Genomic DNA, 58,063 nt, shown 5'->3' with positions numbered 1-58,063 from the left:
CCCATGTGCAACTACTGAGGCTGTGCTCTAGAGCCTGGGATCTGTAACTACTGAACTCACACACCCTAGAGCCCATGGTATGAAGAGAAGCCATGGCAATGAGAAATCAGTGCACTGCAATTAGAGTAGACCCTGATCCCTGAAATGAGAGGGGAAAAAAGTCCACACTGCAACAAAGACCCAACACAACCAAAAAATAATATTATTAAAAATGGTGTTAGAAAGTGTTCTGGTTTCATTCTTTTACAAGTGGTTGACCAGTTTTCCCAGCACCACTTGTTAAAGAGATTGTCTTTTTTCCATTGTAAATTCTTGCCTCCTTTGTCAAAGATAAGGTGTCCATAGGTGTGTGGATTTGTGGATTTATCTCTGGATTTATCCATTGATCTATATTTCTTTCTTTGTGCCAGTACCATACTGTCTTGATGACTGCAGCTTTGTAGTATAGCCTGAAGTCAGGCAGGTTGATTCCTCCAGGTCCATTCTTCTTTCTCAAGATTGCTTATCTATTCGAGGTTTTTTTTGTATTTTCATACAAATTGTGAAATTGTTTGTTCTAGTTCTGTGAAAAATACTGTTGGTAGCTTGATAGGGATTGCATTAAATCTATAGATTGCTTTAAGTAGTATACTCATTTTCACTATATTGATTCTTCAAATCCATGAACATGGTATATTTCTCCATCTATTTGTGTCCTCTTTGATTTCTTTCATCAGTGTTTTATAGTTTTCTACATATAGGTCTTTTGTTTCTTTAGGCAGATTTATTCCTAAGTATTTTATTCTTTTCGTTGCAGTGGTGAATGGGATTGTTACCTTAATTTCTCTTTCTATTTTCTCATTGTTAGTGTATAGGAATGCAAGGGATTTCTGTGTGTTAATTTTGTATCCTGCAACTTTACTATATTCATTGATTAGCTCTAGTAATTTTCTGGTGGAGTCTTTAGGGTTTTCTATGTAGAGGATCATGTCATCTGCAAACAGTGAGAGTTTTACTTCTTCTTTTCCAATCTCTAACACCATACACAAAAATAAACTCAAAATGGATTAAAGATCTAAATGTAAGACCAGAAACTATAAAACTCCTAGAGGAAAACATAGGTAAAACACTCTCTGACATAAATCACAGCAGGATCCTCCATGACCCACCTCCCAGAGTAATGGAAATAAAAGCAAAAATAAACAAATGGGACCTAATTAAACTTAAAAGCTTTTGCACAATGAAGGAAACTATAAGCAAGGTGAAAAGACAGCCTTCAGAATGGGAGAAAATAATAGCAAATGAAGCAACTGACAAAGAATTAATTTCAAAAATATACAAGCAACTCCTGCAGCTCAATTCCAGAAAAATAAATGACCCAATAATAAAATGGGCCAAAGAACTAAACAGACATTTATCCAAAGAAGACATACAGATGGCTAACAAACACATGAAAAGATGCTCAACATCACTCATTATCAGAGAAATGCAAATCAAAACCACTATGAGGTACCATTTCACGCCACTCAGCTCAGAATGGCTGCTATCCAAAAGTCTACAAACAGTAAATGCTGGAGAGGGTGTGGAGAAAAGTGAACCCTCTTACACTGTTGGTGGGAATGCAAACTAGTACAGCCACTATGGAGAACAGTGTGGAGATTCCTTAAAAAACTGGAAATAGAACTGCCATATGACCCAGCAATCCCACTGCTGGGCATACACCCTGAGGAAACCAGAATTGAAAGAGACACGTGTACCCCAATGTTCATCGCAGCACTGTTTATAATAGCCAGGACATGGAAGCAACCTAGATGTCCATCAGCAGACAAATGGATAAGAAAGCTGTGATACATATACACAATGGAGTATCACTCAACCATTAAAAAGAATGCATTTGAATTAGTTCTAGTGAGGTGGATCAAACTGGAGCCTATTATACAGAGTGAAGTAAGCCAGAAAGAAAAACACCAATGCAGTATACTAATGCATATATATGGAATTTAGAAAGATGGTGTAACGATGACCCTATATGCGAGATAACGAAAGAGACACAAATGTAAAGAACAGTGTTTTGGACTCTGTGGGAGAAGGCAAGGGTGGGATGATTTGAGAGAATAGCATTGAAACATGTATATTATCATATGTGAAACAGATCACCAGTCCAGGTTTGATGCATGAGACAAGGTGCTCAGGCCTGGTGCGCTGGGATGACCCTGAGGAATGGGATGGGGAAGGAGGTGGGAGGGGTGTTCAGGATGGGGAACACATGTACACCCATGGCTGATTCATGTGAATGTTTGGAAAAACCCACTACAATATTGTAATTAGCCTCCAATTAAAATAAATAAAATTTTTAAAATGGTAACATACAGGTTTAAAAAAAAAAGAATTTGTCCCCAGGAAGCACTGAGGATAGTGCCCATGGTATGAGCTGAATAAATGTTAGGTCATTGTTGTTAGCATCGTCCTAGTCACCAGTTGGTCTTTCTCCCACCTACCACACCGTCCTCTAGACTAGAAGAGACCCCTGTGTTTTCAACTCTCAAATCCATCTGTAGACAGAGCTGGTGCCACAAGTTTAGGGGTTTTGAGCTCGTTTGTAGGTGGTGGGTAAAGACCTCCTGGATCAGTGCCACCCAGTCACTCATCAGGGAATCAGCCACTTCGTGCAGAGGCCGGGAGGCCAGAGAGAGTGAGAACTGGGCACACCAAGGGCCTGCAGGTAGCTGAGGACAGGAGTGGAGCTGAGATCTGGGTGGTGATGGAGAGCTGGGGCCTCAGAGACGGGGAATAGGTTGGAGGTCATCCTGAGGACAGCAGGAAACCTGGGAGGGAGTGGGTGCGTGTGTGCGCATGTGTGTGTGTGCGTGTGTGCACGTGTGTGCGTGTGTGCGTGTGTGTGCGTGTGTTGGGCACGGGGGAGGTTTATGTGTCCCGTTTTGCTCTGGCTTCAGTGAGGAGAATGAATAAATGAAAAAGGAGACCTGATCACAAAGAGCAGAGGGCAAGAGGGAGGGATTATGAAAGGGCATGAGAAAACTCTTGAAGTGACAGATATGTTTATTATATTAATTGTGGAGATGGTTACATGAACGTACATGTGTTGCAACTTATGGACTTCTGTTATTATTATTATTGACTGGGCCATGTGGCATGTGGGATCTTAGTTCCCTGTTCAGTTCAGTTCAGTCTCTCAGTCGTGTCCTACTCTTTGCGACCCATGAATTTCAGCACACCAGGCCTCCCTGTCCATCACCAACTCCCGGAGTCCACTCAGACTCACGTCCATCGAGTCAGTGATGCCATCCAGCCATCTCATCCTCTGTCGTCCCCTTCTCCTCCTGCCCCCAGTCCCTCCCAGCATCAGAGTCTTTTCCAATGAGTCAACTCTTCGCATGAGGTGGCCAAAGTACTGGAGTTTCAGCTTTAGCATCATTCCTTCCAAAGAAATCCCAGGGCTGATCTCCTTCAGAATGGACTGGTTGGATCTCCTTGCAGTCCAAAGGACTCTCAAGAGTCTTCTCCAACACCACAGTTCAAAAGCATCAATTCTTCGGCGCTCAGCCTCCTTCACAGTCCAACCCTCACATCCATACATGACCACTGGAAAAACCATAGCCTTGACTACACGGACCTTTGTTGACAGTAATGTCTCTGCTTTTTAATATGCTATCTAGGTTGGTCATAACTTTCCTTCCAAGGAGTAAGCGTCTTTTAATTTCATGGCTGCAGTCACCATCTGCAGTGATTTTGGAACCCCCCAAAATAAAGTCTGACACTGTTTCCACTGTTTCCCCATCTAATTCCCATGAAGTGATGGGACCGGATGCCATGATCTTAGTTTTCTGAATGTTAAACTTTCAGCCAGCTTTTTCACTCTCCTCTTTCACTTTCATCAAGAGACTTTTTAGTTCCTCTTCACTTTTTGCCATAAGAGTGGTGTCATCTGCATATCTGAAGTTATTGATATTTCTCCTGGCAATCTTGATTCCAGCTTGTGCTTCCTCTGGCCCAGCGTTTCTCATGATGTACTCTGCGTATAAGTTAAATAAGCAGGCTGACAATATCCTGCCTTGATGTACTCCTTTTCCTATTTGGAACCAGTTCTGTTATTCCATGTCCAGTTCTAACTATTGTTTCCTGACCTGTATACAGGTTTCTCAAGAGGCAGGTCAGGTGGTCTGGGATTCCCATCTCTTTCAGAATTTTCCACAGTTTATTGTGATCCACACAGTCAAAGGCTTTGGTGTAGTCAATAAAGCAGAAATAGATGTTTTTCTGGAACTCTCTTGCTTTTTCAATGATCCAGCAGATCTTGGCAATTTGATCTCTGGTTCCTCTGCCTTTTCTAAAACCAGCTTGAACATCTGGTAGTTCACGGTTCGCATATTGCTGAAGCCTGGCTTGGAGAATTTTGAGCATAACTTTACTAGTGTGTGAGATGAGTGCAATTGTGCGGTAGTTTGAGCATTGTTTGGCATTGCCTTTCTTTGGGATTGGAATGAAAACTGACCTTTTCCAGTCCTGTGGTCACTACTGAGTTTTCCAAATGTGCTGGCATGTTGAGTGCAGCACTTTCACAGCACCATCTTTCAGGATTTGAAATAGCTCAACTGGAATTCCATCACCTCCACTAGCTTTGTTCGTAGCGATGCTTTCTAAGGCCCACTTGACTTCACATTCCAAGATGTCTGGCTCTAGGTGAGTGATCACACTATTGTGATTATCTGGGTCGTGAAGATCTTTTTTTGTACAGTTCTTCTGTGTATTCTTGCCACCTCTTCTTAATACCTTCTGCTTCTGGTAGGTCCATACCATTTCTGTCCTTTATTGAGCCCATCTTTGCATGAAATGTCAGAGATCTCTAGTCTTTCCCATTCTGTTGCTTTCCTCTATTTCTTTGCACTGATCACTGAGGAAGGCTTTCTTATCTCTCCTTGCTATTCTTTCGGCCTCTGCATTCAGATGCTTATATCTTTCCTTTTCTCCTTTGCTTTTTGCTTCTCTTCTTTTCACAGCTATTTGTAAGGCCTCCTCAGACAGCCATTTTGCTTTTTTGCATTTCTTTTTCTTGGGGATGGTCTTGATCCCTGTCTCCTGTACAATGTCATGAACCTCCGTCCATAGTTCATCAGGCACTCTATCTATCAGATCTAGTCCCTTAAATCTATTTGTCACTTCCACTGTATAATTGTAAGGGATTTGATTTAGGTCATACCTGAATGGTCTAGTGGTTTTCCCTACTTTCTTCAACTTGTCTGAATTTGGCAATAAGGAGTTCATGATCTAAGCCACAGTCGGCTCCCAGTCTTGTTTTTGCTGACTGTATAGAGCTTCTCCATCTTTGGCTGCAAAGAATATAATCAGTCTGATTTTGGTGTTGACCACCTGGTGATATCATGTGTAGAGTCTTCTCTTGCTTTGTTGGAAGAGGGTGTTTGCTATAACCAGTGCATTTTCTTGGCAAAACTCTATTAGCCTTTGCCCTGCTTCATTCCATATTCCAAGGCCAAATTTGCCTGTTACCCCTGTTTCTTGACTTCCTACTTTTGCATTTCAGTCCCCTATAATGAAAAGGACATCTTTTTTGGGTGTTAGTTCTAAAAGGTCTTGTAGGTCTTCATAGAACCGTTCAGCTTCTTCAGCATTACTGGTTGGGGCATAGATTTGGATTACTGTGGTATTGAATGGTTTTAGTTCCCTGACTAGGGATCAAATCCACACTCTCCACTGGAAGAGTGGACTCTTAAGCACTGGACCATCAGGGAAGTCCAGAACTTGCAGACTTTATACATAGTTTGTTGTATGGCAGGTATACCTCAATAAACTGTTTTTAAGGAAAATCCAACTCTGCTAGACTAGAATTCTAATAAAATTCGTATCCTTATTTTACAGATGAGAAAAATGAGCCTCTTTGGGATTAAATTACTTGCTGAGGGTCGCTCAGCTCTTAAAGGCTGGATCCAGAGTGTGAATAGACCAGGTGTGCCCGAATTCAAAACCTGTGCCTTTTAATCCCAAAGGAGTCTGAGTGGCAGGCCAAGGGGCCAGGAGTGAGAGCCCCCAGGTCTGAATACAGCCCACCTATGGAACCCCAGAGCCAGCCCCTGCTTAAATAGAGTTCCCCAAGAGCCCCCTCAGTGGGGAGGTAGGCAGACGCCCAGCCCCACAGTTTTCAGAGCAGCCCCACGTCTCCTGGGAGAGTGGGCACAACATGGCAATGGCGGGTTCTGGAGCTGACTGGTACCCCTTGGGAGGGCTGACTTAAAATTTCAGGAATTTCACAAATCAGTTGCTAAGCATAGCCATTATTTTTTCCCCATAAATCAGAATGTAAACCAGACATACAGAACAATCCACATAACCCCAAACAAGTTTTAATTTTCCTCTGCTAAAAGTTATTACCCAGGAGGTATTTAATAAGCATTTGTTGAATTGAAAAATAGAGAAATTTTAAAACTCTGAATTTTAGTAATTTTTGACTTACTCACTTACTGGACCAAAAAAAAAAGGAGAAGGAAAAAAGGCTAGTAGAGAAGAGTATCTTCAGATAGGCCTCTATCATTTCCACTTTGATGCTCTCTGGTTATCATCAGGACAACCAGAGTAACCTAGAGCTGCTTCAGCAGAAATGTCAGCTCCCAGTGACTACTTGATACTTTGGTGACCTAATGGTCCTCAATCCATTCAACACGGGAATTCTGCCATAGAATTCCCACAGTCTGAAGAGAGAAAGAATATTAGAAGTTTGCTACAGAGTTAAAGTAAATTAAAGGAAAGCAAAGAAGTGTTTGTGCAACCAAACAGCCAAAGGAATTCTTTAGAGTCAGTATTTCCAGATAGCAGGAAAACATAGCCATGATCAAAAATTAAATTATATATGTTTACGATTAACTGAAATATGTAAAATACAAAGGTCATAATACTCAAAACTCGTGACCTCCTAATTATGTTCCCAGTTCTTTTTTTTTTTTTTTCCCCAGAGTTTGGAAATCTGTAGTAAAGATGGAAGGGTCTGGGTTGTAACAGATGATAAATATGGCTGTAGAGGGAGTGACTGGATGAAATACTTGCCCAGGTTGGAGTCCCTAGACATGACAGCAGCAGTGATGGGAAGCCAGTATTAGCTGCCAGTATTAGCTGCCTGTGTTCCCACTTCTGTGTGTGATTGGCTACATGGTGGCTCACCCTGCCTGTGCCCCCTGGTTCACATCCCCCAGCATGCCCAGCGTCTTGGATCAGCTGAACATCGTGAATGGCATCCTTTTCATTCTTTTCCAGTGAGGCCCCACTTGGACATCAGCCTGTACTTTCTTGGACTTTTTAAACTTTACTAGTTGGCATGGCTCGGATTGAGAAGTATATCCTGTGGGAAGGAGTTTCTCGTGAATCCTTCCATAAATACTCTGCATAATTGGGCAAACACAGATCTGTAATCTTTTTCCCCTTAAGGCACAAAATTGTAGCAAACCATGCATGTAGATATTATTCTCCTGCACTGAATCTGCCTTGGCGATCATTTCATGTCAGTATGTAAAGAGCTAGTGTAAAGAACTCGCCTGCCAATGCAGGAGATGTAAGAGACATGGGTTCGATCCCTGAGTGAGGAAGATCCCCGGAAGAAGGGAATGGCAACCCACTCCAACATTCTTGCCTGGAGAATTCCATGGACAGAGGAGGCTGGCGAGCTACAGTCCATGGGGTTGCAAAGAGTTAGACACAACTGAAGTGACTTAGCACACACGTGTGTGATTAGCTACATTTTATTTAGCACTTCTCTGTTATGTTCCCACTTCTGACCAGTATTCATGCTCTTTCAGTTCTGTGCACCATCATGTCTATTAGGTAGAGACCATCTCTTCCCAACTCCTCTTCCTGTGGTAGCTTGAATTTGGACAGGAGGGATTATTTACACCCTAGAGATGGGAAGGGGCTTCCCTTGTGGCTCAGCTGGTAAAGAATCTGCCTGCAATGCAAGAGACCTGGGTTCAGTCCCTGGGTTGGCAAGATCCCCTGGAGAAGGAAAAGGCTACACACTCCAGTATTCTGGCCTGGAGAATTCCATGGACTGTGTAGAGATGGGAAGAAGCTGCTGCTGCTGCTGCTGCTGCTAAGTCACTTCAGTCGTGTCTGACTCTGTGCAACCCCGTAGACAGCAGCCCACCAGGCTCCCCTGTCCCTGGGATTCTCCAGGCAAGAACACTGGAGTGGGTTGCCATTTCCTTCTCCAATGCATGAAAGTGAAAAGTGAAAGTGAAGTCGCTCAGTTGTATCCGACTCTTAGCGACCCCATGGACTGCAGCCTACCAGGCTCCTCCATCCATGGGATTTTCCAGGCAAGAGTACTGGGGAAGAAGCTAAATCAACACAAAGCCTTCAAGCTCCCCACATCCCCCTCACCTGTGGAATGTTAAACATTTAATCATCACATCACTAAGCCCTAGGGTCTTGGGCAGGAGGCTCAGGTCTGGGGTTGAAGGGAGAGGCAAGCCCAGACAGAGGCTGGAAGCCCCGGGCTGCCTGTAAAGAGAGCCCAGCCGCCTGACCTTTCGTGTATTTCCTCACTTAATCTCACCACAACCCCAAGAGGTAAAGTGCTATTACTGCCTGCAGAGAAGTTTCTTGCCCAACTAATAAGTGTCATGTCTAGTCAAAACTACGGTTTTTCCAGTAGTCATGTACGGATGTGAGAGTTGGACCATAATGAGAGTTGAATGCTGAAGAATTGATGCTTTCGAACTATGGTGCTGGAGAAGACTCTTAAGAGTCCCTTGGACTGCAAGGAGATCAAACCAGTCAATCCTAAAGGAAAGTAGTCCTGACTATTCATTGGAAGGACTGATGCTGAAGCTGAAGCTCCAATACTTTGGCCACCTGATATGAAGAGCTGATTCATTGGTGCTGGAAAAGATTGAGAGCAGGAGGAGAAGGGGGCAACAGAGGATGAGATGGTTGGGTGGCATCATAAACTCAATGGACATGAGTTTAAGCAAACTCTGGGAGACAGAAAAGGACAGGGAAGCCTGGCATGCTGCATCCGTGGGGTTGCAAAGATTCAGAAATGATTGAGTGACTGAACAACAATAAGTGTCACAGCCCAGTTACAAAGCCTAATCCTCAGCTGTCGCTGTCCACACAGCCCACCCCCTGCAAGCATCAGTGTTGGACGCAGGGTCTGGGCTGACCCTTTCCTGAAACCTCCAGCTAGGTGCAGGCAGGAGCCTGGTGGAGGCTCCTGTGACCTCTAAGCCCATGGCCCACTTCTCCTGTGGATAGCCTGTCTTGGGGGCCATGTTTTGTGCAGATCTAAGTACCAGGGAGAGGACAGACCCGTTTCCCATGACTAAGGCCAAGGTCAGGTTGACTTCTTTCAGAAACAGCTTGGGCCTCGATGTGGGGGTGGGTGGGGCAGGGCCTTGTGGTGGAGGCCCCACAGCCTCCTGAGGGCGCTGAAGAGGAGAAATTCCAGAATGCTGAAGCCTGAGGGGCCTCTCAGATCCTCCTCTTCACGTGTGAGGAAAGTGAAGACTTGGGACTGGAAAGGTCCTTGGGGCTGAGAAGGGGCTGACTGTCCAGTGTCTGGGGCTTCAGAGAAGGAAGTTCAAGAGAAGGTCTCAGGCTGCCAGAGCAAGAGGAGGAAGCCCTGGGTGGCTAGACAGGTTGGAGCAGGTCTCCCAGGGGCCGTGAAGGTTATGGGTGGGAAGGATGCCTGCGACTTTCCCTCTCGTGCTGGGTGTGTGTGGGAGTGGGGAGGGAGGCTGTGGTGCAGGGCTGGGGGTGAGCAGTGGGTGAGCCTCAGGTGAACTGCGTGGGGAGTGGACGGGGGCTGGACTGGAAGAGGCTGGGGGCAGGGCTGAGGGAGGCCTCAGGACACTGCTGAGTGTACTGGGTTCAAAGATGTCCCCGCAAGAGATATGTCTAAGCTCCAATGTCTGGAACCTGTTCAGATCAGATCAGATCAGTTGCTCATTCGTGTCCGACTCTTTGCGAACCCATGAATCGCAGAACACCAGGCCTCCCTGTCCATCACCAACCCCCGGAGTTCACTCAGACTCATGTCCACCGAGTCAGTGATGCCATCCAGCCATCTCATCCTCTGGCGTCCCCTTCTCCTCCCGCCCCCAATCCCTCCCAGCATCAGAGTCTTTTCCAATGAGTCAACTCTTCGCGTGAGGTGGCCAAAGTACTGGGAATCTGTTAATGTGACCTTATTTGGAAAAAAGGGGATGTGATGTAATTATATGGGCTTCCCTCATGGTTCAGATGGTAAAGAATCTGTCTGCAGTACAGGAGATGCCGGTTCGATCCCTGGGTCAGGAAGATCCCTTGGAGTAGGAAATGGCAACCCACTCCAGTATTCCTGCCTGGAGAATTCCGTGGACAGAGGAGCCTGGTGGGCTGTGTTCCATAGGGTCGAGAAGAGGCAGACTTGACTGAAGCAACTTAGTACACATGACGTAATTAAGTTAGTTATTTACATGAGATTATTTTGGATTATTCAGATGAGCCCTAAACCCAATGACAAGTGTCCTTATAGGAGATACGCAGAGTTGAGGGCCTTGTGAGCCCAGGCAGAGACCGGAGTGAGGCAGCCACAGGCCATAGTCCGCCTGGAAGCACCAGAGGCTGGACAAGCCACTGAAGCACCCCTCCCGAGCCTTCGGAGGGGGCACTGCTGCCGCTGCGATTTCAGGCTGGTCGCTCTCCAGATCTGTGAGTAATACATGACTGTTGTTTCCAGCCACCCAGTTTGTGGAGATTTGTTACAGAAGCCCTAGGAAACCATCAGTGCGGGGTGAAAACGGGCAGTTCCAGAGGTTCACCCACTGCACAGGGAAAGGAGACTCACAGATCGGCAGGTGGAAGGCGGTGGGTTCAGGCTGGGGGCGAGGAAGGGAGGCCTGCAGAAGGGGACGGATGGAAAAGACTGCGGGTGGGAAGCGGGCAGAAGCTTGGTGCTCTCAGAGTGGACGGGAGAGGAGGGAACTCAGGAAAAAGGCACTTTCAGGAGATGGAAGGGCCTGAAAAGAGATGCGAGCGGGCTGGCCAAGAGGGCAGAAGGGGAAACCCCCCTGGAGCTGAGCGTCTCTAGAGGAGGAGGCTGACGTGCCCAAAGGAGAGGCACGGCCAGAGGAGGCATGGGCCACGCCAAGTGGGCCAAAGACGAGCCCTGCACAGACATCACCACGGGGTGAGTCGTTACTGACGCCTCCCGTGGGCCGGATGTCAGTAAACACCACGCACAGCTTTCCTTGAGTAACTCTCACAACAGCTCTACGAGAGGCTTTTCCCATTTTACAGACAAGGAAGTTAAAGGTCAGGGTTAAGTAAGCACCCAAGATAGTTGCCCAGCTTATGTCAGACCCTGACTGGAAGCCATGTATCTGCCCGTAAAGCTGACCTCCTTGGGAGCACTCTGCCCTGCCCTGGGGTGGCTTCTGGGGGCAGCCTGTGGCCAGCATGTGGAGGATGGGGATGCAGAGGGAGCCCTAAGCTGGGAGCCTGCCTCCCTGCCCTCCTGGGCCTCCCTGCCTCTCATCCCTGCCTCAGGGACCTCTGTGCCTCCCCCTAGGTTCCCAGTCCATCCTGTCCCTTCCACGCCTGGGACCCCGCTGGGCTCCACAACAACAACAGGCTCTTTCCCACTTCCGGTCTTGCCCAGACAGTCTGCTCCAAAAGCTGCTCTTTGTCCCCCCGCCTTTTTTTTTTTCCAAAAAATGTGTTTTTAATCAATTTTATAATAAAACCCAAACTGAATTCTTGCAAACAACAGAAACAAGAAATAATAAAAGAAAAAAAATTCTCAGCTCCAAGAAGTGCTGACTCCAGCACCATTCTCCCCAGCCCAAGCTACACTCTGGTTCCCTCCCCTCTCACCCCCAAAACCCAACCTCCTCCAACCCCAGCCTCCAACCTATCCATAGTTGGAAAAACCCAAAGGAACTTTTTGGCCAACCCAATACTTTGTTTAAATGGCACTCTATGGACACTCTGGCCTTTTTTTCTTTTTGTAACAATGAATTCTGCAATAAACTTCCTCCTCCACATCTTTTAAGTTCTGGTTGTTTTTCCCCTGGGTTTGAGATAAATTCTGCCAAAGCAGAGTCACTGGGTCAAAGGGGATATGCATGTGAATTGTTAGTTTGATTCTTTGCCACCTCCATGTACTGAAGCACACCAGGCTCCTCTGTCCTTCTCTATCTCCCAGAGGTTGCACAAATTCATGTCTGTTAAGTTGGTGATGCTATCTAACCATCTCATCTTCTGCTACCCATTTCTCCTTTTGCTATCAATCTTCCCCGGCATCAGGGTCTTTTCCAATGAGTTTTTTCTTTGCGTTAGGTGGCCAAATTGTGAATAGGTCTTGGCCATTTTGCTCTCTCAGATGGTCAGAGCATTTCCGAAGAGCTCCAGAAGGGTATGAAAATGTGAGTTCCCCACACCCTGGCCAACTCTAGATGCTATCGATAATCTAAACCTTCGCCAGTATCATGGGCGAAAAATGACATCTCACTGTTTTGAAATTGTATTTCCTGGATACAACTAAGGTAGATGAGCTTTTCGTATGACAGCTGGCCTTTTTTATTTCCTCTTCAGTGAGTTTTGCCAGTTTTCAACTGTGGTGTCTTTGTTTTTAAAGATCAACTTGTAGGAACTTTTTTGAACATTATTGACATGAATTCTTTGTTGTATTTGTTGCAAATATTATAGTCCAGTGTAACAATTGTCTTTTACCGTACAAGTTTGTATATACTTGAATTATTTTTAACTCTATTACAAGATATAATGATGATATAATGAACTCTCAGTGTAGCTACTTTTAAGCTCCAGTAGTGATTAAGATAAAGGTAATAGATTTTCCCCCAGTATGAAGTTTTCCTGTTGACATTGCTTGTGGTGGTTTTTGCATTGCAGAGATTTTTTTTTGCTTCTGTGGAGTCAAATTCCTGTCTTTCCTTTTGTGGCTTCTAAGCTTTATATAATATATACTTAGAAAAGTCTTCTACTCCACAATTATTAATAAAACAGCTTCTTCTAGTTCTTCTAAAACATGATTTATTATTTTGTAAAAGGTGGCATAGTATTTTTTTTCACATGGAGAACCATAATTTATTTAATCAATCCTCAACTACTGAACATTATTTCTGTTTCCCCCCTCTTCTTTTTTCCTGGCTGCACCTCTCCTGGGTCGGTGGGGTGGGAATCTTTCCCAAACCGGAATTAAACCTGCGCCCCCTGTGGTGGAAGTGTGGAGTTTTAACCACTGGACAGCCAGGGAAGTCCTCGCCTATTTTATATTTTTACTTATTTTTGCCTGCCTCAGGTCTTAAGTTGCTGTGCACAGGCTCTCAAGTTGTGGCACGAAAGCTTAGTTGCCCCAAGGCATGTGGGATCTAGTTCCCAGACCAGGGATGGAACTGTAGTTGTCCCCTGCATTGGAAGGTGGATTCTTAATCACTAGACCACTAGGGAAGTGAGTGAGTGGTCGCTCAGTCGTGTCTGACTCTTTGCAACCCCGTGGACTGTGGCCCACCAGACTCCTCCGTCCGTGGGATTCTCCAGGTAAGAATACTGGAGTGGGTTGCCATTTCCTTCTCCAGGGGATCTTCCCAACCCAGGGATTGAACCCAGGTCTCCCTCATTGCAGTCAGACGCTTTAACCTCTGAGCCACCAGGGAAGACCACTGCGGAAGTCCCACCCCTATTTTAAATCATGTTGTATTGAGCCACCAGCCCTGACTTTCCTCACCTCACCTGGATTATTTCAAAGCAAACCCCAAACATCAAATCATTTCATTCATAAACATAAAAGTTGAAACATTTCTATATCATAAAATCTATTAATCCTCTGCTCTTCCTGTCTTATACTTCTAATTTTCTTTATATTTTGAATAGCCAGCTTATTCATGTGGTTCAACATTGAAAAGGACCCAAGGACATATTGAAACCTTTGTTCCCACCCTGTCCTTTAGGGGCTCAGGGCCCACCTGCAAGACAATCTAAAGAGCCATCGTATACATTATGTGAAAATGAATCATGTGCTGTTCCCCTTTTAGGATACAATTGATAAACTACTTGAACAATAGTCTGCACCCAGCTTTCATTAGTTAACAACACGTCTTTTTGTTTTCTTTTTAAAGATGGCATGCCATATTTAATTGGTAGCATTGTTACTTTCATCAGAGAAGGCAATGGCACCCCACTCCAGTACTTTTGCCTGGAGAATCCCATGGACGGAGGAGCCTGGTAGGCTGCAGTCCATGGGGTCGAGAAGAGTCGGACACGACTGAGCGACTTCACTTTCACTTTTCACTTTCATGCATTGGAGAAGGAAATGGCAACCCACTCCAGTGTTCTTGCCTGGAGAATCCCAGGGACGGGGAAGCCTGGTGGGCTGCCGTCTCTGGGGTCCCACAGAGTCGGACACGACTGAAGTGACTTAGCAGCAGCAGCAGCACTGTTACTTTCATAAGGGAGAGACATAATGTTACATAAAATAATTGTGTGTCTTACAATCTAGACTATCTTAGAATCAATTGAATAGCATATATTTCTTCCCTCCTTCCCTTTTATTTTTCTTCATATATATATACACACACACTCAAGCAGTAGCCACAGGACTGGAAAAGGTCAGTTTTCATTCCAATCCCAAAGAAAGGCAATACCAAAGAATGCTCAAACTACTGCACAATTGCACTCATCTCACACGCTAGTAAAGTAATGCTCAAAATTCTCCAAGCCAGGCTTCAGCAATATGCGAACCGTGAACTTCCTGATGTTCAAGCTGTTTTTAGAAAAGGAAGAGAAACCAGAGATCAAATTGCCAACATCCGCTGGATCATTGAAAAAGCAAGAGAGTTCCAGAAAAACATCTATTTCTGCTTTATTGACTATGCCAAAGCCTTTGACTGTGTGGATCACAATAAACTGTGGAAAATTCTGAAAGAGATGGGTATACCAGACCACCTGACCTGCCTCTTGAGAAACCTATATGCAGGTCAGGAAGCAACAGTTAGAGCTGGACATGGAACAACAGACTGGTTCCAAATAGGAAAAGGAGTACGTCAAGGCTGTATATTGTCACGCTGTTTATTTAACTTATATGCAGAGTACATCATGAGAAATGCTGGACTGGAAGAAACACAAGCTGGAATCAAGATTGCCGGGAGAAATACCAATAACCTCAGATATGCAAATGACACCACCCTTATGGCAGAAAGTGAAGAGGAATTCAAAAGCCTCTTGATGAAAGTGAAAGTGGAGAGTGAAAAAGTTGGCTTAAAGCTCAACATTCAGAAAACGAAGTTCATGGCATCCGGTCCCACCACTTCATGGGAAATAGATGGGGAAACAGTGGAAACAGTGTCAGACTTTATTTTTCTGGGCTCCAAAATCACTACAGATGGTGACTGCAGCCATGAAATTAAAAGACGCTTACTCCCTGGAAGGAAAGTTATGACCAACCTGGACAGCATATTCAAAAGCAGAGACATTACTTTGCCAACAAAGGTTTGTCTAGTCAAGGCTATGGTTTTTCCTGTGGTCACGTATGGATGTGAGAGTTGGACTGTGAAGGAGGCTGAGCGCCGAAGAATTGATGCTTTTGAACTGTGGTATTGGAGAAGACTCTTGAGAGTCCCTTGGACTGCAAGGAGATCCAACCAGTCCATTCTGAAGGAGATCAGCCCTGGGATTTCTTTGGAAGGAATGATGCTAAAGCTGAAACTCCAGTACTTTGGCCACCTCATGCGAAGAGTTGACTCATTGGAAAAGACTCTGATGTTGGGAGGGATTGGGGGCAGGAGGAGAAGGGGACGAGAGAGGATGAGATGGCTGGATGGCATCACTGACTCAATAGACATGAGTTTGGTGAACTCGGGGAGTTGGTGATGGACAGGGAGGCCTGGCGTGCTGCGATTCATAGGGTCGCAAAGAGTCGGACATGACTGAGCGACTGATCTGATCTAATCTGATATATATGTATATGTATATTTTATTGAGTTGCTTCCCTGATGGCTCAGACAGTACAAGCTGCCTGCCTTGCAGGAGACCCAGGTTCAATCCCTGGGTCAGGAAGATCCCCTGGAGAAAGGAATGGCAAAACTCTAATATTCTTGCCTAGAGAATTCCATGGACAGAGGAGCCTAGCAGGCTACAGTTAATGGGGTCACAAAGAGTCAGACGTGACTGAGCAATTAATACTCACACACTCACAGTTGACTTACAACGTTTCAGGTGCACAGCAAGGTAATTCAGTTATACATACACACATATACTATTTGTGAGATTATTTTCCATTATAGGTGATTACAGGATGTTGACTACAGTTCCCTGTGCTATACAGTAAACCTCTGTTGCTCTTAACAACATGCCTTGAATTTGGTTCTGTAGATAGCATCCTAGTTCTTTCTTATATGTAGGTATTACTTTCTGTTACATATAGCTACATATTACATTTCGTTACATATAGCTATATAGTACATTTCAATGCAAGGACTTACAAGAAGAATTCAATTAGCCCATCTCTACTGGTGGAGTTGAGGTCCTTCCCAGCTACAGTCACTGCTGCAGTGAAAAGCCTTATACAGTCCCCATGTTGCTTGTGTGTGAGCATATCTGTAGGATTCGTTTCCAGGAGTGGAAGTGCTGAGTCAAAGGGGACCTGTGTTTAGATGTTGAATAAATATTACCAAATTGCCTCTATCGAGTTGAGTCAGTTTACACATCAGCCAGCAGTGCCGAGGTGTGGCTGTGTCTGTGTGTGGGTGCTTGTTCTCTTCCCACTCTTGCCAATATATGGTGTTTCCAAGCTTTATGCTTGCTGTTCTGATAAGTGTAGAATAGTATCTTTGGAGGTAATCTTTACTTTTTATTTATTTATTTATTTTTTTAACCATGCCACAAGATATGTGGGATCGTAGTTCCCTGACCAGGGATCGAACCCTTGCTCCCTGCAGTGGAAGCCCTGGAGGCCTAACCACTGGACCACCACTGAATTCCCCTGGAGATACTCTTTTTAATGAGTTATTGAGCATCTCTTTACATCTTTAAGGGCCCATTGAAATTTTCCCCTTTCCATTACCATTAACTGTTTCTTTATATTCTTTGCCTATTTTCCTCCATTTGAATCATTGATGGTTCATTTAAAAAGGATTTGTGGGAGACTTCTCTGGTGTTCCAGTGGCTAAGACTCCTTGTTCCAAATGCAGGGGGCTGGGGCTCCATCCCTGGTCAGGGAATTAGATCTTGTATGCAACAACTAAGAGATCCCAGGTGTCACATAAGATCCAGCACAGCCAGATAAATTCATTAAATAATTTTTTTTAACCACTAAAAAAATTATTTGTGGGGGCTCTTCACATATTAGAGAAATCTACCCTTTGCCTATGTTATGAGTTGCAGTTTTCCCCTCAGGTTTCAAGTTTTCCTTGGACTTTGCTTGTGGTGGTTTTTTGCAGAAAAAAAATTTTTTTGGTAGTCAAATTTATCAATCTTTTCTTTTGAGGCTTCAGGTTTTGTATAATATTATAAAGGACTTCCCTACTCCGGGATTAAAAAAAAAATTCTCCCATGGTTTCATTCAGTAGTTATAAAATATGATTTGTTTTTCATGATGGGATAATAGTTCATCATATGGGAAGACCATAATTTACTCAACCGATCACCAATAGCTGAATATTTGGGCTATTTCTGATTTTTTCTGAACTATAAATAAAGCTGCAGTAAAATACTTTTCCATAAATATTCTATTACACTAGGCTAAATTCCTGAAAGTGACCTTCATTTCCATCCCCAAACTGCCCTCCAGAAAGTCAGGCTGCCCTTCTGCCATAGTGGCTTCTGTACTGCTCTCAAAATGCTCACAGAGCCTTCGGTCAGAGAGGCAAGGACCCAGGATGGAAGATGCTCTCCATATGGCCTCATTGAGTCTTTCTTTGGCTTGTCAGCCACAGAGAAGATTATGTCAAATATGCTAGAGGAGGAGCTCAGGCATCATTAGACTGGAAGGAGAGGAGGAAACCCCAGAGTAGCGGCAAGAAGGACTTCCCTTGTGATCCAGGCGCTAAGACTCCACGCTTCCAATGTAGTGGGCCCACGGTTCAATCCCTGGTCAGGTAACTAGATCCCACATGCTGCAACTATAAAGATCTGATCTCTTTGACTTCCCTGGTGGCTCAGTGGTAAAGATTCTGCCCGCCAGTGCAGGAGACATGGGTTCAATCCCTGATCCCAGAGGATCCCACAAGCCTTGGAGCAACTAAGTCCGTGTAACCACAATTACTGAGCCTGTGCTCTAGAGCCTGGGAGCCACAGCTACTGAGCCCATCCATTGCAACTACTGAAGCATGCACGCCTAGAGCTTTTGCTCTGCAATGAAGAGAAGCCACAGCAATGAGAAGCCCGAGCACCACAACTATAGAGTAGCCCCCGCTTGCTGCAACAGGAGAAAAGCCCATGCAGCAACAAAGACCCAGCACAACCAAAACTAAAGATAAATAAATAAAATTAAATATATAAAAAATATATTTATATATAAATATGTATATAATTATATATACACACACACACACACACACACAAAAGATCTGATCCCACATGCTGCAACTAAGATGTGCTACAGCCAAAAAAAAAAAAAAAAGCTGCTAGAGTCTTACTCAGAGCAGACTTATTATTTTACATACAATTCTATTCTCCAATAAACCTGTGATTCTGTTTTAAGACCACAGAAACAAATTAGAAAGGGGAAGCGAGGCTGCTACTTACAGCATCCTAGCCCACTGTGCCGTTTCTAAAGGAAGAGCAAGTGCAAGTGAGTCAAAAAGCAACCACTTTGGGCCATGCGGTGCAGGGCTAAACTCCCACAGATTCAGGTAATGGATGAGGAAGTCGATTAGATTGGGCGGTCTCTAAATTTGCTTGTAAATCTGAGATTCTGGAAGGTGTCTTGAACCTTGTGGTTGCCCCCTCCGCAAAAACGCCCTGGTCCTAATTCCTGTATTTTCTGAATATGCTTTGCTATGTGGCAAAGAGGAATTAAAACCGCAGATGAAATTAAAATGGGGTAATCAGCTAACCTTAAAATAGGGAGAAACCTTGGATTATTGGAGTGGACAAAATGTAATCACAAGGAGCCTCTAGAGTAGATGCAGGAGGGGAAAAAAAGGATTGATGTCAGAGTGATACAACGACAGAAAGACTGGATGGGCCACTGCTGACTTTGAAAATGGTAGGGGGCCACAAGCCAAGGAATGCGGATACCCAGAAGAGGTTCTGTAGAACATCCAGAAGGAAACCCTGTGGACACCCTTGAATATACATAGCCTGATGAGATCCATTTTGGACTTCACTTACAAAACTAAAATAAGAAGCGCGTTGTTTTAAATTTGTGTTAATTTGTTACAACACCCATAAAGAAAAAGTGCAAATAGCATCTGATACTGCCCAGTAAAAAGATGCCCAGGGAAGAGGAGTGCCTTGGCCCTGGACGCTCAGCCTCTAAGGAAGCAGCATACCCTGACTCTGGTCTGGCTTTTTTCTTTTTTGCTAGGTCCTGCAGCTTCTCTTCCTTCCTAATGATGAGCCCCCGGTATCACGAATGTTAAATTGTGTGCTGCAGAGATTCAGTTATCTGGAACGGCCATCTCCATGGGGATGCCCGGTTTGTTTTTTCAATGAGTGGGGCTCCCCCTCCCCTCGCCCCAATTCGAAGGGTGGGCCTCTGTGCCCTTCCCCCAGGGGCAGATGCTGTCCAGATGTGGGCGGGGGCGGGGCCCTGGGGCTGCGGCCACGGCGGGACTGTTTGGGGAGCAGGGGAGGGGCAGTGGTTGTGGAAGCTGGAGACCTGGGGAACCAAAGAGCAATTCCAGGGCCGGCGGGCGGGCCGTCGCTGGAGCAGCTCCCCTCGGGGTGCTTCGAGGAGGCTGCGGGCAGGCAGGGGAGGAGTCCCGGCGGAGCTGCGGGCCGGCAGGGGTTAACCCGGGAGTAGTGGTCGGGTCAGGTTACTTCCCTTTAAAAAGAAGGGGAAAGGAGGAGTCAGGCACTGGTGGGCAGTGTCTGTGGCTGGTCCGGGTCGTCCATCGGGGGAGGAGGCTCGCAGCCGGCCAGGGTCGGGCGCCTGGCAGCCGCAGGCAAGTCGAGCGGGGTGCAGAGGGGACCGGGTGCGCGGAGGGGCCGCGGGGCGCAGCCGGGCTGAGGCAGGGACCCCGATGCAAGCGCGCTCAAGACTCCGACGTCCCTGCCGACGCCCCCTTCCCAGACCGGCACACTGAGGTCCAAGGCGAGCGAAGGAGAGAGACCCCTCTAGGATCGCGCCGCCAGGATGGTCCCGCAGCGGGCCTGTCAACGGTCGGGGAGCGGGAGGTCCCGCCCTGGAGAGGTGGCTCCCAGGGTGGCGAGCGCGGCTGCTGGCGCCTCTGGGGGTGGACCGACGGAGAGACACCACTGGTGCAGCGGACTCAGCCCTGCTGGGGTCCCGGGCCAGGTGGGGTGGGGACAAAGCGTGGTGGCGAGCGTGGTGACTGGTGGTGACTGTGAGACTCAACCGCTCAGACTCGCAGTGGCTGGGGCGGAGCCAAAGATGCGCGAGGTCCTGGCTAAGGCTTGGGGGTCTGTCTACAGAGCCCCCAGAGCGGGAGCGGGGCCGGGGTCAAGACTCCAGCAGGAGATCCCCTTAGCTAGCCTTGGACGTCTTGCTTCCCTCCAGAGCCCTCCACCCGACTACTATTTTAAAGGGAATTCCTATTTTTAGTGAAAGTTGCTCAGTCGATGTCCGACTCTTTGCGACCTCATGGACTATACAGTCTGTGGAATTCTCCAGGCCAGAATATACTGGAGCAGGTAGACTTTCCCTTGTCCAGGGGGTCTTCCAAACCCTGGGATCGAACCCAGGTCTCCTGCATTGCAGGCAGATTCTTTATCAGCTAACCCACTCCCCTGCTCCTTACAACACCACCACTGGGATGAGGGTTTTCCTGATGTGGGAACAGAGTGCTTGCTCCAGCCCTACCCCGAAGCCGAGATGATCAGTGTTCCTACTGCTATAGGCATTTGCTCTGGTGAGGGGCTTCCAAGTAGAGCCAGTAGGGTCCTAACCCTGCACCTCCCCACCCCTCCAGCAGTGCGGTGAGTGGGGGTGCCCAGGTGGGTCATGCCTTGGGTTTTGTGACTTGAATCCTCCTCCTCCTCCCTTCATCCCAGCTCAGGGCAAAGTGCTAGTTACTGGAATCAGTGGGACAGTCAGGCAGTGTGGCTGGCTGGTCAGAGCGCAGTTCTCAGTCAGACCTGAGGTCTGAAGCTGGCTTAGTCCCTGAGTCTCTCAATGACCTGGACATCTCTGGGCCCTGCTTTGCTGCTGCTGCTGCTGCTGCTAAATCATTTTAGTTGTGTCCGACTCTGTGCGACCCCATAGACGGCAGCCCACCAGGCTCCCCCATCCCTGGGATTCTCTAGGCAAGAATACTGGAGTGGGTTGCCATTTCCTTCTCCAATGCATGAAAGTGAAAAGTCAAAGTGAAGCCACTCAGTCGTTTCAGTCGTGTCCGACTCTGTGCGACCCCATGGCCTGCAGCCTACCAGGCTCCTCCATCCATGGGATTTCCCAGGCAAGAGTACTGGAGTGGGGTGCCATTGCCTTCTCCAGAGCCCTGCTTTATTCACCTGTAAAAGAGGAGTGTGGGCCTTCCCAGGTGGAGCTAGTGATAAAGAATCTGTCTGCCAATGCAGGAGACAGCAAGAGACAAGAGTTTGATCCCTGGGTCAGGAAGATCCCCTGGAGTAGGTAATGGTAACCCACTCCAGTATTCTTGCCTGGAGAATTCCACAAAGGAGCCTGGAGGGCTACAGAACATGGAGTCGCAAAGACTCGGACACTACTGAATGACGCAGCACACACAGGCACACACACATACAAACACACACAGTGTGTCTGAAAGAGGAGTCTTGGAGCAGATGGGCCTTCCAGTTGACTGTGATTGAAGAGTTGGCTGCAGACATGTGAGGTGGGGGAGGGGAACAATGGGGGCGCAGCCAAGAGGAAGTGGGAATGGGCCTCGGATCTGCCAAAGATCCCCTCCCCACACACTGGGGGCAGGGGAGGTGGGGAAAGCAGGGTGACTTGCCCAACTCTGGCAGTAGGCTGGCATCCTCCCCTAGCCCACCTCCCTAAAGAGCCCTAGAGTCTAAGCCTAGACTATGAGTGAAAGGAAGCTTAACCCAGAGAGCTGCTGCCACTTCACAGATGGAGAAACAGGCTCAGCTGTGTGAGGCAGCCCAGCGCCTGCCCCGTGATTCCCCGCCTCCCGAGTCTGCTAGAGAGTGGGGCATCAGCTCCCCACTTCCACCACCCTTAGGCCAAGTTTTCCAGCCCCTTTGCTTCAGGAGTTTTATTGCTAAGCTTTCTTTCTGAGAAGAAAGGTTGGGGTCCCCAAGTGGGAAGGCAGCAGTCTCCCCAGTATTGGAGTTGGGCCTAGTTCCTGGGCCTCTGCCTTTGATGGAAGACCAGGACCCCACGCTGGGGACTCTTTCAGAATCTGGGAAGGACGGTATGGATGGCGCGCCAGCCGCTCACATGGAGCCCCCTGAGAGCCTTCCTTCACACAGGCCACCAGCCATCACCTCCAGCCTGGGCCCAGGCCTAGGTGTCTGTCATCAGAGGCGCGGCCGTGTTTCTCAGCTGCACCTGGAGGCTTACCAGGGTCCCCCACAGCGGCCTGAGTCTGGGAGCACTGCCCTCCCCTTCTGATAAGAAGTTCCACTTCCTAGAGCCCCCGCAGCTCCCGGTCCTGGTCTAGGGCCAGGGAGTTGCTGGCCCCCTTGTAGAGCCCCCAAGCTGACTTCACCAGATTCCCAGTCTCCTTGCAGCAGCCACTCCCGCCATGTCCCTTAGAGTACCTATAAAATTCAGAAGAAGGGACACACAGTTCCCCTAAAAGATGATCAGATCTTTCTTCCTGCCTGGCCTTCTTTAAATTGCTGTCCTGTGCTGTCACCTCCTGAGGTCTCTTGAAAGATGTATGTCTCCTCCTGAGGTCTTTTAACCCTCTGGGGCACTGCACAGTAGGAAATGTAGGGGCTGTATGAGAGGATGCTTTCGGGAGGCGTGTATAATCCAGCAATAGAATCTGCCACAACTGTCTGTGTGACCTTGGGCAAGTCACTTAACTTTGTGCTGTGGTTTCCTCAAGAGCCAGTGGTGGTGATTATCCTGATGGTGATTGTCTGAGTTCGGTCACACAGAAGGCAATTTTCCAGGCAGGATCTGCAGCCCAGAAAGGCCCTTCCAAGGCTGGTGTCCTTCCACCCACTCCCCACGGTCCCCATCTCTCCTTTGCTCCTGAGTGCCTTGGATTGGCTTCCAGAGGTCAAAACAGGAGCTGACTTCCTATGGGGGCTTTCTGCGGTTCTCACAGGATGGACAAGGTCCAAAGCTCCCAGAGGAAGCACCCTGGGGGGCTGGCCTGGGCCCAGGCTCCTGCAGCTGTGGGTGGAGACCTCAGAAGCCTGGGAGAAAGCCAGGAGCCTCAGGGGCCAGAAAGTGCCGGCGCTGGGGCCCCAGCCTCATTCCTGCTCTTCACTGTCTGCTCCTTATGCCTTCGGTTTTTCCATCGCTCCCAGCCTGCCCAGCCCTGCAGCTAAAGGCGGGGGAGGTGCTGAGTAAGCCTGAGCAACAGCTTACCCCCAGGGCCCGGTAGTCTGGGAGGGAGCCTGGGCTGCATAGTTGCCAGACTTCTGGTCCTGGGTTTCCCCACCACAGTCCCTCCCAGGCTCCTGGTGTTTTCATGTTTGAATAGAAAGTAACTTGCACTCCCAAACCTGAGATAAAGCTTTGTCTCCTATATGAGTGGCTATGCCTCAAATATTCTCTAACATGAGCATTGTTAGCCTTTTTTTTTTTAATTTATAACTTTTGTTCTCTGGACCAAAGCATAATCAGGTTAGAAATATATAAACCCACAGGTAGAAAGGCAGCTTTGGTTGAGACGGGGGCTGGGGACTCAGCTTCTTCCCCATCCAGAGATAAATAGTAAAAGGAATGCACACATCTGCTCATTGGCAGAAAGCTTCCATTCCAAAGACCCTTTGCACATGTCGCCTCCCCAGAATCCTACGGTGTGAGCGCAGCCGAACAAGATGATTTTGTTGGCTATCTAGATGAAAAATTTTCATTTATTTATTCATTTTTAATAATTCTATTTATCTTTGGCTGTGCTGGGTCTTCGTTGCTGTGTGGACTTTTCTCTAGTTGCAGCAAGTGGGGGCTACTCTCTAGTCGCAGTTTGTGAGCTTCTCATTGCGGTGGCTCCTCTTGTTGTGGAGAACCGGCTCTAGGACACAAGGGCTTCAGGAGCTGCAGAGCCTGGGCCCTAGAGCACAGCTCAGTAGTTGTGGCATGGGGGCTTAGATGCTCTGTGGCATGTGGGAGTCTTCCCAGATCAGGGATCAAACCTGTGTCTCCTGCATTTGGCAAGTGGATTCTTTACCACTGACCCACCGGGAAAGCCCCTTTATTTATTTTTTAATTTTTATTTTATAAGTCATTTTCCTTTTACAAAGCAACCTTATCCGTGGTACTTTGTTACGATGGCCTGAGCTGACTAGTACATCAACTTTATTTTTATTTATTTCTTTTAGTATTTATTTGGCTTTGCCGGGTCCCAGCTGTGGCACACGGGATCTTCAGTCTTTGTTGCGCCATGTGAGGTCTTCAGTTATGGCCTGCGAACTCTTAGTTGCAGCATACGGGCTCTAGTTCCCCGACCAGGAATGCAATCCAGGCCCCCTACACTGGGAGCATGGAGTCTTAGCCACTAGACCAGCAGGAAAGTCCCGAATTGTCTTATTGTTGCATCTGTTCCATGAGCATGTGTTACCTGTCTGCTGTGTACCAGGTGCTTGCCTGGTGTAGAGGATTCTACCCTCATGGCACTGAGTCTTGGGGGTGCTGCGAGGGCTTCCCTGGAGTAGCATCACTGAAGTGAGCTTCCTGGATGAGTGGGTGGCAGGTGAGGGAAAGACACAAGCTTTCCAGGCCCAAAGAGCAGCTTGGGGTGGGAGTGAAGGGTGGAGGAGGGAAGAGATGATGGGCTCGAGAAACCAAAAGAGGCCAGTGGGGCAGAACAACAGGGGGCAAAGGCTTGAGATGAGACCAGAGACTCACTGGAGGCTATATCATACTGGACCTATAGGCCGTTGCAAGGAGTGTGGACCTTGTCGTTCATTCAGCCAACACTGGGCTTCTCCCCTGTGCTAGGCATGGCGCAGTCTACAAGTCATGGCTCCCTTGAGGTGCCTCGGTCTAGTGAGAAGCTTTTGAACAACATAGATGGCCTTTTCTTAAGTTCTGTGACAGAAGTGTGAGCCAGAGGCCAGGGAAACATCAGGGGAAAGGAGCTGCCTCTGCTTGAGAAGGCAGTGACATTTGACCTGGGTTTTGAAGGATGAATAGGAGTTTGACAGGAAAGAGAGGAAAGGCATTCTCAGCAGTGAAAGCAGGTACAGAGATATGAAAAAGTCCAGGGAGTTTGGGAGAAATGCCAACAACTGCAGTCACGCTGGGCACCGGAAAGAGGAGAGGCCAGAAGGTCAAGTCCACAGATTTTCAGGCTTGAGCCAGAGGTGAGCTTTCGTCCTCTAAGCAGTGAGGGGAGGGACACCAGGTGCAAGCAGGAGAGGAAGGTCTCTCTGCCAGGTTGTGTGGGCAGGTTGGGTGACAGGAGAGGAGAGCGAGGTTATTGCTACCCAGTGGGCTGTGGCCGTGGCCATGCGTGGGCTGTGGTGGGGGCTGGGAGAGAGATCTCTTTTTATTATCAAAGAAGGTGGGGGCTGTGGAGCTTGCCCCTCTCTGTGTCCCCAGACTGGGCCGGCACAATGCCCAGAAAAGGGACCTCTCATTCCAGGGCAATAGGCTGCCTGCTGCGCCAACTTTGAAGACCAGAGGCCCTTTCCAAAAGAGTAAGGATTCCAGCCAGCTGGGCCCATGGGCTGTGTCCAAAGCAAACAGGAAAAGGCCATGGTGGGCCAGGCAGGGCCTCTTTCTTTGTTTGGAGTCGGGAACAGGCCAAGCAGGCTTGTGTGTCTCTCTGCTGCAAAGGTGGGAGCAAGCTGCAGGCCCTACAGAGTAAAACTTGTTGTGGGGGGAATACATGGCCCCTGGGTGCCAGCCTTCAAGGGCACAAGAAAGATGGTTTTTCTTGGCAAATTCTAGCCCTGATGGAGTGAGACGGGGAGCACACACTTCTCTCTCTCGATCATCCTCAGGGGCCTCTGTTCCCTTGGTCACAGTGACCAAGCTGGAGCCCTCCCCCGGGGACTTGGTTTCCCCACTCTTGCTCCTTGGTCATTAGCCCAGGCCTAATAGAGGTGGCTGCAGGTCACTGCAATGGAAAGTCCACACTGCCCAGACCAGGGCCCCGGGGGCATGTCTCCAGAGAGAAGGAGGGAAGTGCTGACTGCTCAGAGCACCTCGAGCCCAAACATGGGCACCCGGGATTCCCCTGAAGACTCTATCCTGTACTCAGACCCAGGCCAGATGACAGGTGGCAGTCATTCAGTCTCCCAGGGATGCCTGGATGAATTAACCTATGAATATATTCAATCCACTCACACATTTGTTTACCAAGTCTCCAGGCAAGCTCAGGGATGGCCAGCCCAAGCCAGGGCAGGGAGTGGCAGAGGAGCAAGGTCCTCAAGGAGCTGATGAAGAAGGCAGACTCAAGCCCTGAGATGCATCTGGCCCGAGCAAGAGTCTTGCCTGTATGCCATGGTTGGAGAAGGGCTCAGAGAAGGAGCAGACCATTCTCCCAGGGCAAGGTGGGAGTGGAGGCAGGGGTGGAGATGGGCTACAGAGACTCCAATAAGGAGTGACTCCTGAGTCGAATCACTCATTCATCCATGCACCAGTCCCTGCCTGTGTGCATTCACTTCAGTTCAGTTTAGTTGAGTCGGTGATGCCATCCAGCCGTCTCATCCTCTATAGTCCCCTTCTCCTCCCGCCTAAAATCTTTCCCAGCATCAGGGTCTTTTCCAATGAGTCAGTTCTTTACATCAGGTGGCCAACGTATTGGAGTTTCAGTTTCAGCATCAGTCCTTCCAGTGAACACCCAGGACTGATCTACTTTAGGATGGACTGGTTGGATCTCCTTGCAGTCCAAGGGACTCTCAGGAGTCTTCTCCAACACCACAGTTCAAAAGCAACAATTCTTTGGTGCTCAGCTTTCTTTATAGTCCAACTCTCACATCCATACATGACTACTGGAAAAACCATAGCCTTGACTAGACGGACCTTTGTTGGCAAAGTAATGTCTCTGCTTTTTAATATACTGTCTAGGTTGGTCATAACTTTTCTTTCAAGGAATAAGCGTCTTTTAAGTTCACGGCTGCAGTCACGATCTACAGTGATTTTGGAGGCCCCCCAAAAATAAAGTCTGTCACGGTTTCCACTGTTTCCCCATCTATTTGCCATGAAGTGATGGGACCAGATGCCATGATCTTAGTTTTCTGAATGCTGAGCTTTAAGCCAACTTTTTCACTCTCTTCTTTCACTTTCATTAAGAGGCTCTTAAGTTATTCTTTGCTTTCTGCCATAAGGGTGGTGTCATCTGCATATCTGAGGTTATTGATATTTCTCCTGGCAATCTTGATTCCAGCTTGTGCTTCATCCCACCCAGAGTTTCTCATGATGTACTCTGCATAACAGTTAAATAAGCAGGGTGACAATATGTAGCCTTGACATACTCCTTTCCCGATTTGGAACCAGTCTGTTCCATGTTCAGTTCTAACTGTTGCTTACTGACCTGCACACAAATTTCTCAAGAGTCAGGTCAGGTGGTCTGGTATTCCCATCTCTTTCAGAATTTTCCATAGTTTGTGGTGATCCACCCAGTCAAAGGCTTTGGCATAGTCAATAAAGCAGAAATAGATGTTTTTCTGGAACTCTCTTGCTTTTTCCATGATCCAACAGATGTTGGCAATTTGATCTCTGGTTGCTCTGCCTTTTCTAAAACCAGCTTGAACATCTGGAAGTTCACAGTTCACATACTGTTGAAGCCTGGCTTGGATAATTTTGAGTATTACTTTGCTAGTGTGTGAGATGAGTGCAATTGTGTGGTAGTTTGAACATTCTTTTGCATTGCCTTTCTTTGGGATTGGAATGAAACTGACCTTTTCCAGTCCTGTGGCCACTGCTGAGTTTTCCAAATTTGCTGGCATGTTGAGTGCAGCACTTTCACAGCATCATCTTTCAGGATTTGAAATAGCTCAACTGGAATTCCATCACCTCCACTAGCTTTGTTTGTAGTGATGCTTCCTAAGGCCCACTCTACTTCACATTCCAGGATGTCTGGCTCTAGGTGAGTGATCATACCATCGTGATTATCTTTGTCATGAAGATCTTTTTTATACAGTTCTTCTGTGTATTCTTGCTACCTCTTCTTAATATCTTTTGCTTCTGTTAGGTCCATACCATTTCTGTCCTTTATTGAGCCCATCTTTGCATGAAATGTCCCCTTGGTATCTCTAATTTTCTTGAAGAAATATCTAGTCTTTCCTATTTTATTGTTTTCCTCTATTTCTTTGCACTGATCACTGAGGAAGGCTTTCTTATCTCTCCTTGCTATTCTTTGGAACTCTGAATTCAAATGGGTTTATCTTCCCTTTTCTCCTTTGCTTTTCTCTTTTCTTTTCACAGCTATTTGTAAGGCCTTCTCAGACAGCCATTTTGCTTTTTTGCATTTCTTTTTCTTGTGGATGGTCTTGATCCCTGTCTCCTGTACAATGTCACGAACCTCTGTCCATAGTTCTTTAGGCACTCTATCATATCTAATCCCTTGAATCTATTTCTCACTTCTACTGTATAATCGTAAGGGATTTGATTTAGGTTATACCTGAATGGTCTAGTGGTTTTCCCTACTTTCTTCAGTTTAAGTCTGAATTTGGCAATAAGGTGTTCATGATCTGGGCCACAGTCAGCTCTCAGTCTTGTTTTTGCTGACTGAATAAACCTTCTCCATCTTTGGATGCAAAGAATGTAATCAATCTGACTTTGGTATTGACCATCTGGTGATGTCCATGTGTAGAGTCTTCTCTTGTGTTGTTGGAAGAGGGTGTTTGCTATGACCAGTACGTTCCCTTGGCAAAACTCCGTTAGCCTGTGATCTGCTTTGTTTTGTACTCCAGGGCCAAATTTGCCTGTTACCCCAGGTGTTTCTTGACTTCCCACTTTTGCATTCTCTAGTCCCCTATAATGAAAAGGATATCTTTTGGGGGTGTTAATTCTAGAAGGTCTTGTAGGTCTTCATAGAACCATTCAACTTCAGCTTCTTCAGCATTACTGGTCAGGGCATAGACTTGGATTACCGTGATATTGAATGGTTTACCTTGGAAACAAAGAGAGATCATTCTGTCATTTTTGAGATTGCATCCAAGTATTGCATTTTGGACTTTTTTGTTGACTGTGATGGCTACTCTATTTCTTCTAAGGGATTCTTGCCCACAGTAGTAGATATCATCTGAGTTAAATGGTCATCTAGTAGTAGATGGTCATCTGAGTTAAATTTGCCCATTTCAGTCTATTTTAGTTTGCTGATTCCTAAAATGTCGACATTCACCCTTGCCATCTCGTTTGACCACTTCCAATTTGCTTTGATTCATGGCCCTAACATTCCAGATTCCTATGCAATATTGCTCTTTGCAGCATAGGACTTTGCTTCTATCACCAGTCACATCCACAACTGGGTGTTGTCTTTGCTTTGGCTTTGTCTCTTCATTCTTTCTGGAGTTATTTCTCCACTGATATTGTAGCATATTGGGCACCTACCGACCTGGGGAGTTCATCTTTAAGTGTTCTATCTTTTTGCCTTTTCATACCATTCAGGGGGTTCTTAAGGCATTCACTTAACAAATATTTATTGAAGACATCCCTGGTGGTCCAGTGGTGAAGAATCCACCTGCCAATGCAGGGTACATGGGTTTGGCCCCTGGTCTGGGAAGATCCCACATGCCATGGAGCAACTAAGCCCATGTGCTGTGACTACTTAGCCCACGGTCTAGAGCCCGTGCTCCACAATGAGAGAAGCCAACTAGAGAGCAGCTCCTTCTCCCTGCAGCTAGAGAAAGCCTGCCTGCAGCAATGAAGACCCAGGGCAGCCAAAAATAAATAAATAAAAAATTAAAACTATACGTTAAAAAAAACCCAAATATGTGTTGAGTGACTACTACATGCCCGATACCATCAGTGAGCAGAAGCAGCCATGGACGGCTCTCATGGGGGTCTGTTGGTGGTGGGGGTAGGGGAAGCACTCAGGTCATCACCACACAGATCAAATGGAAAACTATGCCAAATTATAGGGCTTTGAAGAGAGGTTTGTGGTTCTCAGGAGCTTGACCTGGTCAGGGAGGCCAGGACATCTTCTCTGAGAAAGACTTGAAGAATAAATAAGGAGTAACCAGAGCAAGAGTAGGAGGAAGATGATCCAAGCAGAGAGAGTTGCACGTGCAAAGGTCCTGTGGTAGATGGCCTGGATGAAGGCCAGACTGGCTAGAGTTCCACAGCAGAGAGGAGTGTGGTAAGAATGAGGTCAGGCAGTCAGCCAGCTGACAGCACTTGACTTGCCGGTATCAGAAGATTTGGTCTGAATTCCGAGAGCAAAAGGATACTTTTAAGCAATGGTGCAAAATGATTCAACTTATGTAGCAAACTGGTTTTATTGTTGTTGTTGTTGAGTCAACAAGTCGTGTCTGACTCTTGGCAACCCCATGGACTGCAGCACACGAGGCTTCCCTGTCCTTCACTATCTCCCGGAGCTTACTCAAACTCATGTGCATTGAGTCAGGGATGCCATCCAATCATCTTATCCTTTGTCATTCCCTTCTCCTTCTGCTTTCAATCTTTCCTGGCATTAGGGTCTTTTCCAGTGAGTTGGCTCTTTGCATCAGGTGGCCAAAGTACTGGAGCTTCAGCTTCAGCATCAGTCCTTCCAATGAATATTCAGGGTTTGAGGAGCCCAAATGTTAGCAAGGAGTCCATGAGGGTCTAGAAGTGCCCACATAAACAGTGAGAATGGCTTTGACTCAGGACATGGTGAGACTGGGGGGCAGGGTGAGTTGAATGTTGGGGTGAGGATCAGGCAGTGTTGAAGTCTGAGAAACTGGGCTGGTGGATGGGAGGGGTGACAATGAACTTCGTATTCCTGTAAGAACATATTATATTGAGTATGATAAGTAATATCTTCATTTTTCCCAGGGATAGAATGGTTGACTTCTGGGGAAAAAGAACAAAGGACTTTCAGGTTCTACTATAATGCGTGTGCTCAGTCACTCAGTTATGTCCGAGTGACTCCTCGGACTTTGTGACTCCTCAGACTGCAGCCCGCCAGGCTCCTCTGTCCATGGGATTTCCCAGGCAGGAATACTGGAGTGGGTTGCCATTTCCTCCTCCAAGGGGTCTTCCTGACCCAGGGTTTGAACTCATGTCTCTTGCATCTCCTGCATTGGCAGGAGGATTCTTTACCACTGAGCCACCTGGGAAGCCCTCTACTATAGTAGATGGTGTTTAATATGTTTTCTCATTAAATCTGTTCAACAAACCTGAGAAATAAATTCTAACATGTGTGTATGAAGAAAGGGGTCTCAGAAAGGTAAAATTACCTGCCCAAGGTCATGGCTGGGAAAAGGTTAAGCCTCCACCAGCCTCCTCTCTTTAAAAAAAAAAAAAAAAAAGGCAAAACAACTTCATTTCATTCCACTCAGTGTGCTGATAATTGAGGGGAAAGTTTTTGGCAAGAAGGGAAAGGGAGGGGACCTGGAAGAACTCCTTCCTCTGGAAGAATGCAAGGGAGGCTGGGGCCATGGCTCTGGGGTGCCCTGGGCCCCCGTCCAACCACAGGGGTGACTAACTTGCTCTTGACCCGAGCCGGAAGCCGATTCTCCCTTTCTCTCTACCTCCCACCTCCTGCCCCGGGGAAGTCCTCCTAATCTCCTGGATCTAACCTCCATCCTCTTGTTTCTGTGCTACTGTCTCAGCTCACAGGTGCATCCAAGCCACCTGGCTGCTACCTCTCCCCGCTGGCTGCCTGCCTGCCCTTCAGCCCTTGGTGGGGCTCCCAGGCGGCCTGTAACTGGATACCAGACACTGCTTCGTCCCTTCAGGCACCCCCCCCCCCCCCCCCCCCCCCCCCCCCCCCCCCCCCGCCTCTGAGCCGCACTCCACGCATCCTGTTTCTGGATCTGCTCTTGGAAACCTGGATAGAGCGTGTTTCCACTCAGCCCAGTGACCTTCGCCTGTCTGAGCCCTGGTTAATTTTTGCCCAATCTTTGCAGGCTCTGGGGCCCCTCCCCTTTGGGGATATAAGCCTGGTCTGAGGCTGCCCTGTTCCCTGCCCGTTCCTGAGCCTCCCCGAGCTCCCTCCCCATTCTCACCATGGCCAAAGGATTCTACATTTCCAAGGCCCTGGGCATCCTGGCCATTCTCCTGGGCGTGGCGGCCGTGGCCACCATCATCGCTCTGTCTGTGGTGTACGCCCAGGAGAAGAACAAGAATGCCGAGCGTGGCACCGCGGCCCCCACGAGCCCCACAGGCCCGACAACCACCTCGGCCACCACCTTGGACCAGAGCAAGCCGTGGAACCGATACCGCCTCCCCACGACCCTCTTGCCCGACTCCTATAGGGTGACGCTGAGGCCCTACCTCACTCCCAACAATAACGGCCTGTATATCTTCACGGGCTCAAGCACTGTCCGCTTCACCTGCAAGGAGCCCACGGACGTCATCATCATCCACAGCAAGAAGCTCAACTACACCCAGCACAGTGGGCACTTGGCGGCCCTGAAGGGTGTGGGGGACACCCAGGCCCCCGAAATCGACAGGACCGAGCTGGTGTTGCTCACAGAGTACCTGGTGGTCCACCTCAAGAGCTCCCTGGAAGCAGGCAAGACATACGAGATGGAGACCACCTTTCAGGGGGAGCTGGCCGATGACCTGGCGGGCTTCTACCGCAGCGAGTACATGGACGGCAACGTCAAAAAGTGAGTCAGGTGGGCCTGCCGGGTGGGGGCAGGTCCTAGACGCCGAGGCAGAGCGGGATCCTGGGGGCCAAGGAAGGGCTTGGATTCGGGGCCTTTGAATGTTCCAAAGCCCTTGGCTGGCCCATTGCTCCATCCAAAGTTCCCAAGACAATCCGCCGTTTCCCCGAGCCCCACCCCACTCAATCGGCAGTCAGGGATAAACAATGAAAGCCACCTTGGACAGATAAGAGAATAGGCTCTGAGGAGAGAAATGTGCCAGTGTCTCCCGGCTAATACAGGATGGGGGCAGCCAGGACTTTGACCCTGAGTCCAGAAGGAGCTCTGATCGCCCATGTCAGCTGGCCTGTCGGCCTCGAGGTGGCCTGGGAGAGGAAAGGGGGGGTGGGGGTAAGGGGACAGGGATGAGGCCGGGCAGCATCTGTGAGCCCGCCCCCCTGCACATCCAGCCACAGTCTGCAGCCCCCACCCTGCACACCCCGCGGGCACAGACACTCTGTGGGCACACCCTCTAACCCCCTGCTCTGGGCAGGGTCCTGGCCACCACACAGATGCAGTCAACAGATGCCCGGAAGTCCTTCCCCTGCTTTGACGAGCCTGCCATGAAGGCCACATTTAACATCACCCTCATCCACCCCAAGGATCTCACAGCCCTGTCCAACATGCCACCCAAAGGTGAGCAGGTCTGGCTGAGGCCTCACAGCCTGGGCCTGGGAAAGCAGACCCTCCCCGCCAGGGCTGGGGCGCAGGGGAAGGGGAGGAGGCACACCTCCACAAGCCTGCATGCTCCCTGCCCAGGTCCCAGTGTCCCGTTTGACGGAGATTCCAACTGGAGCGTCACTGAGTTTGAAACCACGCCGGTAATGTCCACGTACCTCCTGGCCTACATCGTGAGCGAGTTCACGAGTGTGGAGTCAGTGGCTCCCAATGATGTCCAGGTATGAGGCCCAAGCTCACCTCACCTTCCCCAGGGTTGGTCCTGGCCTGGGAGACATTCCTGTTTATCCTCATCCTGGTCCCAGCCCCTAGGCAGTGTGTGAACCCCAGCTCTGAGTCATCTTGGGCAGCTGTCTTTAGTTCTCTGAGCCTCAGTCTCTGCATCTGAAAAGTGGGATCCTCCTCATTAACAGGGGCTTCCCCAGTGGCTCAGCGGTAAAGAATCTGCCTGCACTGCAGGAGCCACAGGAGGCACAGGTTCAGTCCCTAGGTAAGGAAGATCCCCTGGAGAAGGAAATGGCAACCCGCTCCAGTACTCTTGCCTGGAGAATCCCCATGGACAGAGGAGCCTGGCGGGCTACAGTCCATGGGGTTGCAGAGAGTCAGACATGACGGAAGCAAATTAGCATGCACGCACCCCTCATGAAGGGAGTTCCCGATTCCTGGGTGCCAGACAGAGAGTGGCCATGGCTCATTCCCCGCAGGCCCCTCCCTATGACTCCAAGAGAGACACCTCCCAGTCCACACACTCCCGGCTGACCAAGCTTCCCAGTTTAACCTGGTTGGTCACCAGCCTGCCAGACTCTGGGACTGGCCCACCTGCACCGGACCCAGGAAGAACCCCTGACCTCTCCTATCCTCTTTGCAGATCCGGATCTGGGCTCGGCCAAAAGCAACTGCAGACAACCATGGCCTTTACGCCCTGAATGTGACAGGTCCCATCCTGAACTTCTTTGCCAATCATTACAATACAGCCTACCCACTCCCCAAATCTGGTGAGTGAGGGGCCTCGTGTTGGGGGAAAGTGAATGGGTCTCCCTTCTCATTCCCGGAGGCCATCCTGCCAACTGCCTGGCCTCCCCAGACCAGATTGCCCTGCCCGACTTCAACGCCGGTGCCATGGAGAACTGGGGGCTGGTGACCTACCGGGAGAACGCGCTGCTCTATGACCCTCAGTCTTCCTCCAGCAGCAACAAAGAGCGAGTAGTCACTGTGATTGCTCATGAGCTGGCCCACCAGGTATCCTCCCATCATGGGGAGTGCAGACCAAGAACATGGGGGGCTCCGGGAGGAGATGGCACAAGTCATGGCTCTGTCCTCAGAAGCTGAGAAGGGAGGGGGGATTCCACCTGGCCAGGGGGTTTGGGGAGGAGTCAGGATGAAGTCGGTAAAGCCTCCAGCTCAAGCTGGCATGTGGGGAGCACTCGGCGAAGGGTAGCCCTGAACATCGTTAGTGACCGCGAGGTCCGAGTGATTTGCTGGGCTGACCCCTCTCCCCTACAGTGGTTTGGGAACCTGGTGACCCTGGCCTGGTGGAATGACCTGTGGCTGAACGAGGGCTTTGCCTCCTATGTGGAGTACCTGGGAGCTGACTATGCAGAGCCCACCTGGAATCTGGTGAGCCCCCTGCCTGGGGACCACTGGGGTCTGGGATGGGGGATGACCTGGGTCACCCCCTCTGAGGCCAGTCCCCTGATTGGCTGTTGGGGGTTTGCAGAAAGACCTCATGGTGCCGAATGACGTGTACCGTGTGATGGCCGTGGACGCGCTGGTCACCTCTCACCCACTGACCACCCCTGCCAACGAGGTCAACACCCCTGCCCAGATCAGCGAGATGTTCGATACCATCTCCTACAGCAAGGTGCTGCCCAGTCCCCATGCTGGTCCTTAGACAGTTGGGGGGTGGGTGGGGAGGGCAGTGGGAGTTCAGCCCCCCAGGGCTCGGTGAGCACCCACCCAGCCCGATGGGAACACAGGGTCCCTCAGCTGGGTCAACACAGCCTCCTGAGCTCCCTCCCCTCCACAGGGAGCCTCGGTCATCCGGATGCTCTCGAATTTCCTGACTGAGGACCTGTTCAAGAAGGGCCTGGCGGTGAGGATCCTTGGCCAGTCACGGGTGGGGGGTGTCTCCTCTGAGCCCTGGCCTCACGGAGGCTGTGGCCGAGCCTGGGGCCACAGCTCAGCCCTCACCGAGCTCTGTCTTTCTGCAGTCCTACTTGCAGACCTTTGCCTATCAGAACACCACCTACCTGAACCTGTGGGAGCACCTGCAGATGGTCAGTAGCAACCAGCCCTCCTGAAGATGTTCTGTGGGGGTCCTGAGATGCTGAAAGCCCCAGGGCCGGCAGCACCCCCGTGGGAGCGAAGGTGCCCAGCTCCCCTGCTTACCCCACACCCCAGGCAGGACATCTGGAGCCTGGCCTGCTTACTGGCTGCTCCTCTCTAAAGTGGGTGCAGCGATGACTCCTTGAAGGAGGTGTAGCCAGAGCTTGGGTCATGAGCCTGGCAGGTGGCCCCCCACTGGCACCTTGCACTATAATGAAGTCTATGAGGGGAGCCGGGGAGCACCCTCCTCTGAGTGTTGAGGAAACGGGCTCTCACGTTTCCCAAGACCAAGCCATCATCTCCCTGGAATTTTGGAGCCAGTCATTCACCAGCTCAGCGCTCCTGGCTGCCCTGTGCCCCACCCAGCCCCTCTCAGGCACCACTTTGCACACACTAGCACCCTCAGCACGCTCTCTGACCCTCCCGTCCAGCCCCACCTCACATTCCTGTCCACTTAGACCCCGAGGGGCCCTGTCTGGGGCAGACCCTCTGACCACTCCCACCCTCCCGCCTGGCCCTCCCCGCCTCTCCTGAGGCTGGCGTCTGCACCCTCTCCATCACCCTCCATCATCTCCCACCCCTTCTCTGTGGCCCTGGTCAGCCTGGCTGACCCCTCCATGTGCCCACACGCCATGACCAGCCTGACCTGGGAGGGAAGACACCAGGCCTTGTCACAGCATCACAGGTGGGCTCCTGGGTCCTCCTGGCTGATCTCCAGCCCAACATCCCTCTGTTGTGAGCCTGGTCCCCACCCCCACCGCCCCCAGCCTCAGTCCCTCTCCTCTGCTTCCACTGTCTGCCTTGCCCGACCTCAGCTTCCCATTCCTTTCCTCCTCCACACCGACACCCCTTCAAGCTGCATCTCCCCCTCCCTCTCCCCCAAACCCCCTCTCTCTGCATCCCCCCAGAGATCCTCTCTCTCTCAGCTTGCACCTTCTGATAGCATCTTCTGCCCTCTATCTATGCTCTTCTTAGTTTTTTATTTTCTCCGTTATTAACAAATGTGGTTGTTTTTTTTGTTATTATGAAAGCAATAGGCACATGTGAGAAAAGATTTAAGACAATAACAACCATCCTAAGCCCATCCCCAGACCCCCATCCGCATGTGTTTCCTTCACATCGCCCACAGCCCTCTGCTTCTCTCTGCCTGTGACTTGGGGACACTGGTTTTCCTTTATCTCTGTCTCCTCCTCTTGCCTGTCTTCCCAGATTTGTTCAGGCTGAGCCATGGGGCATCCTGGGTGCCCCGCCCTGACACACACCCACCTCAGGCTTGATCACAGAATGTGGGGTTTGGGGGGAGCATGCAGATTTCCTTAACACAGAATGAACCAGAGGCTGGAAAGCTCTTGGCTCGTCCAGCGCTGGGCAGCTGAGAGGAGGGCGAGGCAGTCTGGGAGCCCAGCCACAACCTCACGGCCCAGTGCTCCTCCACTACCTCCCAGCAAAGTGGCACGCTAAGAAGAGGGCAGGGGTGCAGGGGAGAATGGTGGGGGGGGGAGGGTGGCCATCCACTCATGGCTGCACCATCGCCCTCTGCCCAAGGCTGTGGAAAATCAGTTGTCCATCAGGCTGCCAGACACCGTGAGTGCCATCATGGACCGCTGGACCCTACAGATGGGCTTCCCTGTCATCACCGTGGATACTAACACAGGGACCATCTCCCAGAAGCACTTCCTCCTTGATCCCAACTCCACCGTCACCCGCCCCTCACAGTTCAAGTGAGCAGATGGGGTCACAGAGACAGGCGTCCCAGGGAGGTTCTTAGGGGTGGTTGCCATGAGGTCCTCTGACCATAGCAGGGCCTGGCCCACTGTGGCCCCTGCCAGAGTGGTGGGTGTCAGTCCAGCTCCTGGGCCAGGAGGAGGGAGGCGTTTAGTGCCAGAGTCAGGCAGAAACTGGGAGCCTGGGCAGGACTGTTTTTCACTGGCAGTGGCCAAGAGCTGCCATTTCTCAGCCCTGGCCTCTGGGATTTCTTGTTGCAGCTATCTGTGGATTGTTCCCATCTCATCCATCAGAAATGGCCAGCCGCAAGAACACTACTGGCTTCGGGGCGAAGAGAGAAGTAATCCGGCCCTCCCCTAGGGGACAGTAACCCCCAGGCCATCCTGCCAGCTCCTGGCCCTGTTCTGGGGTTTTGGCAGCCCTCATCCTTGGGGGTGTCTGTCATCCTTTCATTCAACAAATGGAGCCAGCTTCTTTGGTTCTAATTTCTACTCGGTTGCTGCCCAGCTGTGTGACCCCAGTCAAGTTACCATCTGTCATTGTTCTCCATTTCCCCATCTGTAAAATGGGGACAACATCTACCCCCATTGAGTTGTATGACAATTAAGGGAGAGGATTCCCATGAAATGTTCACGACAGTGCCTGGCGCGCAGAATGTGCGGTCCTGCTCAGCCAGGCACCGAGGGAACCAAGGTCAGGGCAGGCCATCCCCTGCCTAAGCCAAGGCTGCAGATGAGGGAAGGGAGACAAGCCATTCGCACTTTCTGGAGCTGTGCTGAGTGCTCTATCAGAGGCGTTTATGGCCTCTGGGGCAGGTGGGCAGAGGTCAGAGAATAAGGAGGCTTTCACTTCATGGAGAGGTGAAGAAAGGCTTCCTGGAGGAGGTGAATTGAGTCAGAGGACTAGCAGGTGTTCACCGGGCTGATGGCAGCAGAGAGACGCCGTCCAGGCAGAGTCAATAGCAAGTTCGAGGCTTGAGGTAGGAGAGAACATAGGGACTGAGCTTGGCTGAGACAGAGGAGCAGTCCCTGCCAGCTGCAGGAGACAATGTCCTCGGGCCAGGAGGAGCCAAAGTGATTGAGTCTGATCTGCAGGTATGGAAGGAGCCCCTCCGGCTGCCTGCCGGGAGGAAGGCTGGAGGTAGACCTGAGAGGAGGGGGCGTGGAGCCCCCAGGAAGAGATAAGCAGCGCTGGGAGGCTAACTATATGGGAGGCGCTTCCTGGGTGTGATGGAAAGATGGGAGGAGGAGGGTCTGGAGACTGAGCAGCGGCCTGGGAAGCTGAGTCTGAGCTGGAGGGGGTGTTGCTGATGGAGTTGTCCCAGTGGGTGTCACTGGCCTGGCCACTGAGGTTCACAGATGGCAATTGGTCTGTCCAAGGTCACCCGCCTGAGTTTGTCCGGGCAGTCCCACCCTTCTTCTCCGCCCCTCACCTTGGTGTGGGCCCAGCGGCCTGAGGGCCAGCTGCTACCAGGCTGCTCAGGAGGCGGTTCTGCCAAGGCCTGGGGACGGGAGGACCCAGGTCAGGTCAGCCCAGGGCCTTCTGAGCAGCCTCTCCCAGCTCTGGTCTCTCCCCACAGACCAGAATGAACTCTTCAAAGCCGCAGCAGACGACTGGGTCCTGCTGAACATCAACGTGACGGGCTATTACCAGGTGAACTACGACGAGAACAACTGGAAGAAGATTCAGAATCAGCTGATGTCAAGGCCGGAGGTGGGTGCCTGCCGGCCCATGCTGTCCCCTGCCCAAGGCCCAGTCCCAGGATGGCAGCCCAGACTGCAGGGCCTGCCCCATGGCCCGCCCAAGGTCACATGCTCTGTTGCCCCTTCTAGAACATCCCTGTCATCAACCGGGCACAGGTCATCTACGACAGCTTCAACCTGGCCAGGTGAGTGCCCGCCCTTCTCCCTCAGGCCCCTCAGCTCAGCCACCGAGGCCCGGTGATTTGGCAAGTGTGACTCCATAGTGAGAGCCCTGCTCCCTCATGTGGTCCTCATCGTGTGCCAGGAATGGGGTGCGGGCTTCCTGTGCTTCGGGACGCCCCTCCCTTGGCCCCAGACAGTATCACCATTCAGCCCAGAGTTTCCAGAGAAGAATCAGAGTCTCAGAGTTTAAGCATCTTACCTGAGGTCACACAGTAACTCATGACAGCCAGATACAGATCTGTCCAACTCTGGAACTCCAGTGTGCTCCACCACACCCAGATTTTTCAGAGGGCTACCTATGGGTCAGGCTTCTGAGGTGGTGCTAGTAGTAAAGAACCCACCTGCCATGCAGGAAACTTAAGAGACTTGGGTTCGATACCTGGCTCAGGAATATCCCCGGGAGGAGGGCATTGCCTAGGGAATCCCATGGACAGAGGAGCCTGGCAGGCTACAGTCCATTGGCTCGCACAGAGTTGAACACAACTGAAGCGACTAAGCACGCATACGTGCCCCTGTCTCTCTCTTTAGTCACTCAGTCGTGTCCGACTCTTGTAACCCCATGGGCTATAGCCCGCCAGACTCCTCTGTCCATGGGATTCTCCAGGCAAGAATACTGGAGTGGATTGCTGTTTACTTCTCCAGGGGATCTTCCCAACCCAGGGATCGAACCAATGTCTCCTGCACTGCAGGCAGATTCTTTACCCTTTACCGACTGAGCTAGGGGAGTCAGGCTAAAAAACCTGGGAAGGACATGACAGGAGAGAGGCAGGCATAGATAAACAGAGATTTATTGAGCAGCTGCTGTGTGTGTAAGCACCGGCAAATGCTAAGTTCTGTGATGTCACCCATAGACATGGACATTTATGAACAGATGGCCTGAGAAGGTGGAGGGAGGAAATCTCAGAGGGCCAAGCAAATGAGAAAAGAGGTGGGCAGAGCAGAGAGCAAAGGCCTCTTGTCTTTTTGAATCTCAGATCTGTCTCTTAAGGTCTGTGTGGTCTTCGGCAAGGCATGTCACCTCTCTGAGCCTCAGTTTCCTCATCTGTAAGATGGGGATAATGAGCAAGGGAATGTGACTGGCAGTGGGTGCGCGTCTCCTCCCTCTCCCCCCAGTTCCACTCCACCCGAGGTGAAGGCTACAGCTGGTCCATTTGGGCCTCTGGGACCTCAGGCTCTAGGAGGGGGCTGGGACTCCCACAGAGAGCCCGGGTTGGGTGGGGGTGCTTACTTGAGCCCCTCTATCTGTCCCCAGTGCCCACATGGTCCCTGTCACCCTGGCGCTGAACAACACCCTCTTCCTGAAAAATGAGATGGAGTACATGCCCTGGCAAGCCGCCGTGAGCAGCCTGAACTACTTCAAGCTCATGTTCGACCGCACAGAGGTCTATGGCCCCATGCAGGTACGTCTCGAGGGGCATGCCAGCGTCCAGTTCCCCAGTGCCTGAAATGACGCCACGAGGCAGTGAGTAGAAATATTGCCTGGAGTGGTGAAGCGCCGCACCTGGTCCTTGGTGGTGGTGAGAGAGCAGGAGGGATGGAAGGGTGAAGGGAGCAGGGACTGAGAAGGTGAGCAAGTTGGGCATGGCAAGAAACGGAAAGACTTCTAGCAAAGTTTGCTAAATCTGGAAGTTAGCACTATCAGAAGGCAACAGAAAAAGCCACAGTACAGGAAGGGGATGGGATTGGGGGCAAAGACTTCAACCTGTTGCGTGGCCTCCGGCAATCCTCTTCAGCCCAAAAGAATCCTCTGTGAAAAGAGCGGGCCTCTGCTTGCCTAGCAGATGTTAACAGTTTGGAAGCTTGAGGGGAAGGTAGAGGGAGGGGATGGGGGGTTGGGGGTGGGATCAGAGGCAGAGGCGAACTGCTTGCTCTGTATCCATAACTGAATGCAGAGGGATGTTCACTGCAGTGTGGTTTATAAAAGACAAGAAAACCAAAAACACTTAAATGTCCAAAAGTTGGGGATTGGTTAAGTAAGCTAGAATATCCATTTGATGGAATATTATGTAGTCATTGGGCTTCCCTGGTGGCTCAGTGATAAAGAATGCTCCTATAATGCGAGAGACGCAGGTTCCATCCCTGGGTCAGGAAGATCCCCCGGGAAAGGGAATGGCAATCCACTCCTGTATTCTTTTTTTTCCATTTATTTATTTATTTATTTTAATTGGAGGATAATTTCTTTACAATATTGTGATGTTTTTTGCCATACATCAATATGAGTCGGCCTTAGGCATACACCAAAGGATTCTCCAGTATTCTTGCTTGGAGAATTCCATGGACAGAGGAGCCTGGCGGGCTACAGTCTATGGGGTCTCAAAGAATAGGACAAGACTGAGCAACTAACACTTTCTTAACACTTTGGGGTGGTTAGTATTTTCTGCTTATGCTTTACGGAGTTTTCTAAGTTCCCCACAGTAAAGGCAGAATACTTACAATCGGGCGGTGGGGGATGGTGGCCCTAAAACAACATTAGGAAATAGTGACACTTGGACATGGACCGTCAGAACTGGTGGAGGATTTGAGGAGAAAGAACCTCAGATCAGTCATCTGAGACCTGGGTTAGTGCCGCCCCTTGGAGTGCTATCTGGCCTTGGGTTACTCCCTTAGCCTCTGGCCTCTTGCTTCTGTAACCATTAACCCTTGCTATGCTTGCTCACTCACGTCAGAGGCTCCGTGGGGCTCCAGTTGGGTCAGTCTTGAGTCTCCTCTTTGATTTTTTTTTAAATATTTATTTACTTACCTACTTATTTGGTTGTGCCAGGTCTTAGTTTTTAGTATATATTTACTTACTTACTCACTTATTTGGCTGTGTTGGGTCTTGGCTGCAGCACACGGGATCTTCATTGCATCACGGGGGATCTTCCCTTGTGGCACTGGGCTTAATTGCCCCAAGGCATATGGGATCTTAATTTCCTGGCCAGGGATCCAACCCGAGCCCCCTGCATTGTGAGGCAAATTCTTAATCACTGGATCAGGGAAGCCCCATGAGTCTCCTCTTTGAAGCTGTTCATGTTCTCTTTCCCTAGAATTACCTCAGGAACCAGGTTGAACCCATCTTCCTATATTTTGAAAATCTCACCAAAAACTGGATTGAGATCCCGGAAAACCTGATGGACCAGTGAGTATGACCTGTCTTGGGTCTTGGCCCAGACACCCTGACCTGGGAAGTCTAGAGCAAGTTCCCACAGCAGCCTCCTCCAAACTTCCCAATTCCTGGCTAGACCAGGGCCACCAGTCAGGGAGGAAACCGCCCCCTCCCTGACCCCACCCAGGAGTGGGGGGCCCTGCCCCAAGGCTCCATGTGGCCTGTGAACCCGTCTGGCCTCTTTGTGTGAAGGACCAAACTGAACCTCCCTAGTCCCTTCACTGGCATGGTCATGCAGATTCTAGGTGTTAAAGGTGGGGCTGGGGTCTGTGCCAGCCCTCCCTGGGCTGCACAAGGCAAGAAGCAAAGCACCCAAAGGGTAGGTGGGCTGTGGCCTTAGAGCCCCACACCTGCTGCCCTACCTGGAGTTATATGCCAGCAGGTGGGCTACAGTCCACAGGGTCGCAAAGAGTCAGACACAAAGAGTCAGACACGACTGAAGTGACTGAGCGTTAAGTACGAGCACAGGGAGAGTCTTTGCTGGAGCCAGGGCCAGGCATGCTGACAGAGTGTCATCACCCCTGGTGCAGATACAGCGAGATTAACGCCATCAGCACTGCCTGCTCCAATGGGTTGCCTAAGTGTGAGGAGCTGGCCAAAACACTTTTCAACCAGTGGATGAATAACCCTAACGTTAACCCGTGAGTGTGTCCCCTGCTTGTTCCCTGATCTTTATCTGTCCCTCAAGCTCACAGCCCTGTCCTCATCGGACCCTCGTCCCCCACCCTCTTGCTGCTTCTCCACCTCTGACACCCCCAACTCCATGCCAGGATCGACCCCAACCTGCGGTCCACCATCTACTGCAACGCCATCGCCCAGGGTGGCCAGGCAGAGTGGGACTTTGCTTGGCGTCAGTTACAACAAGCAGAGCTGGTTAATGAAGCTGACAAACTCCGCTCAGCGCTGGCCTGCACCAACCACGTCTGGCTCCTGAACAGGTGAGGACCAGAGCTGGATGGGGCTGGATGAGTTCCCCTCCCACCGGAGACCAGGGTCCCAACGTGGGGGATAAAGAACCAGCCAGCCATCCACACTATCCTTCGTGGGATCCTTCCTAGCCCATGCAGTAGGCCAGTGTGTTTCCCATTTTACAGATGAGGACACAGAGGCTCAGAGAAGCAAAACAACTCACCCGAAGTCCAGAAGCTTTACTAAGTAAAAAACAAAAGCAACAATCAAGATTTGAGTCTGGATCTGGGTCCACATCCTGTGCTTTTAACTGCTGCATTTCTCCTGGCCTTTACCTCTCTCTCAAGGGTCTTGGCACTGGCTTCCCTGGTGGCTCAGTGGTAAAGAATCCACCTGTGATGCAGGACACCTGGATTCAATCCCTGGATCAGGAAGATCCCCTGGAGGAGGAAATGGCAAACCACTCCAGTATTCTTGCCTGGGAAATCCCATGGACAGAGGAGCCTGGTGGGCTACAGTCCATGGGGTCGCAAAAGAGTCAGACACGACTTAGCGACTAAACAACAACAAGAGTCCTGCTGCAGATGGACTTGAGTCCTGGACATCCAGCTGGGCACCCCCAAACCCTTGGATGAGGGCTCCTGGCTCCCACTGTGTGCCTCATTGCCATCTCCTGGACTTCAGTAAAGAAGAGCCACCCTCAATGTCAAAGACAGGAGTGGCCACTCTACCTGATATAGGAATCACCCCTTCCTTCCTTCATTCATCACTAGATATTTATCAGACACCTGGTCTATGCCAAGTATGACACCTGGCATAGCCAGTGACCCTGCTTAGGGGACTCAGGGTCCCATCTATAAGAGGGAGGTAGGACCAAGGAGGCTTCAGCCCGCAGCATTCTGAAGGGATGTTGAGAAGATGCAGGAGAGGAATGCAGGAAAGGACGAAGGATGAGTGTGTGGGGGGTGGGGGCAAGCAGGGTCCTTTTACTCACTGCACAGCATGCTGAAGGGATATTGAGAGGATGCAGGGGAGGATGCAGGATGAGTGTGTGTGGGGGTGGGGGGTGGATAGGCTCCTTTCACTCACCGCACATCATGCTGACCTCACAGGTACCTGAGTTACACCCTGAACCCCGACCTCATCCGGAAGCAGGACGCCACCTCCACCATTACCAGCATTGCCAGCAATGTCATCGGGCAGTCTCTGGCCTGGGACTTCATCCGGAGCAACTGGAAGAAACTCTTTGAGGAGTGAGTCTGCCAAGAGTGTGTTAGGGGAAGCGCCCACCAAGGCTGGGTCCCCTAGGGGTAGGAGTGGGTCCCCTGTGTGCACCAGACCCCGCAGGCTCAGGAATAGAGAGCAGACACTGCATTGGAGTGGTCCAAAGAGAACCCAGGGGCTTCCCCGGTGGTCCAGGGTTCAGACTCTGTGCTTCCAATGAAGGGGGCTCAGGTTCAATCCCTGGTCAGGGAACTAAGGTTCCACATGCCTCGCAGTGCACCCCCCCCCAAAAAAAAAATGCCACGAAAAACAAAACAGAAAACCAGATGAATCCAGCTTGAGGTCTGTAGGGGCAGGAACTGAAAGACAAGGCGGTGGGGTCGGCTGTGCCTTTTCCCACTTGGGGGAAGAAAGTCTACCTGGAGGGAGTGTTCTCTGAAGAGATGGGAACAAGGACATGCGGCCAAGCCTGGGTTTAGGTCCCTGGTGGTGTCTCCTTGGGCGTGTCACTGCCTTGCATCTATGAGACGGGGATGGTCACAGCGTGTCGCCTGCCAGTCACTGGACATTGCTTCCCCGCCCTGCTCATGGCTCCTCTCTCTCCTCCCGTCCTGCAGTTATGGTGGTGGTTCCTTTTCCTTCTCCAACCTCATCCAGGGTGTGACCCGAAGATTCTCCACTGAGTTTGAGCTCCAGCAGGTAAGAAGCCTGGGACCCTGGGGCTCATGCCCCAGAGGCCCACCCCCAGTCTCAGGGGGCAGCCGCCACTCAGCTCCCACCGAAAGGCAGGGGGTGTTCATAAGGCAGTGGGGCTCCATGTGGTCAGGCCTTCTTCATGTACAGAGGAAGCTGGGTATCCAGACTTCTTAAATATCACAGTTCAATCGCAGTTATTCATCTTGGAATTTTTTATTAGCAAAAGGTAAAGAGAGTAATATAATGAACCTCCAGGTACCCATTATTCAGATTGAATAATTATCAACTTTTGCCGACACTTTTTTTTTAGGGGAAGACAGTTTTCAAGCAAATCACTGATATTATATAATTTCACTTATAAACACTTTAGTCATATCTAAAATAAAGAAAAATTTTAAAACATAATCCATCATTAGCAAACCCAAGAAAACGAACAATTCCTTACTATCATCCTATACCCAGGCCATTTTCAAATTCTCTCTCTTTTTTTTTTGGCCATGCCTTGGCAGCTGGCAGGATCTTAGTTCCCCAACCAGGGATTGAACCCATGGCCCCTGCTTTAATTAAGAGCGCAGAGTCTTAACCATTGGACTGTCAGGGAAGTCCCTTTTACACATTTTTGAGTCAATCTCTGTTTTCACTTCTCTTGAATGTATTCCTAGGAGTGGAATTGCTAGGTCATTTGATAACTATGTTTTTTGAGAAAACACCAAAATGTTTTCTAAAGCAACTGCATCAGTTTACATTCCCATCAGCAATGTATGAAGGTTCCAATTTCTTTATGTTTTGGGGAAAATTGTTATTTTCCTTTTTTGTTTTAAAAAAAGTTTTACATCTGTAAAGTGTATCTCATGGTTATGAGTTTCATTTCTCTGATGACTCATGATGTTGAGCATCTTTTCATGTGCTTTTTGGCCATTTGTATATCTTCTTTGGAGAAATATATTCAAATCCTTCATTCAGTTTTTCATTAGTGTATTTGCCTTTTTATTGTGAGTTATAAAAGCTCTTTATATATTCTAGATACCAGGCCCTTATTAGACACATGATTTGCAAGTATTTTCTCCGATTTTGTGAAATTGTCCTTTCGCTCTCTTTACAATGTCTTTGACACACAGGAGTTTTTTTATTTTGATGAAGTCTAACTTACTACTTTTCTTCTGTCGCTTGTGCTTTATGCGTCATATATAAGAAACAATTACCAACCTGAAGTTCCATCTATGCTTCTTACTAAGATTCTTCTCATCTTAGCTCTTACATTTAGGAGTGATCAGTTTGACTTGATTTTTGTGTATGGTGTAAGGCAGAGGTCCAACTTCACTCTTTTGCACGTGGCTATCCAGTTGTCCCAGTCCCATTTATTTAAAGGACTATTCTTTTTTGTAATATTAGTCATTAAAAAAAATTGTCATTGGAGTACAGTTGATTTACAATGTTGTCTTAGTTTCAGGTGTACAGCAGAGTGAATCAGTTATACATTTACATATATTCATTCTTTTTCAGATTCTTTTCTCATACAGGTTATCACAGAATATTGAGTGGTGTTCTCTGTGTTATATAGTACTGGTTATCTAGCTTATATATAGTGGTAAATTCTAAGTTTCTGATTTATCTCTCTCCACCCCCCATGTTTCCCCTTTGGTAACCATAAATTTGTTTTCCATATCTGTAAGTCTTTTTCTGTTTTGTAAATAAGTTCCTTTATATCATTTTAAAAATTAGATTCCACGTATAAGTGATAATATATATTTGTCTTTGTTTGTCTGATTTACTTCACTTATTATGATAATCCCTAGGTCCATCCATATTGCTGCAAATGGCATTATTTTGTTCTTTTTTATGGCTGAGTAATATTCCATTATATACATGGACCATGTCTTCTTTAACCATTCCTCTGTTGATAAAATGACTGTTCTTTCACCTATTGAATGATCTTGACACCAGAAAATCAATTGACTATAAACGTTAGGGTCTATTTCTGGACTCTCAATTTTATTTCACTAATCTGTTTATATTTAGGTTAACACAGTGGTGTCTTAATTATCATAGATTTGTAGTGAGTTTTGAAATTTGGGTTGTAAGCCCTCCAACTTTGTTCTTTTTCAAAGTCATTTCACTATTCTGAGTCTTTGCATTTCTTTATGAATTTCTTTACGAATCAGCTTGCCAATTTCTGCAAAAAAGGACAGTTGAAATTTAGATAGGGATTGCACTGAATCTGTGGATCAATTTGGGGAGCATTTCCATGGTAGTAATATTAAATCTACCAATTCATTAACACAGATTTATTTAAGTCTTTTTTCCCCTTTTATTTAGGTCTCAATTTTTCTCAACAATATTTTGTAGTTTTCCACATACCAGTCTTGCACTTCTTTTGTCAAATTTATTCCTAAGTATTTTATTCTTTTTGATGCTATGGTTAATGGAACTGTTTTCTTAATTTCATTTTCAGATTTTTCACAGCTAGTGTATAGAAATACAATTAATTTTTGTATATTGATCTTGTATCCTGCAAACTTGTTGAACTCAAGTTTTAATAGTTTAAAAAAAAAAATAGTTTTTTTCCCTTTCAATTCCTTGGGGTTTTCTGCGTATAAAATTGGGTCATCTGTAAATAGAGATAGTTTACTTCTTCCTTTCTGGATCCTTTTAATTTCATTTTTCTTGCCTAATTGCCATTGCTACAACCTCCAGTACTAATACATATTTTAATCTTTAAAAAAAAAAAACAACACTTATTTGCTCAAGCAGTCAGGTCATGTGTGCTATAGAAATGGCCACATTTTGAATTTGGCTGCTTGCTCCCTTTTGGTGCCTGTTTAATTTGTCCTTCTCTCCTCCCTTGATTGGATTAAGATTGTATTTCAATTAAAAAGAGAGGATCAGCTCAATGAAGAACCTCACAATGAAGTCCACATACACATAGGAGCCTGGTTGGCCCTTGGGGCTGTCATTTTTGGCCTCTGCCAGTGAGAGGGAAGGACTCCCTACGCCCGGGGGCTCTAACATGGCCGGGAGGGGTAGAGGACCTGGTAGCCCTCTCGGGGATGTTAGAGACTCAGCCTGAGGCTCAAAAGCATCCTTTTCCTGGCAGCTGGAGGAGTTCAAGGAGAACAACATGGACGTCGGCTTCGGCTCAGGAACACGGGCTCTGGAGCAAGCCCTGGAGAAGACTAAAGCCAACATCAACTGGGTGAAGGAGAACAAGGAGGTGGTGCTAAACTGGTTCAAAGAGCACAGCTAAACAGTCTCTGGTCCTTACATTCACCTGGTCCCTATGTGAGACGCCCACGTGCCTCTGTCCCAGGGACCCATGGCAGGGCCCTTGTTTCTGAAGCCTGAGGCACCAGCGTCCTCCCCTTGGGGACAGAGTCTCTGGCCCATGTTCACTCCACTCTTCCCAGGGGACCACTCCAGTTTCTGATGCCCAGATTGTCCAAGTGCCTCCCAGCTCCTGCCCCTCATGCCAATGGCACCCCAGGCTTGGCATGGCTCCTGTCACCCAAGGCTCTGGGTCTGATCTCAGGGAGTCCAGCTCCAGGGTCAGATGAGAAGCCCTCAGTGGATGATGGATGGCCTTGGGGGGCTGCCCTGTGCCGTCTCCTATCCTCCCCTAAAGACCCTGGAACTGAAAAGTCTACAGAGCACCAGATCTGTATATTTTTTTCTAAGATAAAATATAAATAAAAGATTTCTAGATGAGCTTCCAGACTCATTACTGAACTTGAGCAGAATGGGTCTGCACACAGGCCAAGGGCATGTCCGGCCACCTTGCCAGGATCCCAGGGTGACATATCAGTTTTTTAAAATTAATTTTTACAATTTTGGCTGCACTGGGTCTTTGTTGTGGCACACGGGCTTTCTCTAGTGGTAGCATGCAGGCTCTCTAGTTGCTCTGTATGTAGGATCTTAGTTCCCCAAGCAGAGATCAACCCTGTGTTCCCTGCATTGGAAAGTGGATTTTTAACCACTGGACTATCAGGGAAATCCTTCAATTTTTAAACTGGTTGTTTTCAAGAGTAGCCTACAGAATAAGACAGGTGCCCACCAGATCACCTAGGGCAGCCAATGATCAGGGCCAACTCCGAGGAGAAGGTCTGGGATCAAGAGGGCTCCTCGGACCACACTGGCCTTGGTGGAAATGTCTTGCCAAAGGAGGTCCAGCTGAGTGCCCAAGGCTGCTGGGGGGGGGTGGCGGGAGGGGCCGGGGGAGGCATAGAGGGTAGGAACATACAGCCCAGGCACCTCAGGGGTCACCTTCAGTTGCCATCACCTGTGAGCTGCTCCAGGCAGTGTTTCTCCACCCCTAGGCTTTGGTTTCCTCATCTGCGTATAAAGACATTTTATATCATAGGGTTGGCTTCCCAGGTGGCGCAGTGGTAAAGAATCCGCCTGTCAATGCAGGAGATACGGATTCAATCTCTGGGTCGGGCAGATGCCCTGGAGAAGGAAATGGCAACCCACTCCAGTATTCTTGCCTGGAGAATTTCATGGATAGAGGATCCTGGTGGGCTACAGTCCATGGGGTCACAAAGAATCAGAATGATTGAGAGACTGAGCGTGCATTCATGCATGTCATACGGTTGGTGTGTGGATCTAAGGAAAGTCACGTACTTAGGGCACAGTCTGACACTTAAGGAGAGCTGTCTCCTGCTCAAGGCCCCGTTGGTCCTTTTCCCTCCTAGCCTCTTATGAGAAGCTCGCGCCAGCAGGCCCGGGTCCACGAAGGCTCCCCTGAGCTCCGTTGCCTTCCGCATATCAAAGGGTGGGGTGGGGCCAGGGGGCGGGGCCAGCCTTGGTTGTGGGTCCCTCCACCAACCAGGAGGCTCCCCTCAGCCCAGCCCCTCTGGACCAGCCCTTCCTGTCGCCAGGGCTCAGTGGCTGCGGCTGGCACTTGACCTTCTGGGGTCCCCGCTGGAGAAGGGACCAGACCTGCCATCTAGGGTCGCTGGGGGAGAGCTGGCCCCCGGGTAGAATAGTCAGCAGGGACTGTAGTCTCCGAGCCTGGCACTCGGCTAAGCGTTTATGCGCATTATCTCATTTGGTTCTCAACAGGGAGATAAGGACCATCTTTATCTCGGTTTTGAGATAAGGAAACTGTGGAGCAGGAATATTAAAGACTCAGGCTCTAATGCGGAGGCTGTTTGCTATGATCAGTGCGTTCTCTTGATAAAACTCTATTAGCCTTTGCCCTGCTTCATTCCGTACTCCAAGGCCTAATTTGCCTGTTACCCCAGGTGTTTCTTGACTTCCTACTTTTGCATTCCAGTCCCCTATAATGAAAAGGACATCTTTTTTGGGTGTTAGTTCTAAAAGGTCTTGTAGGTCTTCATAGAACCTTTCAACTTCAGCTTCTTCAGCATTACTGGTTGGGGCATAGACTTGGATTACTGTGATATTGAATGGCTTGCCTTGGAAACGAACAGAGATCATTCTGTTGTTTTTGAGATTGCATCCAAGTACTGCATTTCAGACTCTTTTGTTGACCATGATGGCTACTCTAGTTCTTCTAAGAGATTCCTGCCCACAGTAGTAGATATAATGGTCATCTGAGTTAAATTCACCCATTCCAGTCCATTTTAGTTCGCTGATTCCTAGAATGTCGACATGCACTGTTGCCATCTCCTGTTTGACCACTTCCATTTGCCTTGATTCATGGACCTGACATTCCAGGTTCCTATCCAATACTGCTCATTACAGCATCGGACCTTGCTTCTATCACCAGTCACATCCACAACTGGGTATTGTTTTTGCTTTGGCTCCATCCCTTCATTCTTTCTGGAGTTATTTCTCCACTGATCTCCAGTAGCATATTGGGCACCTACTGACCTGGGGAGTTCCTCTTTCACTATCCTATCATTTTGCCTTTTCATACTGTTCATGGGGTTCTCAAGGCGAGAGTAGTGGTTTGCCATTTCCTTCTCCAGTGACCACATTCTGTCAGACCGCTCCACCATGACCCGCCCGTCTTGGGTGGCCCCACATGGCATGGCTTAGTTTCATTGAGTTAGACAAGGCTGTGGTCCTTGTGATTAGATTGACGAGTTTTCTGTGATTATGGTTTCAGTGTGTCTGCCCTCTGATACCCTCTTGCAACACCTACCATCTTGCTTGGGTTTCTTACCTTGGACATGGGGTATCTCTTCACAGCTGCTCCAGCAAAACACAGCTGCTGCTCCTTAACTTGGACGAGGGGTATCTAATGTGGAAGCGATCCTCCATTTGGGGATGTGGTAGTTACCTGCTCGTCACCTGACCGCTCACAGCACTGGCGTTCACAACACCTGTGTGGCTGGAGGAACTATGTCCGGAGGGACAGGCAGAGCCAGAGACCTGTTTGCAGGTGGTAGGCAGAACAGGAGGTGACTAGAAGTCCAGTTGCTGTCTCAGTCCAGAGCTTTGTCTACAGGTGGATCCACCTCTCCTAGCCAGCGGGTGATGGCAAGTCCTTAAGATGAGCCAGAAGCAGCAGGGGGTGGTGCCCTCTCTCAACTCCCCACCCTCCAGGAGACTCCTCAGGAGGCATGTCCTCTGCACTGCAGGGTCACTGAAAGGCCTAGGAGAGGTACTCAGCAAATGTTCTGTCTCCTGTGGATGGTGCCTGGGTGCCCAGGAAGGTATGGGTAGGCCAGTCATCCCAGAGAGGGGACCAGCCTCCCCTGCAAGGCACTTCGTAGAGGTGCAGCCAAGAGCAGCCCTGCCTGGGATGGAGCCATAAATGGAGGCAAGGGGCTGATGATCCTAAGAGGCAGGGCTGAGCCTGCACTCCCAAAGGGTAAGGACAGGGGTGGAGGGTTGACCTAACCCCCCTGGACCCTGCTTCCCCAACTCCAGCAGCAACTAGGAAGTGTCCCAGGCAATTCCAGCTGGGGTGACAGCAGCCTTTTGCCTCTGTATCTCCCACAGGAACATCTCTTGAAGGGAGTTGGGAGAACAGGGTTACCAACTTCTAGAAGACACTCAGCTCTGGCTGCTGCTGGTGGGAGCGCCACTCCAGCCCCTGACAATGTCATTAGTGACTGGGCCAGGAAGTACTTCTCTCTGTCCCTATAAAGACTATGCCCAGATAGGTGGGAGCCAAAGGAAGGAGACGGGCGGTTATTCAGCTCCACCTTCTGTGCAGGTGCTGTGAGACTGTGTAGCCAAGACCTTGGGTCTTCTCAAGAAGGAAAGAGCACTGGACAGGGAGTCAGGGGCTTGAAGTTCCAACCCGGCTGAAGGGCTGGATAGAGTTCTCCTCTCTCTGGACCTGTTTTCATAAAAATGAAAGAGCAAAAAATATCCATTGCTCCTGGACCTGCGTGGGCCTCAGCCCCAGGTTCCGGCTTGATGCACTGAATCACACTCTCAGGGTGGGACCCTGGAACCAGATGACTCAACCTGTTATCAGGTGAGGGGACCACTGGACTGGAGCATCTCTGGGGTCACGTAACCCTATTCAGGTATTCCATATTGAGCTTTTGTTGTTGTTCAGTTGCTAAGTTGTGTCCAACTCATTGTGACCCCATGGACTGTAGCTCGCCAGGCTCCTCTGTCCACGGGATTCTCTAGGTAAGAATACTAGAGTGCGTTGCCATTTACTTTTCTAAGGGATATTCCCAACCCAGGGACCACAGCTTCTGCATTGATAAGCAGATTCTTTCCCACTGAGCCACCTGGGAAGCACTGAGCAATTACCATGCGCCAAGCCTAAGAACCCTGAGGGGTAGGGTTTATAACTGTCTCCACAGCTGAGGAGGCAGAGGCTCAGGGAGGTTTTGAAGCTTGCCCACGGTTAAACAGTTAAGAGTTGAATGAATGTGCACCCAGGGCAGTGGCATCCTGTGTCCATCTCCTTGCTGTATGCAACCTCGGCTGAGGTTTCCTCCTCCTCTGAGGGGGCTGGCAGCTCCTACAGAGGGCCCTGGGGTAAGAAACAGAACCCACTTCTGAAAGGTTGGGGGACTGGTCACCTAAACCAGTTCCTCTTTTGAGATGGGAAAGCTGAGGCACAGAGGAGTGACTTGCCTGGGGTCAAAGGGCGTATCAGCAGACAGCGGGTCAGATGGGAGGCCCTGCGTGTGGGAACCCACGCTCTGGTCTTCCTCCTGCCCCCTCTCTCGCACTGCACCATTAGAACGGCCCCCAGCCTGGCTCCATTACCATGAGGCTGCCATAAAGACCAAGGGAGGCTCTGATTAGGCTGTCTCATGGCAGCCCTAGTGAAATAATACATGATGCTGAGGAAGATTTAAGGCAAAAGGAGAAGGGGGTGGCAGAGCATGGGATGGTTGGATGGCAACATTCAGTGGACATGAATCTGAGCAAATTCCGGGAGACGGTGAAGGACAGGGAACCTGGCATGCTGTAGCCCATGGAGCTGCAAAGAGCTGGACACAACTGAGCGACTGAACAACAGCACATGGAGCCACGCACAAGCACCTTTTGGGAAACAATGTCACTAACTGTGAAAGAGCCCTGTGGGTCAGCAGGAATGCACCCAGGAGAATGGGAAAGGGCCGCGGTAGTGGGGTTGAGGCAAAGGGACAGGCCCAAGCGTTAACCCAGCTTGCCCTGCGGGCCAGGTGGAGCCCCTGCAGGATAATAACTGTCAAATTGGCAATTGAGGGCCTACATCAACCTCAGTAGGCCTGGATTCCCGGTGGGGAAAAGCAGCATGACTTACTTGTTCCTTGCCCTACGGAAACATTTCTCCTTTTCCAGAAGCAATAAAAACCCAGTGGACAGAGGAAAAACAGACCAAACCAATTTTTTTTTTTTTTAATGAAGTACAAAATCTAAGCATATAGATTTCTTCTCACTCCCACCCCACCCACCCCCCACCCCCAGTCCACTCCCCTACCAGTCCCAGCCTGGCCAGCCACTGTGGTCAAGTAACCACCATCTTACTGCCACTCAGGCTGTGCCCTGCAGAGCACTGGACATTCTAGGGGATGTCGAGGAGTGGAGGGACTGCCCCAGCCCCGACTTCAGCCAGGGAGGTGACCTGGCTTTAAACACTGCTTCTATGAAAGACATCACTTGGAAAAGGGATCCTTGATAAAAGAAAGCCTGAATACTACTGAAGTAGCCGATGAGGTGGGCAGCCTACACTACAGACCTGATTCCTGGCTGAAAAGGGGGGTGGCCTTTACTACTGGCAGCCAAGGCCATTAGTAGAACATGCCCAGGTGCGTCTCCACCAAATCTTCTTGCCAAAATTCAGGGCAGCCGCTGAGCGGAAGGCCTGAGTTCTGGGGAGGGCTTTCATCACTGAGCTGGAGGGCAGGGCCTGGTCCCTGGTCCTCCGAGTTGGGCAGCACCTCTGCAGTGTGGCTCCAGCATCCCCACTGGGTCTGAGGCTGGAGTCGCTGGCAGGCTGGGCGGGGCAAGAGAGGAGGGGTTTCTGGCAACAGACAGGACTCCGGAGACACAGAGATACCCTGAGGGAGAGAAGAGCAGCAGGTTAGTGGGCCACTGCCTCAGGCCCTGAAATCCCGAACCTGAAGGTTGCCCATAGTGTGGCTGGCAGCTGCTGAACGGCCCCCAGGCCATAGATGCACTGAAGCAGTGGTTAAGGGTACAGGCTCTGGAGATACACTGCTGCTGCTACTGCTGCTAAGTCACTTCAGTCGGCTCCGACTCTGTGCGACCCCACAGACGGCAGCCCACCAGGCTCCCCCGTCCCTGGGATTCTCCAGGCAAGAACACTGGAGTGGGTTGCCATTTCCTTCTCCAATGCATGAAAGTGAAAAGTGAAAGTGAAGTCGCTCAGTCGTGTCCAACTCTAGCAAACACATGGACTGCAGCCTACCAGGCTCCTCCGTCCATGGGATTTTCCAGGGAAGAGTACTGGAGTGGGGTGCCATTGCATTCTCCAGGAGATACACTGTCAGGGTTCAAATCCCAGCTCAGCTTCTCACTAGCTGTGAGAACTCGTGCATAACCTCTTTTAGTCTCAGTTTTTTCCTCTAAAAAAAGGTGATGATGACAACAAAACCCACTTCATAGGGTTGCTGGAGGGCTGATGAGTTAATACACATTAAGTACTAAGAATGGGGTTGGGCACACAGTAGCATTCAGTAAATCTCCTTTATCAATATGCTCTTTTATGGAAGCTTGAGGAAAACATGAAGGTCATCAGTTTCAAGCCCATCTACTTAGGAAGCCCCTCCCCCTGGGGCAGCCAGGCCTCCCCTCCATTCTCACTGCCCCCCACCTCCCGGCAATACGGAGCACCAGGAGGGAATTTCCTGAAGGCCCCTGCTACCTTCCACCCTGTAGTCTGAAAGCAAGTCTTAAGATCCCGCCTCGTCCACATGGCTGTGAAGGCGTTTAGGTAGAGGTGGGGGTGGACTTAACTTTCCAGGGCCCCACCCGTCTCCCCAAGGAGGTTAGGGTCCTCTTCATCCCTCCGCTTCAGCTTCTCTCCATCCCTAGTCAGGATTAGGTAATCCGGGATCTAAAAGGCATGAGATTCTCGGGAGACCAGAGCTTACTCACCCCCTCCGTTTCCAATCGAAGCCTGGGGACCACTCCGAGGGAAGTGGCAAGAGCCTGAGCGCGCACCTGGTACACTGCAGCCAGCTCCAGAGACGCGGGGGGCGATGTCCAGGGCGTGGGCTGGTTCCGGGGCTCTGGGGGTGTCTGCATTCCACAACAGGCTTGAGGAGACGTCCAAAGGGCCGCATCAGGGGCTCTTCCTTGAGAGAGCTGCGGGGGAGACTGCATCCCGGGGCAGTAAGGGGGTGTCAGCCAGGGTCCCATGTCGGGGACCCTGCTCCCCAGGCGCTCGGGGGCCGCTAGGGCCTCGGGGCAAACGGGCGGGGACCTGCAGGACACCGCGGCACCGGCAGCCGAGCCGGAGCAGCAGCATCCTTGCCTCTGCGCCTCCGCGGGGCCGCCGTCGGGGCACAGCGCGCAGCCCCGAGGGGGCGCCGCGTCACTGCGCTGCAGGCGCCGGCGCTGCAGGCTGTCCTCGCTGAGGCCCAGCACGGCCGACAGGTGTCCGATATAGCGGATGGCCAAGCGCAGCGTCTCGATCTTGGTCAGGCTCTGGCCGGCGGGCGCCACGGATGGAGGCAGAAAGCGGCGCAGCTCGTGGAGGGCGCGGGCGAGCGTGCGCATGCGCAGCTTCTCGCGCTCGCTGGCGCTCTGCCGCTGCCCGCCTGCAGGCCGGGTGCGCGCTCGGCTGGGCGCCGTCGAGGCGGCTTCTGCGGCGCCGCGGGCTGCGGGCGCGGGCTGCGAGGGCCTGCGGGCGCGGTCGCAGGGGCATGAGCCCGACGAGTCCGAGGAGGAGGAGGCCGGGGACGTAGAATCCGAGTGGCCAACCCAGCCCCAGCCCTGAGGGAAGATCCAGTGGTCTTGGCCGAGGAGGCTCTGCAGAGGAGGGGACTGGGCCATGGCCGGGGCTGACTGCGGGCTCCTCGAGGCAGGCCGGGCCGGCCACCTCCAGGACTGAGCTTTTATTCAGACCGAAGGTGCGAGGTGGACCCCCGCCAGGTTGCGGAGAGGTGTCAAAACCCACAGAGCCCAGGGAAGGTCTGGGCAGGGGGGCCCTGGGAAAGCGGGCCCATTTGCGGAGGTGTGGATTCTGACTCCTCTGGGGGGTTCTAATGGAGGTCCCTGCTGCCGGGGGAAGTGTGGGAGGAACAATTCGCATCTGGATGGAGCCGCGAAGCTTCTCACCGTGTTCCCACCCACCCCGCCTCGTCCACTGCTCCGGTGTGTGCCCGGACCCTGACAGTGGTGGGCAGTGGCACCGTCTGGGGGCGGCCAGGCAGTCCCTCAATGACTCATGGACCCCTGCAAAGAGTGGCCGCCTCCCTCATCACCACCCTCTGGGAGGCTGTGCCCAGTAACTCCTACCCAAGTGCCTAAAATTGTGCGGGGTAAGGCGTCAAGACAAACGCTGCGGGACTTGCTCACAGTGATGGCGGGAGAGGGGGTTAAGGAGAGGAGCGGAGGTACAGGCGGACCCTAGGGTTCCCATAACCTGCACTTGCTACTTCGCCGAGTGATACCGAGGTCATCTCACTGTCCACAGTTTCTTTCCCTGAAAAATAGGACAGAGCCAGCAGCCCGGAGAAGAGACATGGAGTGTAGTGGGTGATGAAAATGAGGGAGGGTGGGCCCCCAGGCAGGCCTGAATCAGATCCTCCTTATTTGCTGTGTGACCTTGGGGAGTTCATTTAACTCCTCTGAGGCTCATCCTCATGACAATAATAACATAAAATACCTACCACCTAGGATGATTGCTGGTGCTAAATGGAACCGTCTATGGGACCACTTAGTAGAAGCCTGGCAAGTGGGCTAAATGTTTGCTACTATCATTTTCTAAAGAAAGTATCAATATTTATGTCTCAAGATGCTTGTGGGTATTAATCATTTAATTCATATTTGTTTAGCAACTAGTGAATGTCAG

General features: G+C 50.0%; 2 protein-coding genes across 3 annotated transcripts; one reads left to right on the top strand and one right to left on the bottom strand.

Moving 5' to 3' along the window:
• The first annotated feature begins 19,989 nt into the window (after positions 1-19,989).
• Positions 19,990-49,362, top strand: ANPEP (alanyl aminopeptidase, membrane). 2 transcript variants are annotated; one of them, XM_019983867.2, is made up of 21 exons: positions 19,990-20,108; positions 31,996-32,997; positions 33,527-33,669; positions 33,793-33,932; positions 34,580-34,706; positions 34,796-34,950; positions 35,215-35,328; positions 35,429-35,572; positions 35,738-35,803; positions 35,922-35,987; positions 37,582-37,757; positions 38,022-38,101; positions 39,341-39,474; positions 39,594-39,649; positions 40,939-41,086; positions 42,713-42,804; positions 43,362-43,472; positions 43,602-43,769; positions 44,853-44,993; positions 45,582-45,663; positions 48,755-49,362. In XM_019983867.2, the coding sequence occupies exons 2-21, from the start codon at positions 32,393-32,395 to the stop codon at positions 48,902-48,904; spliced, it is 2,898 nt and encodes a 965-aa protein (XP_019839426.2). In that variant the 5' UTR covers positions 19,990-20,108; positions 31,996-32,392; the 3' UTR covers positions 48,905-49,362. The 2 variants fall into 2 exon arrangements, with proteins under 2 accessions (XP_019839426.2, XP_070631227.1); XM_070775126.1 differs by having other exon boundaries at positions 20,003-20,108; positions 32,293-32,997.
• Positions 49,363-54,491: 5,129 nt separating this feature from the next.
• MESP2 (mesoderm posterior bHLH transcription factor 2) lies at positions 54,492-57,042 on the bottom strand. Its single transcript, XM_070775993.1, has 2 exons — positions 56,209-57,042; positions 54,492-55,082 (listed from the first exon to the last, which is right to left on the bottom strand). The coding sequence occupies exons 1-2, from the start codon at positions 57,040-57,042 to the stop codon at positions 54,813-54,815; spliced, it is 1,104 nt and encodes a 367-aa protein (XP_070632094.1). The 3' UTR covers positions 54,492-54,812.
• Between the last annotated feature and the right edge of the window lie 1,021 nt (positions 57,043-58,063).

This window comes from Bos indicus, chromosome 21 (genome assembly GCF_029378745.1).
Source record: "Bos indicus isolate NIAB-ARS_2022 breed Sahiwal x Tharparkar chromosome 21, NIAB-ARS_B.indTharparkar_mat_pri_1.0, whole genome shotgun sequence".
Taxonomy (NCBI): domain Eukaryota; kingdom Metazoa; phylum Chordata; class Mammalia; order Artiodactyla; family Bovidae; genus Bos; species Bos indicus.
This window is presented reverse-complemented; position numbering and strand designations above follow the sequence as displayed.

Coding starts and splice junctions, on each gene's coding strand:
- ANPEP (XM_019983867.2), top strand. CDS start 32,393: ATGGCCAAAGGATTCTACATTTCCAAGGCCCTGGGCATCCTGGCCATT. Junction 38,102..39,340: donor GCTTCGGGGCGAAGAGAGAA/GTAATCCGGCCC, acceptor CTCTCCCCACAG/ACCAGAATGAACTCTTCAAA. Junction 44,994..45,581: donor TGGAAGAAACTCTTTGAGGA/GTGAGTCTGCCA, acceptor CCCGTCCTGCAG/TTATGGTGGTGGTTCCTTTT.
- MESP2 (XM_070775993.1), bottom strand. CDS start 57,042: ATGGCCCAGTCCCCTCCTCTGCAGAGCCTCCTCGGCCAAGACCACTGG. Junction 55,083..56,208: donor AGCTGGCTGCAGTGTACCAG/GTGCGCGCTCAG, acceptor TCTCTCCCTCAG/GGTATCTCTGTGTCTCCGGA.